This window comes from Hyaloscypha bicolor (assembly GCF_002865645.1).
Source record: "Hyaloscypha bicolor E unplaced genomic scaffold K444scaffold_33, whole genome shotgun sequence".
NCBI classification, from domain to species: Eukaryota; Fungi; Ascomycota; class Leotiomycetes; order Helotiales; family Hyaloscyphaceae; genus Hyaloscypha; species Hyaloscypha bicolor.
The window spans coordinates 1-60,739 of NW_020194535.1; the positions used below are offsets into that span (position 1 = coordinate 1).

Consider the following 60,739-nt stretch of genomic DNA (forward strand, 5'->3'; position numbering starts at 1 on the left):
CCCTAACCCTAACCCTAACCCTAACCCTAACCCTAACCCTAACCCTAACCCTAACCCTAACCCTAACCCTAACCCTAACCCTAACCCTAACCCTACTAAATATAACATTTAATATAATATATAGTATATATACTAGTAGTAGTAATAGTAGTAGTAGTTTACTATATTCTAATATATTTATAGTACTGAAATTAGGTACTTTTTAATTCCTATAAAAATTTAAAAGTTCTCTATTATATAATAATAGAGATAGTAATAGTATAGACTACTTTACTTATATTAGCCTATATAAAAAAACTCTATTATTATATAATAGAGTACTAAATAATATTAGACTATATTAGGCTAAACTAATTTATATATTTATCTAGTATTTATATATACTTATATATTCTTCTTTTCTTAGTTTAGTATTATTAAAATAAAGCTATTCTAATCTGTTTTCTAAATCCGGAATTCAGGCCTTATAATACTAATTAACTTCTAAATAGATTCTAGATAATATCTAATAAAGAATATTATTTTATTACTAAAAAATATTACTACTTTTATAGTTTTCTATTTATTAGGCTAAATAAAACTACTAATAAACCTGCCTAAAATACTTTTATTTATTTTTAATCTTTTTCTTTTATATCTTATATTTATTTTAATATCTTTTTTATTAGAAATAGAATAAATAATAAATATAAGCCGCTATATATTAATAGTTTAAAGAATTAAGTATCTAGTAAGTTAATTAAAGTTATTAATATTTCTAATCTCTTAAATATAGAAATAATATTAAAAATCGAATTAATTATCTAAAATATTTTATAATTCTAGTATTAAATATATATTTCTTATTAATTAAATAAAGAGAAGAAAATTAATAGTATAATATTTTAAAAGTTACTACTATTATAATTACTATTACTAAATATAAAATAGCTTAAAAAAGATTTTAGAAAGTATTTTAGAAACCCGAATATTATAAAATACTTTTAATATAAAGAAATAATTAAAACTATATTTATAAATAAGCTAATCTTTTCTAGTTATTTAACTAAACTAATATTTAAAGTATTTTTAATTCTTTATCCGGATACTAATTTCTTATTATTTAATATTATTAGTTATAAAAGTAGTTTTAAGAATTTCTTTTACTTTTATATAGAAATTAAAAAGAATTTTTACTTTAATATTAATTATATTAGAAATATTAATTTTTTTATATATAAAAAGAGATTTCCTATAGTTCTAATTTCTAATATATATAAATATAGATATTTATTTTCTAAATATATATAATATAGAAATCTAATATAAAGAATTTAGTTTTCTATTAATATATTATATAATATAATTTTAGTAAATTGAAATTTCTAATATATTCTAAAAGTAATAGTTATCTAAAATAGATAATAAACCTTAATACTTAATATAATAATATTAAAACTTCTAAGAATATTTTAGAATTAAAAGAAAACCTAAAGAAAATATAAGAAAAGAGTAAATTAATAACTATATCATATTTAAAGCCCTAAAAGTTATAGGAAAACTCTTATTTATTATTAGGCTATTAAAATAAAAGACTAGTAAATTTTATAAAAGGCTATTTTTAATTTAAAGATATATATTAAAGAAATATATTAACTAATAGATATAAATAAAATATATTAGAAATTCTAGATAAATTAAATATTATATTTTATATTTATTAAATATTTTAAAGGCTCTTTTAAATTATAAAATAAATAAATAGTATTTATTTCTAATAAAATATTAAAGTAAAAGAAGAATAATAAGATATTATTAAAGTATTACTAAGCTATTATAATAGAAATTATTATAGTAATAAAAAGTTTAGCTATTAGAAAGCTCTAAATTATTTAATAAAATAATAGGCTATTAAAAATTCAAGAAAGAATTACTAATAATATTAATATTCTTTCTTATAATCTTTATAATAAGTAGTAAAGCAGGTTTATATTTTATATAAAGGCTTTTTATATAAAAATATTATTACTAGCTAGATTTATAATCTTTTTAAGTTCTAATTAAATTATCTTTTATAAAAGAAATAAATAAAAGAAAATAAGCTTAAATAAAATTATATTATTTAATATCTAATATAATAATCTCTAATTATAGACTATTAATCTATAATATCTATTAATAAAACCACTTACTATTTCCTATAATATCTTTAAAAATCTTAAATTCTTTTTATAACCTTATAGCTAGTTTTATATTTAATTCTGAAACTAGTTTTACTATTTCTTTTACTATTAGCTACCCGAAATATTAGCTTTACTAATATCTATTTAGCTTATAGAAAAGTATATCTAGATTATCCCTAAAGTCTAGTAAAAAAGAGCTTTAGTAATCTCTTTTTATAAATAGCTATTTTTCTCTTTTATTTTAAATATTATTATATATTTTTTATTTATTTACTAAATATACTTTATTTAAAAACAAATAATAATAGAATATATCTTGAAATATATATTAGTATTATAAGAAATTATAGCCTTTATAGCTGTTTTTTTAGTAGAATATATATCTAATACTTCGAAATAGAGATATTTCTAGATATATAATAACTAAAACTCGAGATTATATATTATTTTATTTCTAATTTTAATATATTTTAAAAAGCCTTAAAAAAGCTATTTCTAATACTTTATAAATAGTACTAACTCTATTATAATAAAGGAACTTTAAGAGATTTACAAGAAATAGTAATTATTATTAGCTATAAATATTAGCTTATTAGATAATATTAAAGTATTATTAGTTAAAAGAAGTCTTTATTATTTTATAAGTTATAAAGTCTTATTATTCTTATTATTTATATTATAGTTATAATTATTAGTTTTGAAATATTAGATATTACTACTAATTTTAGTCTTATCTAGATACTACTACTTCTTTTCTTATTTTTCTAGCTTTTTATTATTATTATTTTTTATTAATTCTATTACTTTTATATTTTCTTTTTTTAATTCTAATTATAATATAGAAAGCTACTTTTAGGCTCTTCTAATTTATTATTACTAGTTCTATTTTAATTATATTTCTATTTAATATAAAAATATAATAGTTTAGTAAAAAAATAGTAAAAGTATAAAAAGCTAAAAGCAGAAGCTAGTAATAACTTCTTTTATTCTTTAAAAGCTAGTTATATATTTCTTTTAAGCTTAAAAATATTTTTATTACTTTTTCTTTTATTACTTTTATCTAATAACTAAAATAAAATAGAAAATATTATTAGAACTTAAAATTAATATATATAATTAAGCTATAAAGGCTTTTTTAATATAAGAAGATTTAATTACTATATAATACTAGTATTTTTACTAGTTTATATATATATTTTATAAGCCTAGATTATATATATATATATTATTAGAATATTTTAAAACTATTTTATAAATATAATCTTTAATAACATTTTTTTCTTTTACTATTTTAGATATTTATCTAATATTCTAGTATTTTCTAGAACTAAAGCTAGTTTCTAAATAAGCCTTATATAGTTATACTACTTAACTAAATACTCTAGTTATATATAATAACCTTATTCTAAAAGCTTCTTTTATTTTTTATCTAATATATTCTCTATTTTATATTTCTTAATATTATTTACTAGTATTAAAAGTAATTATAAGTTATCTAATTTTTAACTAGATAATAGATTATTTATTATAGGCTATAGTAAATTAATATAAAAGATATTATAAATTTCTTATAATATATTTAGCTTATAGCTAATAGGGCTAATAATATTAAAAACTATAAACTTTATAATTTATATATTTAGCTTTTTATTAGATAATTCTATTTATATATTTTATAAACTCAAATAAATCTTATTATTTATTTTATAAATAGAAGTAATATTTCTAGAATAATTAGTTTAAAGCTCTTAATTTTACTATATCTTAACTATCTCAGATTAAGCCTATTCTATAATAGCCTTAATCTTAATAATAATTACTTTATTTTTCTAGATAAATAATTTTGGCTTTATAGCTACTATAATATCTATTAAGAAATTAATAGTTTATAATAAATAGCTATAACTTAAGAAAAAAGAACTAATACTTATTACTATTAAATTCCGTTTATTAAAAGCTAGTTATATTACTAGTAATTAGCTGGCCTAATTATTTTATATATAATTAATTTATTATCTAAAAAGTACTTCTATTTTGGTATTTATTTATTTAGTTATTTTATTTATTTAAGAATAAAAAGCTATAAAACACTATTATTTATTATATCTATTTAATAAATTAAAAGCCTCTATCTAATATTATAGCTTTAGAAAGCCTATATAAGCTATAATATATTATAATAAATAACTTAATAAAGTTTTCTAATAAAATTATTAACTAGTAAATAAAACTTCTTTACTAGATCTATTTATAAATACTATTATTATATTAAAGCCTTAATTTAGAGAAAATAAACTAATAAAATTAATAGAAATCTTTTATTATTATTATTTAGAAACTAGTAATAAATATAATAGCCCTTATTTATAATTTCTTTAAATCTTAGTTTATTTATAAATATTATAGTTATAAATAAATTATTTAACTAATAATTATAAATTTAACTAGAAGAAGTTCCTTAAAACTATTATAATTATTTTATTCTTATCTAAATAATTCGTAAATATTAAGTTATAAAACTCTTATATAATTATAGTTTATAATAGCTTATAATTAAGAACTTAAAAGCATTTATAAAACTATAAATATCTATTATTATTAACTATATAGTCTAAAACTAATATTTTAATTAAAGAGGCTAAATTAACTAAAAAAATTCTTTTATTTTATTATATAATAGTTATAAGCTATTTAAAGTTTTTATTTTATATCTTTTCTTTTTCTTATAAATTATATAGCTAGTTTATAAATAATTACTTTACTAAAGATATTATTTCTATAAATATTAGGTAAATAGCATTTTCCTGAATTATATTATCTGAAATTAATTATATTATTTAATAATCTAAATATTTATTTCTTTTTTTTAATAAGTCTTAATCTCTTTTTATTAAAATATTAGAGAAATTATCTTTTTTTTAAGCCGGTATTTAATTATTAAATTAAACTTACTAAATACTAATTACTATTTTATTTGTCTTTTAAATAATTTATAGACTATTATAAAGTATTTAAGGTTTTTATAATCTATAAAAACTATAAACTAGCTAATACTTTTTAACTCGGCTTTCTATTTCTCTAAATAGTAAATAATAGTAAATAGCTCTTTATTATAGATTAGATAATTATATTTAACTAATATATGCTTTTTTAAGAAAAAAGCTACTAGTTATAAAATACTATTTTTAAATTATAAAAGTATTTTACTAAAATAATAATCTAAAAAGTCTGTTTTTAATACTATTTTATTATTTAAATTAAATTATACTAGTACTAGTACCTTAATAAATACTTATTTAAGCTAACTAAATATCTGTTTTATTTTTATATTTTATTAGAAGTTTATATTTTTTTTTATAAATCTATAAAATAAGACTATAATCTATAAGAAGTTTTTAATAAAGTACTAATAAAAGTTTATAAAACCTAAAAAGCCTAGTATATCTTTCGGATTTATTAGAGTTTTCTAGTCTATAATTATCTTAATTTTAGCTAGATCTATTTATAACTCTTTTTTAGTTTTAATAATAAAGCCTAAATATTATATTAATTATATTTTAAACTTATATTTATTAATATTAAGCTATAATCTAGTATTCTAAAGCTTTTATAATATTATATAAATATATTCTTAGTATTATTTTCTTATATTATTTATAAAAACTAGAATATTATTAATATAAAATTATTAAGGAACTTTTAAAATATATAATTAATATATTACTAGAAAGTATTTAAAGTATTTACTAGACTAAAAAAAGTAATAAGCTATTTAAAAAGTCTAAAGTAGATTTAGAAAATAGTTTTCTATTTATTTTTTTCTTTAATTTATATCTTATAAAATATAATACTTATATTTATTTTAGTAAATTATTTAGCCTTACTAATTTATTATAAAATCTTCTAAATTAGAAGTAGTAAATAGTAATTCTTATAGGTTAGCTTATTTAATATCCGGTAATTATAATAGAACTATAAACTACTTTCTGGCTTATATATAAAAAGTACTAGTACTATTACTAGAAAGTTATTAACTTTAATAAATTTTTTATTTAATAGATCTATAAAAGTTTTATAAAATACTAATAGCTTATTCTATAATATATTATAAAGTAGTTTTTATAAAATAGTCTATTCTAACTTATTAGATATTTATAAAAGCTTAATTATATAATTAATATTCTTATAATAAACTAATAGCTTATTTGCCTTTATTTTATTAAATACTTTATAGAAATCTGGGCTAATTTAGTTTAAAAGCTTTATTTATAGATTTATATATTTCTTTTTAGCTAGTATTTTATTAATATTTACTAAGCTAGCTATAAAGACTTATAACCTATATTTCTGGTTTATAAAAAAGCCAAATATTATTATATCTATTAGCTTATAGCTATAAGAGTTTCTTTTAGGCTTATTATAGATCTCTAGTTCGAAATCTTAAAAAATAAAACATTTCTTAACTATACCTAATAAAGCTTTCTTTTTTTATAGCTATATCTTATCTAGAATTATTTTATAGCCTTAATTTTTAAGACTATATAAATATATATCTGTTTTTATTAGTATTCTCTAATATCTAAATTAAAAAAAATAATCTATAATATTATATTCTCTAATATTTTTTTCTATTAATTATAAATACTTTAATTTAATTAATATATAAGAAAGCTAATAGTAATAAATAAATTAATCTGAAATAATTCTATAAACTAAATATCCTAAATCTATTAAGATATAAAAAATAGCTATTTTATTTATTAAAGCTAAAATTAAAAGAAATTTCTTATTTATATATTTCTATTTATTACTATTAGCTTTTTTTATTATTTCTATTTATATTTTTTAATAGAAATATCTAGTTTTCTAATTCTGAGAATTATAGCTTTTTATTTTCTAATTCTAGCTTTATTATTTTTATTTTAGTTATTTTTTTATAAATTAAGTCTAATATTATAGGCTATTATAATTAATTATAAAAGTATTTATAAACTATATATTTCGAGCTATTATAGTAAATATAGAGTCTAGTTTAATGTTTTTAATCTTATATGTGATTGTTCTGGCAAAGTTGGTTCACTCCCTTGGAAATGGTGTCTTCAATGACTTCGTAGTCTTCGCTAAACGCATTTCGAATTACGCTCTGCGCTCCTCTGCCATGGAGGTGGCACGCGAGCTCCTGGACCGTTTCGAGTCTCAGTAATGTTTGCATATCCATCTGCGCTTGATACGTCTTGTTGATCCAATTCAGAAGAGGGGCTATGGTAATGGAATCGAGACCAATGCGGGAGAATGAGTGTCGAATTGAGAACTTGCCTTGCGAGTTCCCTGATCTCCAAGACAGAAGATATTGGATCTGTTCCACGATTGGGGATATTAGCGATTCCGGCAGGTCAGGCGATAATGTGACTAGCTCAGAGGTCTTGGCCGTCTGATAGAGATTCAAAAACTCGAGCTCATCTGTGGAAAGCTGTTCGAGCCATTGCTGCATACTTCGACGATTAAGCTTGCCAGAGGACATGAGCAAAGTCTTATCCGCCGACAAGTATACGGCGGGAACCATATACTTGGGGAGGAATTCTGCTGCTTCTTGGGCACTTCTTTCCATCCAGTTTACAAGTGGTCCGGGCAATTGCTGCTGGCCGACGACTGACGATGAGGAGAGACCGGAGTCGAAATGAGAAGGTTCGAGGATAGCGACTAGCTGGGATGCGAATACTCCCGTTGACGGGTAGCATACGACAACCTGATCAGTAAGAGGATCTTGCTGGAGGACATGCTCGATTTCCTCAGGTTCTACGCGCTGACCTCGGATCTGAATCTGGTTGTCTCGCCTCCCAACAAAGACAAGGTTGCCTTGTTGATTGAACTTCACCAGGTCTCCGGTAAGATAGGTTGGGTAGTCGCATTCGATATTGTAAGTCTCTAGCCACGGCGCCTTGGGGAGAAACGAGGTCCTCGACTTCTCCAAATTGTTGATATATCCACCGGCAACAGCAGGGCCTTGAATCGCTAATTCGCCTACAGCTCCTAGTGGCATGAGATACTTGTGATTTTGCGGATCCACAACCCAAGTATTGCAGCCAATTCCCTTGCCAATAACCAACGGAGACATGGTGTCTTCTACGTGATCGACAAATGTGCATTGCACGCAGCATTCGGTTGGACCATATGTATTCTGAAGGTTGCAGCGACTCGCCCATGTGTGAATATGATGATTGTGCATTGGCTCACCCCCAAGACGAAGCACTTCTAAATTAGGTACATCGTCCGGTTGAATCATTCTTGCCACCGAAGGCGTCAGATCGATTGCATTAACGGAGAAATCGTTGATGTTCTGAGAGATTCGGAGCAGCCGTTCTTCGTCTTTCGGGACAGACACACCCTCCACTCAAAAGTGTGGCAAAAATGTCGGCGATGCACGTATCAAAGCTGTAGCTGGAAAATTGGAGCAGGCGAGTCTTTCGACGATAGAGCCCGCCATCACACTGTGCTTCTAGACCACTCGTAACTTGTTTGTGCAACAGAAGTACTCCTTTTGGCGACCCGGTGGAGCCAGACGTAAAAATGCAGTACGCCGGTGTTTCTGGTGAGCTAGGAGCATCCATCAAGAACTCTGGAGCGGGCGAGGTAGCGTTCATGATGTCTTCGAAATTGATTGTTTGAGCCACAATGTGTTGGACATGGTGTATAGTATCGGAGGAGCAGACTATCTGGTCAGCCTTCACCACTTCGACCATGTACTTGATCCTCTGAGCAGGCAGAGTAGGATCAACCAGTAGAAAAGCATGGCCCGCAGAAAGAGTGGCCAACATTGCGACAATAGCGGCTGCAGATTTTTGATAGCAAATCGGGATAATCTTTCCCGGAATACGTCCAAGGCTTTGTGAGAGGCGCGCGACAAGAACACGGACAAGATCATCCAGCTCGGCATAAGTGTATCTGGCGTCCCATCCATGAAGAGCATCTTCATCCTTCCAGGCTTTTGCTTTGGCGAATATGCGCTCATGGAGGCATTCGCGATGTTCGAGCAGATTACCCCAGCTCATTCGAAGGAGATCGGCAGTATTTTCGGGGCTTACTAGACTCAAGTCCATTATAGCTGTCGACGGATCTGCGTTGCGTTCCATTTCGTCTAGTAATTGTTCGAATTGCTTGGCCATCATCTGCACATCCCACACGGATAATACGCCAGGGTCGTAACGTATCCTCACCTTGATGCCTTCGGAATGTGGGAAGCATTCGATGACAAGCGGATAATGCAAATAAAAATCAGAGGCACTAGTGTCCAGTTCCACGATACGTCGAAGACCGCGACCAATGCCAGATTCCAGGTCTGACTGTACGATCAAGAGCGTTGTAAATGACGCAGCAGACGCACAACCTGGCCCAATTGATTTCATGTTCTGTATGCCATAGTGCTCGTAGTCAGACATGAGAGCCGCCTGTGTCTGCACCTGCTTGAGAAATTCATGGACATGTATAAAGCCGTCAAGCTGCAACCGCATAGGCACCGTTGCAATAGCCGGGCCGACGACCTTTTCAGCATCCGGACAATCAAACAATGCTCTTCCATGGATGGTCATTCCGAAGACCACATCTGACTCGCCATGAATTTTCGAGATCAGTAATGCAAGAGCACTCTGAATCAATGTTGCTTGCGTTGTTACGGACCTTCGTCTCTGAATCGAGGTTTCAAAAGTAATTGAGCTTGAGGCTCGGCAAACATGATGATTGAGAGGGAGCTGCGGAAAAACGCTGCCAGCAAAGGATTCTAACCTGGAGCGCCAGAATTCTTTCGCCTCCTCAGATAGTCCCTGTTGGACCACGGCCCTTGAAAACAGCCAGAAGGGTGTCGAGCGCATCGTCTCCACCTGATCATATTCTTTCTCAGCCATTTCAAGAATAAGGCCGGTAGACCATCGATCGTACACGGAATAGTGTACTCGCCAATGCCAAGTCAAGCAGTCATGCTCCAGATCCATACCGAGATAATGCAAGAATAATTGAGATCCACAGATCATCGGAACTGATTGGGGAAACATGTCCAATAGTCGGGCCTTGTATTCGTCAAACCGCATTGTGACATTATACAGTCCCCCGTTCTGATGGCGCACAATCCGAGTCCGCAATATTGGAGTTGCGTTAAGGACTCGTAACCATGCATTGATGAAGGCTGTCTTTGACCAAGATCTGGGAAGCCGGAACGTGTGCTCTGCAACGTATACACCTTCTTGTATTTCACTGAGCGTCATCAGTCCGGCCTGCATCGAAGTGCAAGGATAGACATTCTCGATCAGTCCCTCATCAACGCCGCATTGCTTGGCCGCCATCTGGTGGAGCTCACTACTGACAATCTCAGGAATATGAAGGCGACTCTGCCGGGGTTGTTCAGCTTCCTCTGGTTGAAACACATTTGCCGTAGCAATGAAATGTACCATCTGGCCTAAGGTCGGATGGAGAAAGAAGTCAGAGATAGACATCAAAATGCCAATTTGCCGCAGCTCTTTACATGCTCTCATAGCGTAAAGAGAATTACCACCCAGGAGAAAGAAGCTAGAGGGAGATTTGACGTCTTTGGAGTCTAAACTCAAGACTCTAGCCCAAACGAGAGCCACTTTGCTTGCTAAGCCAATGTCAAGGTTCTTCGTTTGATCCTCGTGTGGAGGCCGTAAATCCATCAAATCGGTGACAGCTCGCTGCTCTGCTAAGCATACGATGCCTTTGCGGTCGAGTTTGCCGTTATGAAACCTTGGGAGTTTGTCGATTTCCAGGGCTCCGATCGGAATCATGTAAGGTGGGAGTGTCTGTACAAGGCGTTCGAATGAGCAGTTCAAACGCGCGTGAGAAGAATCCCTGGCAAAGTCTTTGTTTTCGAGGGCAACTACCACCACAAGAACAGGTCCTCTCGCATTTCCTTTCAACATGGCTACTGTAACAGCCAACTCCTTGACGTCTCTAAGAGCTGACCAGAGCTTGTTTTCTACCTCCTGTGGCTCGAACCGCTGGCCTGAAATTTTCAGCTGAGAGTCGATTCGTCCACGGTGGACAAATGCTGCATTTCGACCGTCTTGCTCAAAAAGATCTCCAGAGCGTACAATTACGCAGCCGCTCTGTCCGCGCTCAGGACTGCAGGCTTCGCCGTCTCGTAAGTAGCCCATGAAGTTGGTATGGCCTTCGATAACGAGCTGACCAGGCTGATCAGGTGGAAGCTCGTTGCCGTTTTCATCAAGAACGTAGCAACTGCAGGATGGAAGAGCATGACCGGCATTCAATGCGTTGCTCTCGCGCTCCGCTGCGTTTCCTGCTAGCACCATAAGCGTCTCTGAAGAGCCATAATTCCAGTAAAGTATCACGTGAGGACTCCAGGTGAGGAACATGTCTGGGCGCATTGGCTCCCCAGCAAGGACGATGCTTTTCACAGGAGGGACGGTGCTTGGTTCCATGATTCCCAGTACGGAAGGTGGAAGTGTCGTGCGAGTAGCAGCAAAACGACATATTGCATCTTCCAATCCTTGCGATTTCTCGGTCTCTGTCGGTATGCAAAGACAAGCGCCGCTTACGAGGGTCGCAAAAGTGTCGATAATGTTAACCGCCCAGCCAAAAGGTGGAAAGAGGAAATTGCGCTCTTCCGGAGTTAAGTGCAAGGCTCTGCCTACAGCAAGGGCCATCGTACTGAGACTCGCGTGAGAGTGTATAACACCTTTCGGCTCTCCAGTACTGCCCGAGGTAAATATAACAATGGCTGGTGCTTGAGGATCTACTTCTGGGAGTGGATCGATTTCGAGGATGGTACTTGGCGCTTGTAACTCCAGATCAAGGGTGATATGGACCACATCAGTCAGGCTGGTTTGCTGCGACTGAGGCGTCATGGCAATCAAGTGTGTTAGCTTGCCTATTTGGACCATAGATTGAATGCGAGACGTGGGGAGCGCAGAGCTTAGGGGCACACCAATTGCTCCGATTTTGAGAACGGCAAGCAAAGCCACTATCGAAGCAGGAGATGATTCTGACACTATGGCCACTTTTGATCTTTGGTTGACTCCTTGATGGGAAAATCGACCGGCGTTCACCATTACTAGGCTCCAGAGACTCTCGAAATCATATGTTGCCGAGCTCGAAACGATGCAGACGCGCGAAGGCTGCCAACGTGCATGAAATTCAATAAGAGATGGAAAGGACACATCACGGTGGAATAACTCGTCATCCACGTGGACCTCGCCTTGTTCCTGTTCTACACAACCGTGGTACGGTCCGTTGATTATGCTTCCCATGATGTCGCGTTGGGAGAAATGTGGCTAACGTAGGAATACGCCAAGTTCTTGAAGAGGCGAAAATAACGTTTAGACAAATATTGAACTGCATGCTTGGTTCTGGAAAGGACAAAATGATCAGACCAGGATGGGAATGACAGCGGCGCACATCTTCCCGATAGGTCTATGCACACCCCAGAATAACACTCCAAAATTCCGCAGTACGCACACGAAAGACTGACTCCGACCTCCGTGTTTTTTTGAGCAACTAGGCTCTACGAGTTGACTGTTTTGGTTGTTACATAAGCATTGAAGAAGCTGGACCGGTTAAGACTTCGGGATCTCGGCGAACGCGGGCTTCGGGTTCAATTTAACGACGGAATTGCTTGGATGGTCGTCAAAACCGGGCTATGAGAGAGTGATGTGCTTTTTTTGCCGTCTTGCCATCTCCGTAAACTCGCCCGAAGTTTGTGGCTGGGCCGATCTTTCCAAGCGTTGGAGTCTTGCTCGACTCCGCTGCAGTTGTCGGCCATTGGGATGCCTCGCCTTGTCCGAACTCTCTTACCTCCGTCCAGCTGGGGAGGATCTGGATTTCACGTGCTTCTCTTTCTCTTCTAATGCGGGATTCCGCGATGCCTGCGCCTTGTAGATTGTTCTCTTAGAAGTCTGTTACGTGAAGTAATCCTCCACGATATTACTGCTCCATAGCTCGCAGCATTGTCATATCTGCCACAAGGGCCGTATTTAATATCGCTAGTACTACTTGTCCCCCTCATATCTTGGATATTTAGAATCAGACTTTACCAATTACCTATATTCGTAGACATATCACGAGGAGTCCCGTCTCCTACCTTGGTGTTGATCTAGCTAAAGTAAAGCTAGGGTCACGTGCTTGCAATGTAAACCAAGTAAAACGTACTGAATTGACTGCTGTTCTACAGTGGTAAGTAGCCCGTATATATAGCCCTGAACCCCCTAAGTCACATGTACTAAATCCCTATGCCAGCTGAACCGATTACAGCTATACAGGGTATTCCAGCCGTACATGGTATTCCAGCTATACAGGGTATTCCAGCCGTACAGGGTATTCCAGCCGTACAGGGTATTCCAGCTGTACAGGGTATTCCAGCTGTACAGGGTATTAAGCTAGTGCACAGCCCCATGGCGTTCGGTTCCAGGGCTTACTAAGCCTATTAGGGGCCTCAGGCCCCTAATTTCAACACTTGGGAACATGTTTCTTCGAAGTTTGCAGGAATTATTTGCGAGCGTTGGCCTTTCAAACACCGACCAAGAAGAATCACACGTACTTCACCAGAACATCACTGGTTTCGATGTCGGCGATATCGAACGTCGAGCCATCGTCGAGAGGCTCGCAGCATGGCAAGTCTGCAGCGCAGCGTGGTCCATTGTGTTGGCCCGCCACACTTCTCAAAGTTCCTTTGATTTCATAGCGACGAATGTATTGCCCCAAAAACCTCCAAATGGATTGAAATTGAGCCTTTTAATAGACGTTCATACCTCTGTTGATGAGGATAACACATTTTCGGAATTGCTACACAAGCATTTGGACTTCTCCGTTCACGACGATCAATCCGACCGCGCCACGATCTCGTCTAACGTGATCGTTTACCCCTTCAATTTCCCTGTTGGAACTACGGAAATGCCTCTACCTCCACAGATCAAGTCAGATATTACAATCCAATTACTGTCCAAGCAACCGAAGACAATTCAAGCAATATGCCACTATCACAGTTCGCTACCGGGGCACTATGTTGAGAAGGTCATGGACCGTTTCTTGCACTTATTAAGGCATATCACAAATCACAGGAGTTGGGCTTTACTCTCTATTAGAGATATATCAATGTCATCTCTCCAAGAGGAGCTACAGATTCGTCACTATAGCCTCCCTGGTCGCAGCCTCGCTGATATGGAAATCGGGTCGGTTCACCAACTGGTCCGCCGTCAGACTCGGAGGACTCCCAATCGCCCTGCCCTTGAGGGCACTGGTGGCGATGTGATAACCTACATGGAACTGGATCTCATATCCGACTTCATGGCAGAAGACTTCCGGCACCTATGGTTGAACACAAGTCGCTTGGACACTGGTATTGCTGTGGAGAGTACTGTTGTGGTCGGTATTATGTTGCAAAGATCACCTGCCGTTATTATCGCTATATTGTCTTGCTGGAAGGCTGGATATACAGTAGTCCTCGTTGATCCCAGTCAACCTCACTTGAGGAATGGCTACATTATAGAAGATTCCAAGTGTGCTCTGTTGTTGGTGGATGAATCGTGGCAAGGCAGAGTCGGTGAACATATTGCGTGGAAATATGACTTTAATGCATTGAGGCACAGGGTGAAGACATCGGGCTATACCACCGAGGCATATCACGGATCAGAAATTGACCTCTCCCAATACCTCTTCCGGCCAGCATGGATTCGGGTTACTTCAGGATCCACCGGGAGGCCCAAATGTACCCTGCACAATCACGCAGCTTTTGGATCCTCGATTGCTAGTTACGCCGGGAGAATACGTGCCTCTAAGACCTTACTTTTTTTCAACCCCATCTCCTCTGCGTCCGGGAATGCCATTTGGACCTTTCTCACAAACGGCGGATGCGTTTGCATACCTCCCGAGGAGGAGATTACATCTGATCTCACGGGTTGTATCAACCGTTACCGCATAGACGACATCTGTATCACTCCCTCGGCCATCTCCCTCACAAGCCCGGACAAAGTCCCTGCACTGAAGACCGTCTCGCTCGTTGGCGAAGCGATCCCGCGTTCTGTTGGGGAAATCTGGAGTCAGCACGTGTCATTGCTAATAGGTTACGGTGCAACGGAAATGAACTCCCACTCTTTGCCCTTCCACGATGAGGCGTAAGTATCCGTTGTGCCATTGATGCATAGACCTATGTTAACGTATATTTAGTACAGGGACTCTACCCCCTGCTCACCCACTTCCGACTTCCGACTACTCCGTCTACATACTTCGACCAGGCACTATGAATCTCTGTCCTCTCTATGTTCCGGGAGAGATCTGCCTCAGCTCAACCTATATGAGCTCAGGATACATCAATAGGCCTGACGCCACTTCTCAAGTCTTTGCAACTCATCCGTTTCCGGGAGATGCCGGACATACCTACATCTACCGAACAGGAGACTTGGGAATGTTCATTGGAGTCCGAAGTTTTGTCTTACTTGGCCGAGTCGACTTCCAGTTCAAGGTGGACGGCAATCGGATACAGCCGGAGGAGATAGAGTCCATCGTCAATCAAGTACCCCAAGTAATCAAATGCAGGGTCATTCTGGTCGAACCCTCAGTGGGACGTCCGGTATCAACGTGTTGTGTGATATTGAAGGGGAATCCAACAAACGGCCTTCATACGGACAATCGTTGGAAGGATTTCGTGTCTGCGGCTGAAAAGGCTTGCGCTGCCCATTTACCGGCGTACATGATGCCTCGCAGATGGTTGCAATTTGAGAAATTCCCAGAGACACCCTCAGCGAAGATAGACAATGGAGCATTGGCTATAGAGGCGAAGCTCATCATCGACAAAACAAGTCCAATCGCGTTGAGTGACGACCTTAGGGACCACCAAGGTCGCATCTCCGTGCAAGGAAAGCTTTTCTTGGACCTAGTTCTCGAAATTCTGACAGGCAAGGATCCCGGTACATTACCCTCCGAAGAACGCGAAAAGATGCAAGTCCAATCTTTCCTTGCTAATGGAGGCACCTCTTTATTGTCTCTGCGACTCAGGTCACAATTAAGGGGACGAGGAGTTGAGATTCCAATTTCGCGACTATACAGCCCACAGAGCCTGATACAGGTGGCGTCCGATTTCACTGCAGCAGAGAGAGAGGCGGAAGAGTTTCATGTAGAAGCCACCGGACCCGCTCCAACAGTAACAGAAGCTCTGCTGCCAATAATGCCGATCGATCTCCAGCCGAATCTCACGCTTTATGAAACCGTCTTCCCAACTACCATGCTTCAACGAGAGATGTTCGTGATGAGTATGCTGGACCCGAAGCTATGGATTTTTTACCAATTCTTCGATCTTTCTCAAGTCAGCTGCACCACTTCTCAGCTTCATGAAGCCATTGGTCTTTTGGTGTCGATAAAGCAAAATCTACGGACGGTCTTTTCGCTTCTAAACGTGGAGAGCAATCCAACAACGATAGAACATCCGGACATTGCTTTCGAATTGATCAAGGATGGCAAATTTGTTCAGGCTATTTTAAAGCCCGATGTCATCTGCGCGGATTTTTCGCAAGAAGACGAAATTGAGGAGCCCAAGGTGTTTTGGAGAAAAGACGTCAGCAGAAAGTGGTTATTCGCACGACCACTCTGGAGAGTGGGATTCCTGTCCAAACCGCGTCTACTCGCATGGGCTTTTCACCACGCTATTGTGGACGAATGGGTAGCTCGTAATATCTCACGGGACCTTCATGCTGTCCTAGCGGCAATACTTCAGCGAGATAGTTGTCAGCAGAAACAGCCACAGGCTTTGATCGACGCTTGCGAAAATGCAGCAAAGCCTTCTATTGAGCAGTGGGTAATTGCCCATTACGGGATTGATGGACTCGATGGTTCGCCAACACCTGTCGTTTCAAAACACATAAAAGTCTGGGAGGACTTCATGGCAAACGCGAGCCCCACTCCAATACCTGACGAACTCAAGCTGTCCTACGACGCGCTACCAGCGCCTCCATTAATGCAGAAAATCAACTCTCTTCCATACGGTAATTGGTGCCGACGGCATCACATCACGGCTGCCGCATTGTTTCATGCCGTTAGTGCCCTGACGATTGCTCGGCTGCTGAACTGGTGGAGACCAGGTGGACCCCAACAACCGATTGAAGAGGTAACCTACTACCGCATCAGTTCAAACCGAGCCTCAGTCCAGGGTGCCTCGGATATGGAGGGCGCCTTGATTTCCATAAGTCCGATGAGGGTTCCGGTTACTGCTGGTTCAGACGCCGTCACCATTTCGCAGTGCGCTCTCAATAATTGGCTTGCAACACAGGAATCAGATCCGTACTACCTAGACGGACAACTAATAGCTACAGGCCCTGAGCCAACGGCAAGACGTCGCCGTTGGGGTAATGTGCTGCTGAACCACGTTATTAACCAGAACCCAGACGGAGATGCCATGCCGTCCTTTCGCGGAGCCGTCGAAGATCAATCTGGCTTTGCTATGGTTTGGCCATTTGCAGTGTTGGAAATCACAGTTGTAGAGATGGATTCTAGAAAAGCAGACGCGCTCCAGTTATCTTTATTGTCAAATCTAGAACAACAGAGCACCGAGGATTTCATGGGTGTATTTGTTCAAGTTCTACGGCTAGTCGTTGAGACTGAGAGTAAGTTGAGTGCTATAGAGATAGTCCAGCAGTTGTAGAACCATAAGAGAATGAAGCTGGGGTTTCTTTTGTCTCTAGCAGAGGCTAGAGATTCAATGACAGAAATGTTCACTTACTCAATACTCGAATGATACAGTGAATAATTGCAACTGATTCAACTGAATTAAGTAGAAGATTATACTGCAATTTCGCTAGTACTACCGCCAAAGCTGGCTTGTAGTCTAGGGTCTGGCCTCTGACGGATGAAAACAACACCCTGCCCACGTGACTTCACGCTCTCGCTTAAACCCCTTTGTTTAGACGAGCGGCCAGCCAGCTACCTATACAGGCTTCCTCGTTCCCTCAAGGCACCACCTTTACTCCTTAGCTTCAGATCTTCGTAATGCAGCTAATTACAATCGCCCTACGTTATGGGAGTCTTGTATGTGCCGTGACATTTAAGGCCGAAAACCAATTATATATAAGAAAAAACGCAAAAACGCGTTGAATAAGTGCATTTCCTCATCGTTTCAAGTAAGAGTGGCTGCTTACTATAATATCAGACTTCTCGAAAATCGTGGAGGAGGAGGCAGCTTAGTTTCACCGTCTTCGGCACTCTTTCAAAGGAGCTTAAAACGCATGTGGAGGGGCAAAGAATAAGAAGCAGCCGCGCCAAACGACAAGACATTTCCGAATTAAAGCACTTAAGTGAGTAAAAATTTTACACCAGCCATTTCTTTGTAGTCGTACTACTACTGCGCTGCCTGTTCACCTTGGGGAAAGTTTCATATAGCAAGAGGAGAGATAGTGGTTATTATTGTCAAGTTTGTGGGTAACATTTGATTTGGGCTACTCTTCCCTTTAGCTTGCTGATCAAAGCTTACAAAAGGATAGTGAAAGCTACATATCACTTGCATCTTCTTGTTCCTTTCCAACTCTGTATTTCAAGGCAGGGACAATCTTTTTATTTGTCAGGAATGCAAAGACCGTGACTTTAGGATCATTGACATGAAAACCGACGTGCAGTCCCTATTAGTCAGGAGCAGCAACCTTATTTATGCAAAACAAAAAATTAGAGGATTTTTATTCTAATCTGTCTTGAGTCTGGCAAAGGCAAATCTCACACCCTCTTGATAAGGGTAAAGATGTGTTTATGTTGCTTTAGTTGCATTTTCTCGACTTGCTCCCAGGTGGGTTGGAGCCTTGATGAAAGCGTTTGGCTGCATTTAATATCACATCTGCTGTGCTTGATATCTCGCTAGGAAAGGGGTGCTAACGAGCCTCCAGACAGTAGTCTGTGCGCTCAGGGCATTTTACTAACAAATAAAATTTTCAAACGATCAAATCTTTAAAAATTAATTAATCAAATTATGCTTTAGTTACTTTACTTCTCTCACCCTAAATATTAAGTCGTGACTATTCCTTGCTATCTTATAACTTTTAAGTATTTAAGCAGGCTTTAGTTTTCCAAGGCCTATAAGCGAATTTGCGAAGCCTGAAAATGCCCGAAATCTGGCCTGAACGCACAGACTACTGCCCATCGGCTCGTAAGTGCACATCCTTGTAAGATTCTTTGTAAAGCCAGACCTTTAGCAAATACACTTTGCGGTATTCCACGTTCTTTTACAGGGTATAAAAGACCCACAGAGTCGGGAAGACCAAGACAAAGGATGCCCAAGAAAATAAGTAGAGAGAATATCTTCTCTTTCAGATTTCCTTTGCAGTGGTGTGGTTGCTACAAGGTGATGTGGGATTTGCCTGTCTGCAAATGACCATTTCTCTGCACTTGCTGTTTAAAGAAGGAAGCTTTAGTTTGAGAGTATAATATAGGTACCCGTTGCCGTTAGAAGAAAACGTTGTCGAATATAAACTCACCTCCCAAAGTCAAGCATTCTAGCTATTTCTTTGCACTTGCTGTTTAAGATAGGAAGGACCAGACTCAGGGCATGGCACAGGAAAACGTTGCCGTCAGAAGAAAACGTCGTCGAGTATAAATTCTCTAGCCAGATTCAAATATGCAAGAGATAAGGAGGACAAGAGTGCTACGTATCTGTTGTATCTGGTAAGGCAACTTAGCAGGCGAAAACTAGCAACTCAGCAGGGGATATTGTGCCAAAAAAAAAGGGGAACTTATCTGTAGCAAAGGACTAGGGATGGGTGTTGTCAAATTGGGTAAGGCGGTTGATTGTTGTTGTCAAGTTTGTGGGTGAGATTTGATCATGATCATCGTCTTGTTTGCTCATGAATCAAGGTTCAAGACTTATTTGGCACCTCTGCTATTTTTTTTCCTTTTCCTCCTCCGCCTTCTCTTTTACTCTCGCTGTTCTTTTTGGGCTTGTTTGGGGAATTGAAGGTGTTTGTAGTGTTGCGAGCTTGGTTGGTTATAAGCAAAAGAAAACAACCCATTTTTATATTAAGATTTCTCAAGTTTGTTCTTCAATTTACACTTGCTGTTAAAGAAAGGAAGGTTCAGATTGGGGGGAAGTGGGGTTCCGTTGCCGTCAGAAGAAAACGTTATTGAATATAAATTCTCCTTCCAGAGCCAAATATTCTGGCCACATTGAGTCTTTACTGGAAATGTCTTCCTAAAGACATTGGTGAGCCCAGCCTTCCTGCATGATAACCGCATTGATCATGGTTGGGAGTGTGAATGGGGGTAGAGTGAGATTGGAGGTGATTTGCGGCTGCGAAGGATGGTGAGGGGTGAAAGGGCAGGCGTTTATTCCTAGAGGGTAAAGGAAGAGTACTGTTGCAAAGAGTGGTGTCTAGCTATCATATTAGTGGTTTTCAAGTACCTCACTTACAATTTTATTGGAACGGAGGGAGGTATGAAGTGTATCTGCTCCTGTCATTTTCGGGGTTGATTTTCAAGGAATGTCTCGGGTCTTCCCAGCCTTTCTTCGGTCTCTCTCGATCATTTGACATGGCTAAACGGAAAAGGTGGTTTTAAAGGAATCTAATACTGGAACTCGTATTAGTAGTGGGAGGTGAAATGTGGCATTCACTTCCGGGCTTCTTACGAAGACAACGGCATAAAGTATCGGGAATACAGGGCATTTTGACCCTCAGCGCTCTACAGGGTGTGAATTTAGGGCAGAAGCTCGCTATAAGCCCCTATAACTCTAGGTAGTGCTCCCTAAATCTATATAAAGAGGCGCTATAAGATATTCGCTGGGGTAAGTAGATCTTCTAGGGTTATAGCGCTGTTGGTAGAGCAACCACAGCGCTCGGACGCTAAACAAGCAACTATTATAGGCCCCTTTAGCGAAGGCTCCCTTGTAAGTACAGGGAAGAAGCCCTGAAAAGGTGTGGTAGCCCTTATCGAAGGCGTAAATGTGCTTTTAGGGGAAGGGCCTGGAAATATAGGGCCTTGTAGCGAGTTTGCTACCTTGATCTGTACGCTGGAGAGCCTGAAAGTCTCCCAATGCCCTGTATTCCCGATACTTTATGCCGTTGTCTTCGTATTCGATTGGAGTCTTGGTTTCGGGAAATTCTAACGATGGAGAGTAAACGGACTACGCAGAAAGAGGGTAGTTGGAGATAGACTGCCATATTGAAATCCGTTCATTGAATATAATTGGGACCAATGTCATGATAACCCAGAACTCTGGGCAGATTCAACCGAGAAGAGATGTAAAAACCCACGGCAACGACACGACTCCTGCCTCTTTGCTCAAAAGCCTTTCTGATTGTTTAGGCTTCAGAAAAGAAGGTAAGCTTTATCCTGTGGGGTAAAGAGGGGGTAAAGAGGTTAAACGTGGTTGTCAATGTTGATGTTGCTGTCATCGAGTTTGCAAGTCATACGATGTGTTGCGTCAAATAGTGCCACCTAACTTGATCCACCTTACCCTATAACTCTTGCAACGCCTGGCACCTCTGATCCTACGTGGTAGGAAATTTTTCCATCTTCGTAATCTGATTCTTCATCCATCGCCAGACTTTCTCGGTAGACTCTTACGTACATTTCGTCTGTCTCTTGGAGCAATATATATTGAAAGTTACTAAGACCAGTTTCGTTCCTTCCACCGCTTGGTTTGTTTTTGCGCTTGCAATTTCAAGGGTAAAAGGTATGCTCTCCACCTCTAGGATCGCAATTGCATCGTTTCTCCGTCGGTTTCTACGTACCCGGGTTTTCTTGGCAAATTGGAATGCACTATTTTGGAAAGATTGTTCTGAACTTGGTATAATTGCTTCAAATGTTTTGTTTTGCTTGTGCTGCTTGTATGAGGACAAATGGGAAGTGCTAAAGAAATAGCGAAGGCTCAGCGGTAATGGGTTTGCTCACAGAGCAGCACGAGATATTTACTATCTAGCAAGTCAAAGACAGCCTCTTGACCGTCTCACCCGGTTCCTCTTAATACCTACTAGATGAGTCGTATAAAAGGCTCGAGATCGAGATTCCTTCTTTTGGTTTTTCGTTACGGGTATTGAAAGAAAATTTCCTCTGGTGCCCGTTCTCGGGTTCTCATAGAGCCGTGCTCGACTTCGAGCTGCGCTTTGGGAGTGGCGAGGGTAAGTGACTTGAAGCAAGGAAATGGATGGAGGCCAGTTGTAGGGTGTGTAGGGAAAGAAAAGAATGAAGTGTTGTTGTCAGCAATTGTGTTAGTTCCAAGCTATCACCATTTGGAAAGTTTCCAGAGCAGGAAGTAAATTGGCCAGCCTTTGCTAGTATTGCCTTGCCATTTCTGAATTAGTTCTTCCAAGACTCAAGTAGTATTTGGCCTCGACTTCGCTTTCAACCCGGAACTTGGCATGAGTTTTGGGAAGTGCTTACAAGTAAACACGATTCTCCACATTTGAGCATGTGTGTGGAGAATTCTCTGTGTATCAACCTTGAGTGCGCGGGGAGCGAATTATATTTTCTGGGGTTGATCTTCAGTTTGATCCAGGTGCTTGCTCAAGCAAGTCAGGGTTGACTTTCACTTTATTTTTCTGGAAAAGAAAATTTCTGTATTTGCCTGTCCATCTAATTTCTTAAGTAGGAGCATACGGAATTCAGAAGCTGAGAATTTTCCCCGTGTTTCGGTATGAATAAGACTTCAGGAGCATTCCTGGAGCGGATCCACCAAGTGATCTTTCCTCGAGCACTGATCGACGTCGGCATTAAAAGAAAGAGCCCGTCCCAAGTACTTCCCCATGCCCCCATACTATAAATATCTGTTTGCTGATGACTTGTCAATAGGTTTGCTGCAGGTATTGCTTTGCCTGCACCTTCGGAGGTTGCATGGAAACGGGATTGTTTTACTTCGAAGTGGCACTCACCGACGGCGCCACATCAATTGGAAATTGTAGACACTCCATACATAATACTTTCCAAAAACTAAGTACTTGACCACGATTGCCGGCAAACTGGGGTCTAGGTTAAAAGAGAGAGAACAACATGTTGCTGTCAAAGGTACTTTCGTTGTCAAGTTAGTGACTTCCGGCATTAACACAAGCCGCAGCACTATGAAGGGGAAGGGGATTTTGTACCGAACCCCTGTTGAATTTGCCCATGTTTTAGTCAAGGTAACGGTAGCATCCTTCACGGCTTTGATTCCTAGCTTTCGACTGAAGGGGGCGCATTATGTCGGGGGTTTTTACACCCTAGGCCCTCTCTACCGCAGAGAATGGAAAGCCGTTGGCTTATATAAAGCACGGTGGCGGGCTTGGGCAAGGGAATAAGTAGGGCTTAATCCAGTAGCTACTTTACATCACTAGAACTCAGTCGTGGATTCACTACTACCTATCTTCTCAAGAAAAGTCTAGGTTCACGTTCTGCGTTTGAACTATTAGGCAGGGAGGAAAGACGACTCGAATCTCTCAACCTAATCAGTTTCGAATCAGTGAGCGGCACCACAAGACAGGTAGACAGGACTAGACACAAGGTAGTGTTGACAACTCGCCAATGTGGTCACAGACTTGGAAAACCTTGTCTTTCAAAATATGTATTTCAAATCAGAGCAAATTCGAATCAAGGACCGAGAACGCAAGACTAATGAAGAACTGTATTTGACCAAGAGAGAGCTCTTCTAATATCTGGATCTTGTGTTCCAGCATCAGAGGCAGGGTATAAAAAGGGTATTGCTCAATATTCCACGAGGCAACGTGTTGACTTCTGCTATCGAAAGCCTTCGATCTCCAACTCTCTCTTCCTTTCCACGTCCAACATCTGCGAGAGGGCTTTCATACTTGCGGGTCTACAGAGAGCAGACCCACACACCTCCAAAACCACCGCCTGCACCGTGGGGAAGAATTAGAAGGTGATATTCCATGTTAGGAGAGAAAGAGATTGAAAGGCTGTTGATAGTGTTTTCGTTGTCAAGTTGGCGCTCTTTGAGCCGTAGACTTCTCTCAGCTGTTCAAAAACAGAAGTATGGGCTGGAAGGTTGTAGTCGAGAAGCTTGAAAAGGAAGTTGATGCCGGGACATAAAGGTGAGGGGAGGGCATTGTGAGTGACATGTGAGTCGATTTCCTTCTGTAGCCTTTTTCTTGGGAATTCTGGGTGCTTGGCGGATCAGAGTAGGAAAGTTGACTGACTTTATATTCCTATTTCCCCTCCTTCCTCAAACGAACTGTTTGGAGCAGAATGATTCACAAAATCGTTGATCATCCTTACATATCTCTAGCTGTGGACAGTCTCTTTCCTTGCCAAAAACACACCTTTCCAAGCCCCAACTCCCCTCGCTACTGCCTCGCAATCTCCCTCCCATCAAATTTATTCATAACCCAAACAAGGATAATCATAACTCTCCGCCTCCAACTCCTAGTCCTTTCAAGACTACCCCCCCTCCAAGCCGCCCAAGCAGCGGCTTCCGTCCACTCCCCCTCCTTACCATCCACCACCCCATCCCCACGTCCAATATACGCCACGACCGCCTTCTGCTCACACTGTAACCCCTCCTCTCCCTCTCACCATCAATCAAGTATCTCGCAAGAAACTTCCCCTTCTGGACCGCCACCTCAGCCGTAGCGGGTAACGAATGTCCATCAATATCAGCCGCATCCCCGGGGCGTAGACACCGCCCACGACCTCCCTGTCTTTCCCCGGTTTCAAAACACGGAGATAGCTGTCAGTAAGAACCCGTCCTATACCGCCCTTGCTCTTCCTAACATCTAGATCCTCAACAAGCCCACAAGCTTTATTCCCGACACACCAAACCGCGACCCCAAACCTCACCACCCCATCCTCCTTAACCCACATCCCCCCTCCCTCAAACCCCTCAATATGGCGCCCCATACAAATCCTAAGCTCCCTCCGTCTAAACCGTTCCATCGTATACTCACTCAGTCTCTCCCCAAAATTCCCCAACATGCGGTCCGCAACATCATACACTGAGAGCTCCGGATAGAGTTTCACCAAATGCCCATGGATCAACTCGTCGATTTCAGCAGCTAGTACAACGCCTGTGGGTCCCCCGCCGATGATGATGAAATGCAGGATTTCGCGTTTGCGGGAGGGAGAGTAAAGAGGCAGAGACGCCGGGAAAAAGTAAAACGACCCCCCCCCCCCCCCCCCCCCAGTTCTTGAGAAGAGTACCGCTTGTTGGGGAAAAGTAAAACAACCCCCCCCTCCTCCCCCGGGTGTCGATTGGGGGTGTCGATGGCAGAATCTTTTTTTGGCTTAGCGCTTGGCACTTCCCGAGTTTATTACTAAGGAACCGATTCAGCCTTAGAATCGCATACGGCCCCCCAAGGCCTTTCCCCACCATTACCGCAGGTATTAAATAGGAGCATTAATAGATTTTAGAGTTTTAATAATGTCCAAATAATTACTTGTATAAGTTTATATATAAGAGCTCTAGTTTTGGGGCATGGGTAAGCGAGGCGATTATTGCACGAGGCAAATAAGTTCCAGGTGCTCAATCGGCTAAAATTTTCAGGCTCTCTTATGGTCAATGCCCCTAATCGGCACCCCTAATCGGCACCCCTAATTAATACCCTAATTGACACCCCCTAATTAATACCCGGCAAGGTATTGCTTTATATTTTCCCATTTTGGCCAGAGGTTAAAAGAATTAAATATTGCCATATGCATTATAAACTAAATCTGCCTGGAAATAATAATAATAATATGCGCATTCCAGTACATTAAAAGCAATTGCGCACTGGGGTGCCAATATACATTAATTTGCATACACTGGTGTATAAAAAGTAATCTATACGGGCACGTACCACCGCTTGCTGATTTCGGTTAGTGTGGCCCCAATCGACACCCCTAATCGACACCGGGGGGGGGGGTCGTTTTACTTTTTCCCGAGACGCCAGCTCGAAAGAATCTAGTTTACTAGTCAAGTTACCTATAGAATATAAGGTTATATAACTATATCTCGTATTCCATATTCTATTACTTATATCTCATATCTCGTATCTCGTAATTATATATATAACTCCCAAAGAAATAACTATACTAATACTTTATTTAATATTATATTACTAATAATTAATAAATTAAAGCTATATATAAAAATATTAAAAAATATAAGAAAATAGAAATCGATTTAATTAAATTTATTACTAGTATTATATTCTTTTATATTTTAAAAAAAGAACCTAAAAAACTTATATTTATTACTTTAATTAAATATATATTTCTTTAAAAATATAAGTAATCTTTTATAAAAATCAAAGATTTCTTAGTTATTAAATATTATAATTATAACGAGTTTGGCTATTATATTAAATATTATTTATTTAAATATATTAAGAAAACCAAGATAGCTTTCTTTAAAATTAAGCCTATTCTAGTTTTTATTTGTGATGTGTGCAGGGTCGCACGTGACTTAAGGGCATGTGACGAACCTCGGATATCGCGGGTTGTCGATCAGGGAGTTCGGCAGCCCTTCGATATCCCACCAACCACTGTTTACATCATATGATTAGGCTTATAAATCACTAATTGTATGTATGCCATCGGGGCCTCCTATTTAGAGGGGGCTTCCCTGGACCTCACAGGAGGGACAGAGATTAGTTCTGTACTGAATTTAACACTGTGGTTTCACAACACACTGATTCATTCTATTGTCTTATTGCCTACCAACAAACACCTCACATTATTCTAGTAAAGAATTTAAAGAATTTAGGCTTTAATTCTAAAATAAAACCAGAAAACAAGTACTTTTAAAAAAAATCTCTATTTTAGGAACTTATAATATTAATTTAATAAAATTTACTTAATTTGTTTAATAAAAGAAAATATACTTATAATATTTTATATTATTAATATAAATAAATTAAAAATTAGGCTTTTTTTATTAATATTAAAGCAAATAATTATACTTTTATTAATATAAAACTTATTTAGCTTATAAAGTAATTCTTAAAAATAAAACTATAATTTCTTTTCTTATTATATTATATATGGTTTTAATAAAAAACTAGCTAAATTTATTAAAAAATACTTAGAAATTTTATTTTTAATTAATAAATGAAATATTAATATACTTATAATTATTCTAAATCTTAAAGATTATAATATTATTCTTAATAAAAATAAGCTATATATATTAATATTTTAGTTAATTATAAAAAATATAAGCTTATATAACTAAAAAAAATACGCTCAAATTTATATAATTTAGTTATATTATTAGTATTTCTTAATAATAATTAAAAGGGCAATCTAATAAAAACTATTAAAAAACTATTAGTTAGTAAGATATTATTATAAGTTATTTTTAAAAACTTATTATTTTTAAGTAATTTTTTTCTTTTCGAATTAATTAGAGGAAATTATATAATATTATAAAAAAAAACCTTTATAGTTTAATTAGAATATAATATTTAAATAAAAGTCAAATAAGCCAAAAAAACTTTTAATAAAAAATAAATACTAAATCTAGCTATTATTAGAATATAAACTTAAATAATTATAAGCTAATAATAATATACTTATATTAAATAATATTATGCTATAAATGAACTTTAAGAAATATGAATAGAAGTAATAAGCTTATATGAAATATCTTTTATTACTTAAAGAAAAAAGCAAAGTTTTGCTAGTAATATAAATATAGTAACCTTTAATATTATAGCCAGTTATTGGCAATATAGATAGCAAATCCGAACCCCTAACCCTAATTGAAATAGCCTAGTTTGGCTTTCTTATTAACGGAAAAAACACGTCGGGCATTGGCTCTATATGCCAGATCTGTTCCAGGTCCTCCCCTTGCCAATATGCTTCCTCCCAGCCACAGGTGTTATTAAGCGCCTCTGGAATTTTCCACGCCAGAGCTTCATTCCTCAAGTACATTCGCACGAGATGTCTCTTGCCCCCTGGACTCACCTCCACAGAGTCACGCCGATGCACCAGCGCGAGATTGTTGATAAAGTGCAAGTCGCCCATTTGAGTGGGGATGGCTATCTTGTGTTTTTCTGCCAATGCTTGGACTAGCGTCAAGGCCTCCAGTTGGCGAGGTGACAGAGAGGGGATGTTCGTCGGCCGGGGGTGGGCTTTGCTACCCAGTAATGCGTTTGGGGCAAAGTTGAAGATGATTCGCGAGTCTTCGTAGAAGAGTAGGGCGCGCTGATGATAGTACGGGCTAAGTATAGCAAGCTTGGTAAGAAATGCAGTGAATCGATCGTGTCGATCGTGTCGATCGTATTATACGTATGGAGAATGGGATTTTCGATGACTCACATATGCAAAGGCCAACTTGGTTGACTGAGAATCCATATGATATCTGGCCTTGTGGCCACAAGCTCGTTATAGATTGTATACGCAGGTGACAGAATACAATTACCACCGCGTGCCGCAGTACTGCGGGTTTGGAAAGCTAAGATGTCTCCTAGGTGGTCAGTATGAAAGGGCTTGAGGCAGACGTCAGCTTGAACATCACAACATTGGTTTTCCCCAAAGCGCTCACAATGGAAGATTTAGAATGTCTTGTATGAAATTCCTTCAGCGGATTTAGTGCCACAGTGTCGTCGGTAACAATATGGACTATAAAGATCATCAGCTTTACCGCGAGGTATGGGACGGTTTTACGCACCTATCATATTTCCCTTCTCGTCTTGACGTGCTCGTTTTTCTGCGATGAAACTTTGTATTCCTAGAAAGATAACCATGTTGTCTTCGACCGAATACTTCCAGTACTCGAGACCCCTGATAAGGCAGAATCCTCTGCCGGTGTGTACCTCCAAAGACTGCTGTCCAAGAGTTTGTCGCAGATTTGGGAGGGGAAAGTTCGTGGAATCCACCAAGTCGCCGTCTAAACCACGGGCTAACGCAAAAGTTAGATACGGCTTTAAAAAACCCCAGGGCGATCCAAACCTATGAACGACTTTAATGCGTTATCTATCTCAACCCTATCCTCCTGTGTGAGATGATAAGTGTACTCCAGCACACTGGAGACTTCAGAGGTCGACCAGGCCAATTTGGAATCCAAGAATATGGGAAAGCCGGACGGTAGAATTGGTGTAGCACGGGTTTGAGTCGTGGTCGGCTGTTTCGCGTTCTTGGCATGTCGGCTTTGCAATAGATTCTCGCCACGCTCAAGGTGGCATGATCCAAAGCCTGAAGGATGAACCAATGCCATTATGAGGTATGTTTCGTTGGTTAAGCGGCAAATCAAAGTTGCTACCTCGAAAGTATGTCTGTATAGCGGGGAAAGGGCTAGATCAAGTTAACGTCGATTCGGATGATACTGTCGATGGAGAGTGGGAGCTGCTGTCGGATGTGCTCAGGAAGATTAGAGTGGGGAATCTGTTTAACTCTGGCGAGATGAGGCTGCTTCGCATTGGATCCGTAAAGCTCCCGTATTCGGCGTCTTTATGCAGCGTGTGCAGAGCTGAATCGTCACGACGGGGTTCCTAAATGGTCAGTATTTCATGGCTTCGCTAAGAGCCAATGGAAAGCATTCGGACACCAAGTTGGACAGCCTGTCACAAGAGAGGCCGAAGGTGTCATGGCAGGTGACACGCAGCCACCATTGCATCCCGATATCAATACAATCGTTTGAAAGTGCGAAGAAATGATTCAGCTCCGTGTAAATTACCTCCTCCCTACCATCAACGACTTATTCGATAGACAATCCCGGTTTCCACTCCTCTTCATACATTTGGGCCACGAAATAGTGCTCGCTATGGTTGATCCCTTCAGAAAGTAGCTTGCTAAAGCGAGGTCCTTTGGCAGTCAGGCCCTAGCTCAAATAAAAAAAGATTCGGTGGACGATACTGACCAGTATACTCGACATAGACAGCCGTCTGCCTCACGAAACGAAGTTGCTTGTCATCCAATTTTGCCATCGAGGTGGATAATTCCGGGTTCCAATCAAGAGTGAACGGACGATGGCCTTTGCAGCCGTAGTGAAAGTGAGCAAGGAGAACATTTGCACCGAGATGGAGTTCTTTGATCATATCTGGCCTAGCATGCTGAGTCTTCTGACAGGTTAGATATTGAGAATATTGGCATAAAGATTGATAACAGACCTTAAGACCATGTTTTCGAGCATACCCGACATCGTGAGCCGTTAGCAATGAGCAATTATGAAGTAAAATGAACGTGCAGAGATAGATGCAAAACCAGTTGTCTGGTTTCTGGTCCAGAATGAGCTTCTGTAACCGAACCAAGATCTTGGAGCGGAGAGGTGCTAGAAGTTTGTGGTTTAGAATAAACTGCATCTGTGCGCCCAATACTGGTGGAATAGGTATCTTTCCATGCATTCCGCTTGATTTGTCCATCAAGTCAGAAGGCATACCAAGTGTCTCTGCACCAGTGATTCGGACTGATCGCGTGCGCATTCTTATGGTTACCCATAATTGGAGGACCATTTGCAAGACCTCTCTTTCTTCAGGTGACTAGAATGTTGAATGACTCGTTAGTTCTATCTTGCCATTAGATTCGCGAATCACTCACCTTAGCTGTATTAGAAAACCAAATTGCAGTGCTGTAGGTGTCCCAGAGTAATCGATCGTTGTAGTCAAGTGTACTCTTGAAGAATTGGGGCCCTTCATTAATGATGAAATCTTTGTGCGCTTGTAATGCCGCTGCCATGTCAACAATCGCGTAGTTGGGAGTCGCAACGGATTTGGTGACAGCTCCGTCTGACCATTGCCGATGTAACATATCTCCTTTCACTGGCACGAATTGTCTCACCGTGAATGTGAGTGTAGTCGGACCATAGTCTTGAGTTACTTGTATGTTCTTCAGTTCTGACGAAGCCCAATGCATGATGTTGTCCATGTTGTTGCTTGACCATCGATGACTCCACTCACGACCAGCAGCGTAGCTTCCCTCTCGAAACAGCCGAACATCCGTCAATTTATAGCGTAGACAAGGAAGTTTATGCAGCGTGGGTTTCATGACTTTTTGGCAGGTCAAGCAAACCCCTCTGGGATTGGCAGGATCTGGATCGCACTGCATTACAATGTATCAGTGATATCTCCTGATTCAAGTACGAGTACTTACCCTGATCCGTTGCATTCTACAGCGAACACACGCTGTGAGCTTTCGAGTTTGAGCCGTTTTTTGTCGGTGATCGGCAGACTGGAACTTCCTTCGAGGAGTGGCAATCAACCGCTGCATTTTCTGGCTAGCTTCGAGACCTGGTGTCTGCTGCTTGTTTTGAGCTACGGGGCTCATCTCAAGGTGCGCCAGAGAATAGATTTGTCCCGGCACATTTGAAGAGTTTCGTGTCTTGCTGAAACCAAAGTCTCCGCTGAAGGATATCAAATCCTCCTCGCCATCGATGTCATCCTCTAGAGGGTACACCATGGATGGAGGGGAGATGTATGGTTGCGTGTGCTGTGACATATGTGGTTGTCCGTTGCTCGCCATCCACTCTTCAGTACCTGGCGCGGAATAATCGCAAGCGTAATCTGAAATAAACTAGCACAATTTTAGTACAGTAGATATATCTGTTGTGAACATAATAGTACCGCATCTTGAGAAAAATCGTCAAGTACGTTGAACCCGGTACTAGTTCCCGGTGTCTGCAAATCGTAACTCAAAGATGATGAAGAAAGTTGGTTGTTGCTATTTTCTAGTAGGAACGACGAGTCGGTCATGGTCATACCAGTATAATAACTACTCATATCTCCTAGATAGAGATCAATATATTATCTTATTCTTGGACGAGATATAAGATTCACCTTGATTTTCGTGCGGAAGGGCAGGTCTTAAATTTGGAGACTTGAAGCCCGCGAAGCAGTCTGCGATCTGCTTAGGTATCAAACCAAGACTGAAGGACGAGACGTCACAGGTATCATGTATTGTCAGAGAATCTTCGGTAGCAGAGCTGAATCCAGACGGTACTTTGGGCTTGAGGTTCGATGCCATGGCCAAAATCCCAGATTCAGAGCGTCTTGCCTCCATGATGGGCACTTGTTGGGAGACAGCTTCTGCTTCAGGCATGGCTTGAGATCTGTGGTCTGATTCTAGGCGTCGAGAGCAGTCGCGAAGGGCATCTGACAGATCCGCAACGTCGACTTGAAGAATGGCGGCCGCTTCAGACACGGTAGCAACTTGAGAAGGAGAAAGTGAGGCTATATCAACGCTTGATCTGAGGCGCTTCCGCACACTCAACTCCGGGGAGCCCCCGTTTCTTCCACGTTTGGTTCCATGGTGCTGAATATTTGTTAGATGTTTTATTATAGGGTAACTTTCGGAAAGACACGGTGTGATTCAAACGACATGGCAAAATATAATGCCGGTAAGAAAAAGAAATTGCTAGGTAGAAGCGAGGCGAATGTAACCACGGAAACCTACTTGAGCTGAAGACAATCTGACTTGGGTATGAGGCCAGAAATCATCCATCATAATTCAGGGACCCTTGTCTCTATGCATGTAGCCGAGGAAATTTCGAGAGGTGGCATGAGGGGGCAAGTACCGGAATGTATTCGAAATACACCCACGCTTTGCAGCGAGCAGACAACGGTCAGCAGCCAGCGAGATTGTTTCAAGCAGATTAGGAGGGCTTCATACCACTTAGAGTGCGGAGGATCTAACGATATTGCAGCCTCTTGCAACAAGGCGAGTTCAGCCCCCGTTGGCGTTGTTACGGCTCTCCAGGAGGTGTAGCACAAGTGTGGAGATCAGGAGCGCCCAGTGACGAGGAGGAAATGCGTGTCCGTCAGCCCAGCTTCATCGGTCTGCACGACACCGAGGTAAAGGAATGCGAGAGGTGGCGAACGAAATGAGGTGCGTATCCAATATAGCAATGTTAGACTGCTCACCGGTTTGCTCATCGGACGCCTGGAAGGCTCGAGATCCGTCGGTCCAGGCTCGAGATCCGAGACCGACAGGCGTGAGAGACATGAGGCACGCCGACCGATGTGCGATGTGAAATCACCCAACACGGCCGATGAGCGCAACCCCTGCCGCGGTGGCTGAAACCGGTGAAGAATGCATTCTGGCCATCTCGCGGCGGGACGGGCTCGGATCGCGTCCAATGGTGAGCAGTTGCATCACGTGCATGTCGCCCTTCGCCCTTGGTGTTGTCTGCCTCCTGGCTTGGTATCACAGGCACAGTTTCCGTAAAGTGTGCGAACGTACGACGAAACCGCGCCTTTCGCCCTCAGATTAGCCGACAGGTTCGCATGCTCGAAGCGAACGAGACAGAGGATAGGGAGGCACCTGCAAGTGAACTTCGGGGTCGCGAGAGCGTGGTGTGTCACGCCGGCCAATGACAGTGGAGGGCGAGGCAATTCCCGGATGCAAGATGTCCAATGTCAGGAATCCGTCCCCAGATGAACGGGAGGCCTTATAAGTCCACACGCTTTGTCTCCTATGATGCCATAAACCGATCAAGCCGGACCGATGAGTGCTCAATGCTCCTTATGGTCTGGACTTCCCGCTTCCCAGATGCAAGGCATTTTCCTTGGTAAAGCGCTCCATTAACCGCACTTAACGTCATACTTTATCATTCTTCAAGTGATTGCCAGCGCATGCGGTACCACGGGTGGGGCAGACTCTAACGGGCACCATTGACTGTCGACCGTTGACCGATGAGAGAGGATGACGGTTTCGCAGTACCAGCTGGGCCGTGATATGGCTGGCTGCCGCAACAACGCCGTACTGCTGCTTGATGGCCGATGAAAGCCTAAGAGTACCGATGAGGAAACCGAGAGAGTGGCTTCTATCGATAAGGCGATTTGAACTCGAAGGCTTAGCGAAATCTCATCGGTTCCAGAGTGCAATGCTCTATATCAACGTCGGTAGGCTGAAAGGACAAAGATGAATTTTACGGCTTCTTCTTCAAGTCAATTCTGCAATCGTGTGGGAATCCAGTCGGTCAGAACTTCCCATTCATCACGACTTCTCTTTTTCATCGAAGCAATGGCTCCGCAGCCTATATTCAACCCAGCCACTTCAAAGACGGCGAGCCGTGGGACTGCAGAGGAGCGAGATGGGCAAAGGTCCCAACAAGCCCGTAACCCTATCGTCGTTCACTCTTACAAAGCCCTTCTATCTTGTAATGGTAAGTTTGTATGCTCAGTTGTTAATTGAAGAACTTACAAATGCTGTAGGGAATTTCGATCTTCCGTTTAAATCTCAACCTGCACCTATACCTTCCGACACGTGGTCCACAGATGCACAAGTGGATGAAGATAGTCTCATGCAGCCGAGATCTTGTTGATGTGTAGCGGTAGGGGATTAGAAATGATCCTGCGACCTACATCATGTGTCATTTGAGGTAATGAGTTTCAGAGAACGCCCCGTGCTGGAGTTTGGAGTGAAGTGGTTGCCCTACCTTACTAGTGCATCACACGCGACGCATGAAGAGTGGAAAGTTTCTGGTCTTTATCAAACATCTGTCAGATAATGTTTTAACAAAAATTCCAAACTCCAAAAAAGGACAGTCCAACCAGAAGCATTAGCGCTAGCATGAAGAGAAACCAGACGCAATACATCAAACCCCGATAGATTTGTTGAAAGACCTGAGTACGAACAGCACGTCCTCGAGCCTAGGTCGAGCGCTGAATACATGCTCCACTCTTGAAGCGTCCGCGGTTCTTTGCTTAAGGAACTCCTCGGCTTCATGCACCTCAGCTTTCCACCATCCGATTGCAGCAGCGCGCACTTGTTCCGCCGTTTCAGTCGCATCCGTGTTCCTCATACAAAGCAATTGCCCTTTTCTCACCAGCGGAAACTTTTCATAACGCCTCCCACAGGAACAACAAGCATTGACTAGTTCTCTGATAATTTCGGGTGCATTTCTCCATTCCGGATATTCCAATGCGTCCTCTCTTAGATGCTCAACCATGACACCTTTCTCGGGCGAGCCAACACCTTCGAATATGCCCCAGAGTACTTTCCCTAGCATATATACCTGTGCAGCTTCCCTCTCTTTCTCACTAAGGCAAAGCCAGGAAACACAGTACCCGTGCCTGGGATTGCGATACATCTCTGTTGGTGTGGGCATCGAACACCCCCTCATATAACCGTCACGCAGCCGCTTGTAGCGGTTCAGCTCTACCTGTCCCACATTCTCTTCGGATTCACGGGCGAGCGAGTGGATGTGCTCAATAAAAGTGATCTCGGGTGCGCTCATAAAAGTTCCTACCCCGCGACCCTCGAAATCAATCATAACAATCCTATCACTCTTACTTCCCAACACGATATTGTCCAACCGTAGATCGCAATACATGACTCCCTCATCTCGAATGTGAATCAAAGCCTCAGTGAGCTGGGTAGACCACACTACTTGGTCTTGTAGCCGGAGAGAGTGGGTGCCTAGTGTGCGGCGGAGTGGCAAAACGTCCCGTAAAGTGCCCCCTGAATGATAGTCCAGAATGAATCCAACAACAGCAATCTTGCTGCCGAAGTTGCATTGTTTGACTATCAGATGTGAAGGCTTCGAGATGATGTTAGGGTGGGGACTCATCGTGAGTAAGACTCTAAGCTCATGGTACAGGTACTTCGGAGAGCTGGTCAGGGACTTCATGATGCGAGTTTGGCCAGCATATTTCACGAGGCTGACACTGTCATGAAGTTGCTGTACTAGCGTAACTTTCGATATATCAGTCACCGCAGGCCACGAATCTGATGGTAGTTTCCACATGGCTTGGAGGGACCCAACGGATAGCAGCTGTCTCTCCAAGAAATGGGTGTGAAGAATCTGGATTCTGACAGACCGTATATCGGCCTCAATATTGTGAAAGACAATACGCGACCCAAACGGAAGATTGGTGTAGAACGCTGCGAAATCGGAGATTTGCCCGCTCCAGCGATCGAGCACTCGGACAATGTACCGTGCGATTCCAAGTTGCGCAACCCTAACGTCTCTTGTGTAGAATGCAGAACCAATGTCAAGAACTGCTTGCAAGGTAGGTGGAATCTCCTTCCTCTCTGGGATGAAAGTATCAATTCTCATTGGGATCGGGTGGCGGAGGAAGATGGGCACAGTGTAAAACTGCGTTCCCATACCTGTCGAACCGTCGACTCTCCATTTCGCATTCGAGGGCCAAGCTAGACTGTCGATTCGATTTTTCGGGTTCAGTATGGACGCTTCCCAAGTTGTGGTGTGTGTGAGATTTTTAGGCTTTAGCTGTGCAATCCCAGCCTTGTAAGATGCGTCAACAGAGATGGTTGGCGGACTCTCAAATGCGGCCACTGGATAGAGTAGCCTTGCGACGTTCTCGGAATTCAGTTCCATCCTTATGTTTCTTTACATGATACGTAAGGCTGTAGAGATCGAGAGATGCCCAAGATAACGTTCGCGCGCTTGGGGTCACCACATGATCTTGAGGCGTGCGGCTTGTGTACCAGGCCGAATCGAGAAGGATGATAGCCTCAAGTCCTTTCACATGTAATCGTTCGGCGGTTCCCACCTACAATTCGCCTAGCACGCCTTGTAGGTGAGGGACAGCGACAACCGAATTCCAAGGTCAATTCACACCATAAGCGAATGCATATCCTTTTCCCACCAAAAGTACCCATTTTTAGACCTTAATAATTAAATAACTAAGTAGATTATCTTTAAAATTTCCATATTACTGATTTCATATATATTAAACAAGATTATAATATAAAATTGACCTAATATTATATATTACGTAATTAATATTGAGCTTAAAGCTTGTTATAAGTATGGTATTTAGGGCTTAAAAGGCAAGGTAAAAGGTCCCTATTAGTATAGCTGTTCCTTCGGGAGTCACGTGCGTAGTCACGGGACTCGGGACACGGGACATGAGCAATGGGATATAGGGAACAGGATATGAGACACGGGATATAGTTATATAACCTCGCATTTTATAAGTAACTCGACTAATAGCTAGTTCCCTTAGACTTAGCAAATTTAGAAATTACATATTAATACTATAATACTATAATTCTTATTTCTAAATATTAATTACTTTATTAACTTTATATACTAAAGAATTCAGATATATTATATATTATATTATATATTTCTAATAAATTAATACTAATTAATTTATATATAAATTAGAAAATAGAATCTTTTAAGCTAAAGAAATATCTAGTAGTTTATAATAAAATTAAACTAGTTTATATTAAAGAAAGAAATTACCTATTAATTCTATAAAAAAGTATTTAGTAGCCTAAAAAAAACTTCTAGTTTTTACTAATTAATAAATAATTGGCTATTTAATTATTTATTATTCTTTAAAACTAATTTCTTTTAATTCCAAAACTATTTTTTTAATAATTATCTTTTCTATTTATATAATACTCGAATTTATAAGAACTTTCTTTTTTTTAAAATATATATATTTTATATTTATCTTTAAAGTTCTTTAATTATAACTTCGATTTTATTATTAAATTAAACTTTTTAAGCTTTAAATTCTTCTGAAATTATAATATTTCACTTTCTAAATTTCTTATTATAAATGAAATATTTAAAGGCGAAATATTTATTTCTAATATTTTATTATTAAATTCTTTCTATAAATTTATTATAAATCTATTATAAGTTATATATATAATAATAGAAATAAAATAATAAAATAATATTTAAAGATTTATAATTCTAATATTTTATAGAATCTAAAGCTAAAAAAGAAAAAAGAGAATAAAATATAATAGTAAATAAATAAATATAATTAAAACTATTAAAATATCGAGCTTAGTTTAAAGCAAGCTTAATTTGAATTATAGCTTGGAACCTTAGCTAAAACTAATTATATAATACTAGTTATTATAATATATATATATATTAGAAAAAGCTTAGCTCTAAAAGTTTAATATAATAGAATTATAGAATAAATAAAGAAATAAAAGAATAGTATTATTCTAATTACTTATAATAATAAAAAAGGTCTAGATTATTTTAATATAAAATAAAAAAGTTAATTAATAATAATTTCTAGGAATTATTTAAAAATAATTTTAATAATTTCGATTTCAAAATATTTAATTAATTTAATTAATATAAACTATATTAATTATAAGCTATTTTATAATATAATAGTATTTATATTAAATATAATAATAAAGAATTTATTATTATATAATTTTTAGCTAATACTATATAAAAAAGAATAATATATTTAAATTATAGCTAATATTATTATTATTAGACTAAATCTTAATATAAGCCTTATTATTTTATTATATATATTCTTTAATAATAGTATTATAAGAAATTAATATATTAAACTAATTATTATTTATAATTATTTTTACTAATATTAGATTATAAAAAGCTTATAATAACGGATTTCTATTACTTTTATTACTTTTAAATAATTCTTTAAATACCTCTTTTACTAAAAAGCTAATTAAAAAGATAATAAAAAAATATATTAAAATATAAGAATATAATAAAACTAATAATACTTTTAATTATAAACTTATTATTTTCTTTAATATATATTAATATATAAAATTTCGATAAAGATATTAATAAAAGCTTTTTTTATTATATTAAAAAAACTAGTATAAAACTACTTTTATAATAACTAGTTCTTTTAATATATATATAAAAAGACTTATATAAATATTTATAGCTTTTTTAAAAGCTCTAGCTTTTAATATTAAAACTTAAATAAATAAAATACTATTATTATAATAATTATAATAGTTTAATATTCTAAAAAAGTAATATTTAGACTTATTTATAATATTTCTAATTAATAATTTATATAAATTATAATATAGATTATTATTTATTTTATAAAATATCGAATTCTTATATAATAAAATTATTATTTCTTATTAAAATATACTAATATACTAAAATGTAATCTCGAATTCTTTTTCTAATCTCGATTAATTTATTAATAAACTTTAATTATTCATTATAATTTATAAAAAAAATTAATATTAAAATTCTTTTTATTTACTAATAATTTTATTTATTTAAAAATTATTAATATAATTCTAGTTATAATTATAGCCTCTAAAATAGCTATTCGAATAATTATCTAAATAAATTATATTTTATATATAAAAAAACTTAAATACTATTTTAAAAAAAATATATTAAAAAAATGAAAAACTAAAATAACTCGATTTAAAACTCGAAATCTTTATTAATTTAAGGCTTTAAACTTTTATTAATTTAATAAAAAGTTTAGTAATAGCTATTTATAACTAGTAATTAAAATAAAATAAAAAATAATATTATAAAAATAAAAAAAATAATAATAAAAAAAATTATATAAATAATATTTTTAAGGCTTTTCTAGTATTAATAAATAAAATTAAAAATTATTATTTAGATGTTTTTATTTTAATTAAGAGTCTTTTAGCTATTTTTATTATATTAATAATTATAGCTAATATTTTTATAAATAATTTTAGTTCCCTTTTTCTTATATATTAATTAATAAATAAAAACTATATTTTGGAACTAAATAAATTATTAATAAAACTAATAATAAAAAATACTTTAATCTTTATAATAAATAATATTTTTTAGTTATAATACTTATTACTTTTAAAAAATTATAATTAATACTAAATTTTTTAAATTTTTAATTATTAGTTCTAATTAATTATAAGCTTTATAATAAACTAATAGTAGTATTAAATTTATATTTTTTATTAAATTTATAATAATAAAAATATTAATTAAATAAATATAATTTTATATTATATTTATAAAAACTTTATTTTTATTTAGTTTAGCTAATATAAATAAATTAGAAATCTATTTTAATAATTTTATTAATTATTTTATTACTTTAAATATTATATATTTATAATATAATATTTCAGATATTTTTTTTAAGTATTATATTATAAAGCTTTATTTTCGAATACTTTATTTATAACTTCTATTTTTTTTAATAAAAATCAAATTATAATATTTATATTATTATTTTAATTATTAATTATTTAATAAATTTCGAAATATACTAGAATAAATAAGCTATAATATTAATATAAAAACTTTTAAATATTACTAGAAATTCGAATAATTATTAGAATAATTTAAGTTTAATTTAAAAAATAATATTAGCTTTAATTATTTTATTATTATTAATATTTTCTATATTTCTAATAAGTCTATATTTTATATTATTAATAAAGGCACTTAATATTAAGCTAATTAATATTTTATATATTTAACATTTTCTAAAATAATATTAAATTAATATTTATTTAAATATTTCTAATTAGATTATAATAAATATTAAAAAGTAATTTACTAATAAAAAATTTATTTAATTTATAAATACTATAAATACTAAAATTATAATTGTTTTTATAAAAGCTTATAATTTTATTAGAATTATAAAATATTATTATAGTTTAATTTAATATATTTGTTTATTATTATAGCCGAAATTAATAGAATTAATAAAAATATTATATTCTAAATAACTTTTAAAATTATTAATAATTTTATAAACCCGAATAATAATATTTTAATTTTTTTATTTATAATATTTTATTTTAAATAATTATTATATATAACTTAGTATATAACTAGTATTTTTAGCTTAGTAAATAGCTTTTAGCTTAATTTAAATACTTTATTACTATTATAATATTATTTTATTTTAATAATAACTAAATATAATATTTTATTATTTAAAAAAATAAATAATAGAAATTTAAAAGCTTTAAGCTAAATATTAAATTATAAATATTATAAATATTTAAAATAGTTTTAATATTACTAATATTTATAAATTTATTTTAAATTTAAATATTTTTATATAATATAAAAGAAATATTAATTAATTTAGTAATTGAAATAGGCTATATAAGCTTGTAATAATAAACGAGAAGTTTTATATATTAGTTTTATTATATAATAATACTATTTTTTATTTAATTTCTATAAAGCTTTTTTATATAAAAAATATTAAAATTAGTATTAATAGCTATTAGTTTACTAGTAATATATAGTACTATTATATAGACATAGAAGTACTATTTATATAAGGTTAGTAAAGTTATTATTTAGAAGTAAGAATTATAGTATTATAATATTAATATATAATTCCTAAATTTACTAAGCCTAAAGAGATCTAGTTTACTAGTTAAGTTACTAATAAAATATAAAGTTATATAACTATATCCCGTATCCTATATTTTATTACTTATATTTTATTACCTATATCCCGTATCTTATATCCCGTAATTATATATATAACTCCTAAAAAAATAGCTATACTAATACTAGAAACTTTCTAAAAAACGCAAAAAACAGAAAATAGTACTTCTCTTTAATTATATATAAATTCCCTAATCTGGCCTAGTACTAGGTTCCCTAAATACTCTATATATTTATATTACTTTTAAGGTTTTAGTTATATACTAAAGGCAATAGCCTTTTATATATAATCTTTTCTCTTATATATTTATATTCCGTAATCCGGCCTAATACTAGATACTTAAATACCAGATATCTAGATATTAGATTCTAAGGAAATCTCTATATATATTCTCTTATTTTTATATTTATTTCTTATTTTATTTATATTTAACTTATTTCTCTATATCTAACTATATAGTATTTATATTAATAAGATATTTAAAGACATTTAATAGCTTTAATTTTATTATAGAATTAGTAGGATTTAATTCTTTCTTAATTTATTTAACTTCTATAATTTCTCGTTATTTATATACTATAGTATAGCAGGCCGTACTTATTAAAAATTATATTATTTTAGCGGTTTTGAGATTTAGGTTATATAGTAAAGGCCACAGCCTTTTATATATAACTTGCGGAAATCATATAAGAAAGCTGGTTTTTCTATAGACTTAGAAAAGAATCCTTTATAAGTATTTAATTAATTAAGCTTTTATATACTATATACTATTTATACTTTACTATTTATAATTTTAATTTATTATTTTGCTATTAAGTCACGTTTTATACTCTAGTATATTTTATATGGGTTTTTGTCTTATTATAGTTTCTCTCTTATAATACCTAGTAAAAGTATATTATATTAATTATTAGGTATTTCTTTCGAGTAATACCTAATTTAATAAGGCATTTATATAATAACTTTAAATTCATATAAATAACTAGTAGTAATTCCATTTCTAGTATTCTATTAATTATAGATTTAACTAAAATACTTATATTAAAACTATAAGCTATACTATAGAGTTCTAAAGCTAGAATACTTCTAGTAACTCTCTTATATTTAATAGAGAACTAGTAAATAATATTAGTATATCTAGTTCTATTTACTAGAACTAGAATATATCTAATTTAGGAAAAAAGACCTCTATTATTTATAAAAATAATTAAATATAAGAATTCCTTTACTAGCTTTATAAATCTTAGTTCTCTAGTAATATTCTTAATTTACTATTAAATATATCTATTAAATGCCTTTATATTAGTTTCCGAGAGTTTAATAGCTTAAATAATAACTAATAGGTTATATAAAGCTTCTAGTTAATAGAATAATATAATATATATTTCTCTAGTATATTAGGTAATATATTAGTTTTTAATAAAAAGATTTTAATAAATAGTACCTTTATTACTTATAGTAATAGTATTTTTTATAAAAATAGTTTAGAAGTTTTTATATTAGTATTCCTATATAAGAATAATTCTAGTAATATTTATATAAATAATACTTCTATTAAACTTGAGATTATAGTTAAAAATAAGAAATTTATACTTTTTAGTTAAGAACTTAGTCTTATAAAGCTTTAGTTACTTTATTTTTATAAAATTATTAGTTCTAATAAATAAGATATTATTAGTTTAAAGGCTAATAATTCCGAAGAATTACTTATTATAAAGAAAGCAAGAATTATAAATTAACTATTTTATAAAAAGCTTATTAATATAATAGAAATAATAAGTTTTAAACTAGTAGTTTCTAGTTTCTAGTATACTATATAATAATTTTATAACCTTTAAAATAGAATTATTCTTTAGATTTAGCTCTTTAATAAGCTTATAGGATAAATTAATATAGAAATTATAATTAAGTAAGATTATTAATTAAATATAAACTTATAAAATATTATATAAATATAATTCTATAATATTTATTATTATAATAGTAATACTAAGAATAATTCTCTAGTTAATATATTAGATAATAAGTAATTATATTAATATTATATATTTCTTATTATTATTATAAGCTTAAATAACTAGTCTCGATTTCTTAAGCTCTTTCTTTATATCCTTATTCTTAATCTTATTAATAAACCGGGAATTAAAGATATATATTTCCTTTAGTACTTAAGATCTAGAAATAATCTCAAATATATCTTTTTCTAAAAAGCTAGTAACTTTAATTTAATAGGAATTCTCGTATAGTTTATTATTCTATAGAAATACTATAATATCCGGAGTCTTATAAGAATATCCTTTATTATATTTTAGTGAAATAGTAGAAATAGTAAAAGAAATTATATTTGTATTACTTTTAGCCTTATTATTAAATTCGGAAATAGGTTTAGATTTGGGGCTATTAATAATAACCTTAATATCTCTTATATAAAAGGGCTTTACGGAAATTAAACGGAAAGTAGTATTACTATATAATAAAACTAGTATATAGTTCTCTTTATTAATAGCTACTAGCTTATATAGTTTATCCTAATTACTAGGTTAATTAGTATTTCCTTTATATTAAATAAGAATATTCGAATTTAGAAGTAATTTATAAATATTAGTAATACTAGTATTATTTCGGGTATTTAAAATATTTGTAATTTAATATCTAGTTTAAAGCTTCTGAATTTCTACTATTACTTTCTTAAATACTACTAATTATTATAATATAGTAAGTAATAAGATATTATATTTAGTTATTTAAGATAAAGTACTATAAATTAAAAGAATTAGAATAATACTATTAGGTTCTATAAAGTTATTAATAGCCTTAAAAACTATTTGAAATATAGTATTCTTATTAATTCTATTAACTTTAGCTATAATAATAAGGTAAATATATTATATTAGGCTATAGTAGTATTTTATAATTCTAATAAAGTTATAAGCTTTTATAGAAATAATCTTAACCTTAGTTCTTATAGTATTTATAAGCTAAGTAAACTTCTTACTAATAAACTACTTTCCGGTATTTATTATAATCTAATTAGGAGAGCCTAAATAGTTATTAATCTAATATTATTTAAATATATTTCAGATATATATTATACTAATATTCTAAAGCTATTAGCTAGCTTAATATTAAGTGCCTTTATTAATAATATAAAGTATAAGCTTATTAGAAATATAAAAAATATTAATAATAATAAAGTAATTAAAGCTAATATTATCTTTTAGGTTAAACTTAAATTATTCGAGTAATTAGCTATATTTCTGGTATTATTTATAGTATTTTATAAAATACTTAAGGGCTTTTATATTAATATTATAGCCTACTTATTCTAGTATATTTCGGAACTTACTAATAAATAAATAACTAAAATAATAATATAAATATTATAATTCGATTTTTATAAAAAAGCAGGAATTATAAATAAAGAATTCGGAAATAAAGTCTTATAATATAGTATTCTAAAGTAAGAAAAAGTATCTGAAATATTATATTATAGATATATATTTTCTAGTAAAAATAATAAAATAATTAGTAAAATTATTAAAATAGATTCCTAGCTTATTTATATTAGCTAAGCTAAATAAAAATAAAGTCTTTAAAAATATAATATAGAATTATACTTACCTAATTAATATACTTATTATTATAGATTTAATAGAAAATATAGATCTAATACTAAACTAAATATTAATTTAATTTTTAGTAATTTTATTAAGTTTAATATAATTATTAGTTTACTAGAAAGCTTGGAATTAGTTAGAACTAGTAATTAAGTATTTAAAAGTTCTAGTATTAATTATAACTTTATAAAAGTAGTAAGTATTATATTTTAATATATTATTAATTATAAAAGTCTAGGTATTTTCTATTAAGGATTTAATAGACTTTAAAATATAGTTTTTGCTTATTATCTAATATATAAGAAAAAGAGAAATAAGGTTATTTATAAGAGTATTAGTTATAGTTATTAGTAAAATAGAAGTAATAAAAATAGCTAAAAAGCTCTTAACTAAAATAAAGTAGAAATTTAGATAATATTTCTTTTCTTTATTTATTTCTACTAATAAGGCCTTAAAAGTATTATTTACTAGTTTATTCTTATTATTCTTATTACTTTCTTTACTTTCGGCTTTAGTAATATATTATATATAAGTATTACTAAAGTATTTATTAAAGTTACAAGTATTTCTGGATCTGAACTAATAAATATTTCTATTCCTAAATCGAGTCTTTTTAGTTTTTTATTTCTCTAGTATATATTTCTATAAATAGTATTTGGGTTTCTTATATATAAAACACGACTTTAGAATATAATTATTATAATTATAGGGCTTAAAGTAATTATTACGGGTTCTGAAGTTATAGCTAAATTTATATTAATAATTTCCGGAGAAATAATAATTTAGAGAATTTTAAAAGTAGTATTATTAATTAGTAAAAAAGATTTCGGGATTAGTTTATTATTTACTTTTATATATAGTAATAGATAACTAGAGCTTATTAATAAGCTAGCTAAGATTTATAAAGGAATCTGAGATTATATATTTATATATCTAGAAGCTTTAATAAAAAATAATAATTTTATTATAAAAGAATTCGGTATTTTATAAATTATATATAAAACCATACTATAATTAATATAGTTCGTTAATTAGTAATTAAATAGTTTTAAATATTATTTTTTCCGGAAATTTAGCTATTATAAAAGCTAATATAGTAGTATTTCAATTATTTAAATTTTAATATTTAAATTTAGGAGCTTTAAAAAAACTATAAATATTAATATAAGCCTCTTTATATATATATTAAGAGAGCTAGTTACTATAGAAGTAGTCTTAAGCTAGTTCCTTTAGTATAATAAGAAAAGCTTATATTAGTATCTTTTATAAAAGCTTTATATATTAGTAAATATTAAGGAAAATAATAAGTTTATAATTAAAATTACTATTAGATTTATTATATTTTTATTCTTTAATATAAATCTTAGTAATTTCTCTAATAAATCTTATAATTAAAGGTAATTAGGGGTTATTCGAATATAATTATAATAATAGTAATAGAACTAATAAAAGTATATTATTTATTTCTAAAGCTTTTATACTAGTATATAAATCTAGTAAAAATATAAGATATAATAATAAAAGAAATAATAAAGAAAATAATAATATAGAAATATTAAAGATAATAGATCCCAGATACTTATTCTTTATAAGAATAATAAAGCCTAATAGGATTAGTTCTTTAATAAAATTTAATCTAGTTACTAATATATCCTTATTTAATTATATATATTATATATTTTTCTTTATAATAATATATAGAGTATTTATAATAGTATTAGTACTATTATTCTATTATATAAATATATTATTATATTAAAGAGTTTTATATAAGTATAGTATTTCCGGGAATTTGAACTTATTAAAGTTCTCTTAATAAATAAAATCCTTAAAATTATATTTAAATAGCTTCTAAAGATTATTATTAACTATTTTATAAAAAATATATTAAAATAGCTTAGTATCTAAGAACTTAGTTATTTTATTTATTTTAATAAAATTCAGGTTAATTTTATATCTTTACTTTCTTACTAATTTCTTATAATTATTATTATATATAAAGTAATTAAATTAGATAGATCTAATAAAGGAATTATTTACTATAGTACATTTTGCTATTATATATTCTATAAGCTTATATCTAGTTTAAGATATAGTAGTTTATAAAAAAAAATAGATTTATAAAAAGAAAAGTAATTTATAAAATAGGTAATTTATAAAAAATATTATATTTGAGGTAAAAATTTCGTTTATAATAAAAAATTTAGGAAATGAAATTTAAGAAATAAAATATCGAAATTTCGGGAGAACTTAATAGTTCTAAAGCTTAAGAGCTCTAAAGATTTAAAAAAAAGTAGTTTTTAAAAGATTTTTATAAGAGTTAAATAGGAATAGAATAAAATAGCCAAAATAGCTAACTATTTTAGTATTTAGTAAAATTAAGTACTTTTCCTATTTATATAACCGAATTATAAGTAATAGAACTAATAGATATTTCCCTTTTTAATATAATATAAACGGACTTTAATAAGATTAAGTATCTTTTCTGTTTATATAACCGAATTATAGATAATAGAATTAATAATTATTTTCTTTTTAACTAGAATAATAGCTTTGCTTTTAAGTAACTAAATCTTAGGTAAGTATAGCTTAATTTTTCCTAATCTATATATATAAATAGATCTTATTCTAATCTAAATATAAACTAATTAGTATTAGTTTACTAATAATATATAATATTATTATATAGATATAAAAGTATTATTTATATAAGATTAGTAAAGTTATTATTTAGAAATAGAAATTATAGTATTATAATATTAATATATAATCTCTAAATCTACTAAGCCTAAAGAGATCTAGTTAACTAGTTAAATTACTAATAGGATACGAGGTTATATAACTATATCCCGTATCCTATATCCCGTAACTATATATATAACTTCTAGAGAAATAGCTATACTAATAATAGCTTTAAATCTAAACTTATTTCTGAATTTTATAATAAAACTAAAAATAATATAAATATAATTTTTATTATTTCTATTATTTTACTAAAATATAATAAAGAATAGTTTTATAAGAACTTTAATATTATAATATTTCTATAAAATAATAACTTATATAAAGATTTTTATTAAATTAAAGTTATTAGCTTTTTAAGAAAAAAAATATTTAAATTATTTTTAGATTTTAAATATTAAAAGAAATATATATTTTTAATTTTTAATTTATTAATAAAATAAAAAATAAAAATATAAAAAAAAAACTTAAAAAATTAAAACCAGTTATTTAAGTTTATAATAATAATAAAAAATATATAATATTATTATAATTTTTATAATAATTTATTTTATAAATTTATTAAATAATTAAATTTAAATAATAATTTAAATCTAAAAATTATAAAATTATTATATAATATATTAAAAGCTAAAAATTATTAGTTTAAGACTTATTATTTCTATTATATTAATAAGCTTTTTATAAAATAATTAATTTATAACTTTTATTTTTTTTATAATAAGTAATTTTTTAAATTAATAATATTTTATTTATTAAAAATAATTATTTTAAAAAACTAAGTTTTTAATTAAAAAATATAAATATTTACTTTTAATTATAATTTCAAATTTAATAAAAGTATTATTTATATAGAAATTATTAAAATTATTCTTTTATAAAAATATTAGTATAAAAACCTTAATATTATATTAATTAAAAAAATTATTATTATAAATAATAAAAGTATTATATATTGAGATTTTTTATTAAGAATTAATATATTAAAGAAATATATATTTTATTAGTTTATTAATTAAAAGCTTTATATAATTTATTAATTATTATTTAAGCTATTAAATTTTTAGAAACTAATATTAAAGTATTTAATAAATATATTTAATAATAAATTAAAAATATTATTAAAAAACTAAAATTCATAAAGCTAATAAAAAAATTCTTATATTTAATTATTTTTATAAATACTTTATTTATAATAATTAAGATTTCTTTTTTTAAATTAAATATTATTAAAAAGAAATATCTAATAATTAATATAATATATTTTTATTAAATATATAAATAATAAAAAATTATAAAAATTAAATTCTATTAATTTTATAATAAAATTAAAGCTATTAAATATAAATATAATATAATTAGATATAAAAAAATAAATTAAATATAAATAAAAATATATTAAATAAAAAATAAATATATAAACTAATAATAAAAATAAAAAATATATATAAATATATAAAATATTTAAAAAGTTTAATAGTAAATCAAATTAGAAAATTAATATATATTTAAAAGAAAATACTATTTTTTATATTTTTAAAATAGTTTTAATATTAGTATAATTATTTCTTTAGAAATTATATATATAATTATAGAACTCGAAATATAAAATATAAATAATAATAATATTTCTTTTTTTTCTTTTAAATATTTATAATAAGTTCTTTAATAATATTATTCTAAAATCTTATTTATAATTCCTAATTAGAAAATATTAAATATTTTCTAGAATTATTATTAATTATATATTTTAAATTAGTATAATAAATAAATATATAAATAAATATTATATATTATAAAACTAGTTTCTTATTTTAAATAAAGCTTATAATTAGAATTATATAAATTATATAAGATTATGTTTCCTTATTAAATAAAAGACTTTATAATTTAGCTAAATATTAGAAAATATATAAAAAGAAATATTTATTAATATTATTTTATATTTTATTTATTTATATATTTTAATTAATTTAATTTTTTAAAAATAGTTTATTATAAAATAATTAAACTATTAATAAAAAGATTACTAATAATTAAAATATTAATTAGAAAAAGTATTTTTATTAATATTAAAATAACTTAATAATATATTTAGAAAAGTATTTAATTAGATACTTTTAATATTATTTAATTAAAAATAGAAATAAAACCTAAATATTTTTAAAACTAATTAATAAAATAATAATTAAAAAAAAGTTAATAATAATTTATTATTATATTATTAAATTCAAAATAAAGATATAATAAAAAAATAATTTAATATATAAAAAACTTAGATTTATTATTTTAAAAATATTTAAATATTTAATATAAAGCCTATTATATTTCTAATAATATTCTTTATTTATAAGGCTTTAAAAGCCCGAGAATTACTAATATATAAAGAAAATAATATTAAAAAAGCTAAAATAATATAAAAATAATAGAATTATTTAGATTATAAATATAATAAAATTATATATTATATTTTCTATTTTAAAAATATAATTAAAAATATCTAGAAATATAAAAAGTAATTAATAAATATTAATATTATAAATTAGAAAACTTTTATTAAGTTTATTAAGAATTTTATTTTAAATTTAAAGAACTATAATAATAATACTTTTATTAAATTTAAAAATTTAAAATAATAACTAAATTAAAATATTTAAAGATTTATATTTTATTTAAAGAATTTATTAAAGAATTTAAAATATATAAATTTATTATAAAAATAAAATAATTTATTTAATAATTTAAAATAAGAAATTCGAAATAAAATTAATTATTAAAGAAGTATTTAATAAAATAAAATAAAGCTCGTTTTTATAACTATAAGAAATAAAAATAATTTAAATTTATTTATTTAATAAAAATATAATAATAAGTTAATAAAATATAGAAATATTTAAAAATAAAAAAAATAGAAAATAAAGCTATTTTATTATAATTATATTTATTTATATTATTAAAAATAAAGTTCCTAAAATAAGAATAATAATTAAACTTATTATTAAAATAAAGAAATTAAAAAATAGAATTAAAATATTAATTAATTTAGATATAGAAGTTAATTATATAAAAAGAAAACTAGTTTTAGATATAGATATTTTATTAGTTTTATTAAAAAGAATAAAATCTATTTATATAGAACTTATATTTTTAAAATTATTAATAAAAATATATTAAAGAATTAAAAAAAGACTAATATATATTTTATATTATATAATTTTAATAATTTTATTAGATTAATTCTTTAATTCTTTTTAAAAAATATATAGAAATATTAAATTTAATTATAAAGAATTAAAGTTTTAAGTATTATAAAATATATTAAAATAATAAAATATAAAATTTTTTTTTTTATTAATTATTTGTTTTATAATAAATAATTAAAAAGTTATTATTATTATAAATAAAATAGCTTTATTTCTTAAAAAATATTAGAATTTTTTTCTAGTATTTTTTATAAAAACTATAAATATATTATTTAATTATTATATAATAAAATATTATATAAATTTAAAACTAGAATTCTAATTATTATATAGTTTTATATATATTTTATTAGAAAAACAATTTAAAGTTATTTAGAAATATTTTAATATTAGTTTAAAAGTTTTTTTATTATATTATTAATTTAGTTAATATTCTAATTATATTTATTTTTTTAAAAAAGAAAATAGCTTATATTTATATATTAATTATTAGAATTTAAAGAGAATTATTATTAAAAAAGAAATACTATTATTATTATTTAATAAAATAAAAAATAGGCTTTATAAAATAAAAATATATATAAATCTAAATTTAAAAAATATTTATTATTAATTATAAAATAAGAAAAATAAAAAATAAAAATAAAATTTTTAAATATATTATAAAAATTCTTAAATATTATATTATATTTTTTAAATTCTTTAATATTTTAACAATATTTTAGATATATACTAATTATATATTAATAATATTTTAGATATATATTAATTATATATTAATAAATTTTATAAATATTATTTATATAATTTATTTAAATAATATTTTTATTTATTTTAAAAACCTAAAAAAATATATAATAATAATCTAATATATATTCGGGTAATTATAATAATACTAGCTTTTTATAAACTTAATAAAATATAAGTTTAATATATAAGAAATAAAGTTTTTAGGATTTTTAATTAGATTAAATAATATAGAAATAAAAGTTAACTAAATTATAATTATTAGAAAATAACTAACTTTAGAAAAAAATATTTAATAAATATAAATATTTTTGGGTTTTATTATAATTTCTAGATATTTAATATCTGAAATATCTTACTAGATATTAGATATTTCCTAAATATATATAATACGGCCGCTTTACTAGAGAAATATACTTGAAATATATTAGAGATATTTAGAAAGCTAAGCCTCTTTAGAACTAATATATTATAAGATATATATATATTTTTATAGTCTCTTATATTTTAGTTTTCTCTTTTTTAGCTTTAAATTATCTTTATAAGAGATTTTTTATTTTGCTTTCTAAGCTCTAAATACTATATTTATAATAGTATTTAAAGCTTATTTTCTTTAATCCTATAAAGGATTTTAAATAAGTTAATTTAGAACTATTAGTAATATAGATATTATTAAAATAATAGAACCTCAGAAATACAAGTAATAAACTCTAGAATAATAAAAGCAAAAAGCTTCAGAATCCTTAAAGAAATCAGGTATTTATATCTTTATAAATATATACTAGTAATATATTAGAAACTCTTTCCTAAAAACCCGAAAATTAAAGAATCTTAAATAAAGGCTATTCTTTAATTAAGTTCTAGAGTAATAGGTACCTATAGGCTAGTAATCTAACTATTATCCTTAAGCCCTATTCTATAACCTTATAGGCCCTATATATATACTAATAATAAGATTACTAGAAAGAATATAATAAAGAAAAAATATAATAAATTAATTTTCTAGAATATTATATAATTAGGAATTATATTAATTTCTACTAAAGCTTTTAGTAAAACTCTTACTAGTTCAGGTTATCCTATTAGTAGCCTTTCCCGAACTAAATATTCTATTAGTATTTCTAGAGAATTTATAGATAAGTTTATAGAAATAGAACTCTCTGCTTTTATTATAAAGCTTCTAGAGAGTTATATAAATAGGCCAAGAAATCTAATACTTTATTTTTAGATATTAATATTATTATAAAAAAGTATTAGAAAAATATTTAAAGAGCTATTTTATATAAGAATACTTATAGTTATAATAAAGCTATTTTCGAGAATATTAAGTTCTATAATACTAAGCTCGAGAATAATATTAAATACTATATAGCTATAGTAAATCGGCTTATAATAGCTTTAACTATTTCTATTTTACTTACTCTAGCTATTTTAAATTTCTTTTAAAAGAATTCCGAACTATCTCTAATTTATTTCTATCTAGAATTCCTTATATCTTATATTTTCTTTAGAAATACTAGAGTTATTAAGCTCCTAAATTTAATTCTCTTTACTAGAAATTATATTATCTTTAATAACTAGCTAGTTTAGATTAAGAATAAGCTATAAGAAAATACTAATTTATATTTCTTAGAAAATCTTAAGATTATTTATATTTCTAGTAAACTTACTAGTAATACTCTTATCCTAACTAACTCTTATATAAATAAAAATAATCCGAATTAGTATTATTAGTTCTTAGAGTTCTATTCTTATTTAAAAAAGCTATATTCTAATTCTAATAAGATATAGAATATTTGCTATAACTTTAGTAAGCTTTAAATATACTCTAGTTAAGTATTTTAGAAGTTTTATACTTTTTTCTTATAAAAATTTATAAAAGGTAATATTAGTTTTTAAGATATTAAATATAAACTAAATAAGAAACTCTTACTAAAACTTTAGAAATTAGTATATATATATTATAATAATTCTTTTATTAATACTACTTGCTTTACTTAGTACTATATTACTAATAATTAGTAAATTAAGGCTATATATAAGAAAATTAAAAAATATAAAAAAGTAAGAATTATCTTAACTAAGTTTATTTCTAGTACTATATTCTTATATATTTCTAAGAAATATATTCCTAAAAAAGAGCCTAAAAAGCCTATATTAACTACTTTTATTAAGTATATATTTCCTTATAAATATAAGTAATATCTTATAAAAACCGAGAATTTCTTAACTATTAAATACTTTAATTATAACGAGTTTGGCTACTATATTAGATATTATTTAGTTCTATATAATAAAGAAATTAAGGTAGCTCTTTCTAGAATTAAGCCGGGCTTAGTTCCTATTTTACTAGAATATATTATTCTAATAAAATATTTAGAGAATTCGAGCTCTAATTCTAGTATAAAACCAGGAAATAAGTATTTCTTAAAAAAAGTCTTTATTTTAGGGGCTTATAATATAAACTTAGTAAAAATTAACTTAACTTCTTTAATAAAAGAAAATACTTTTATAATATCTTATATTATTAGTATAAATAGATTAGAAATCAAGTTTTCTTTTCTTATTAATACTAGAACTAATAGTTATACTTTTATTAATATAAAGCTTATTTAGTATATAAAGTAATTTTTAGAAATAGAATTATAACTTCTTTTTTTATCCTATATTATATATGGTTTTAATAAAAAGCTAACTAAGTTTACTAAGAAATATATAGAAGTTTTATTTCTAATTAATAAATAAAGTATTAATATACTAATAATTATTCTAAATTTTAGAGATTATAATATTATTTTTAATAAAAGATAAATAGTATATATTAATATTTTAGTTAATTATAGAAAATATAGGCTTATATAGCTAAATAATAAGCCTAAATTTATATAATTTAGTTATATTATTAGTATTTTATAGTAATAGCTAGAGAAATAACCTAATAAGAAATATTAAAAAGATATTAATTAATAAAATTCTATTATAAGCTATTTCTAGAAACTTTCTATTCTAAAATAGTTTTCTTTCTTTTAAACTAATTAGAGAAAATTATATAAGACTATAGAAAAAGAGCTTCTATAGCTTAATTAAAATATAATATCTAAATAAAAGCTAAAAAAGCAAAAAGAGGTCTATAATAAAAAGTAAATATTAGATCTAGCTATTCTTATTTCTATAATATTTAATTATATAACTAAGAAGAAAAAATATTATTAGTTAAATCTCTATCTATAAGATTAATAAGAAGCTTAAAGCTCGAAAAAAAGAAGCTATCTCTAGTTTAGAGAATTAATAACCGGAAGAAATAAAGCTTTAGTAGCTATAAAAAATATTATTTCTAGAACTCAAGAAATATATTTTTATTTTTTCTAAGAAAAAATCTAATATCTTTTCTTTTTATAAACTATATAATTATAAGATTCAGATTAAAGGCCTAAAGAAAACCGAGAGTATTAAATATTAACTTCTCTAGTAATAGTTTATTTAAGAGCTTTTAGAAATCAAGTATTTCTTAAAAAATAATCTGGCTAAAAGCTTTATTAAAACTAGTTAGGCTTTTTTTACTTTACTAGTTCTTTTTATAAAAAAAGTAAACAGAGATTTATATTTCTATATTAATTTCTATTATCTAAATAATATTACCCAGAAAAATTAATATCCTTTTTTATTTATTAATAAGACTTTAAATTAATTATCTAAGGCTAAGATCTATATTAAATTAGATATTTACTAAGCTTTCTATTATATAGCTATAGACCCGGACTTTTAGGAACTAATAATATTCCGTATTTATTATAAAGTATATAAATATAATATTTTCTAGGAAAGCCTTATAAATAGCCCGGCTATATATTAATATTATATAAATAATATACTTTTTAAATATCTAGATAATTTTTATATAATATATCTTAATAATATTCTTATTTATTTAGAGAATCTAGTAAAGTATAAAAAATATATATAAAAAATACTAAACTATTTATATCTTATTAGCTTCTAAGTAAATATTAGAAAATCGGAATTTAAAGTTATATATATAAAGTATTTGGGCTTTATTATTTCTATATCTAATATTAAAATAGATTTTAATAAAGTCGAAGTAATATATAACTAGTAATTTCTAAAAATAATTAAGAGTATATAGTTCTTTCTTGGCTTTTATAACTTTTATAAATACTATATTAGAAATTATAAATAAATTACTAGATCTCTTATCTTATTTATAAAAAAGAGAATTTCCTTTAAGGAATCTAAATAATATTAAAAGGCTTTTATTTGCCTGAAAAAAGCTATAATTTCTATTCTAGTTCTATAATACTATAATTTAAATTTACTTATAATAATAAAAATAGATATATCTAAAGAAATAATTACTAGCCTACTTTTTTAATAAGATCTAGAAACAGGCCTTTAGTATCCTATAGCTTATTTTTCTAAAACTATACTTCTAATAAAGCTTAATTATAATATATATAATAAGAAAATACTTATTATAGTATAAGTACTAGAGAAATAAAGAACTAAGCTAGAAAGCCTTTAGGATACTTCTTTTAAAATCTATTCTAATTACTATATTTTAAAGTACTTTATAATTACTAAGAAGCTCTTTTCTTAATAAGCTAAATAAGCTAAGCTTTTATTTTATTATTATTTTAAGCTTATATATTATTCTAGAAAATTAAATAAGTAAATAAATACTTTATTATAAAAATAAAATAAAATAAATACTTGGAACTAGATTAAGAAAAAGCTATAAACCCAAATACTTTTCTCTAGAAATAAAATTAATTCGGAAATTATTTATAACTTATAACTTATAATAATATTTTATAAAGTTAGTTTATTTAATCCGGAATTTGGCTCTAAAAACCAAATATATACTAAAGACTTTCTAAAAAAAATTACTTTTATTAGAAATATAATTTCTTTAAAAAAAGATATTTTCTTAAAAGCTTTATTAGTAAACTCTATTATAATTACTTTTATAAAAGTATTATTAGAAGTTTCTATTAAATATAATAGCTTATAAATTATAAATAAGATTCTATAAAATAATTATATATTACTAGATCTAAAAAAGCTATATATAATAGTTTAAGCTAAAATAATATCTAGATACTATAAAGTAGCCTTTTCTTATATTATAAAAGATTTTATATTACAAAAAATAAAATAATTCCCGGATTATTTTTATAAACTATTCTAATTTATAAAATATATAATAAATCTTTTTCTAGATATCTTAAATATATAAAGCTTTATTAGTTATTAAAGAAATAATATTACTAGTTATCTATAAGTAAGGATATTAATTAATACTATAGTAATTACTATATTTATAAAAGATTATATATATCTAGAAATAAAAAGCCTAGTTTATTTTATTTCTTTCTAGTTTCTAATTACCTCTAATAATATATTATTATAGATTTTAAAAACTATCTAGAAAGTAAATCGGGCTATAATATAGTTACTATATTTATAAATTACTTATTTAAGTACTTAATTATAATTCTAATATAAGATATAATTATAGCCAAGTAGCTAGTACTTTTATTTTTATTTTATATAATATATTAAATAAGTATTTTAGAAATAATTATATTAGATTAAAGACTCTAATTTATATCCGATTTTTAAAGCGAATTCTATATAAGAATTAGTATAAAATTTAAGCTTTTTATAGCTAATTATTCCCAAATAAATAAATAGATAAAGATTATTAATTAGTATTTTAATTAAAGATTATATTTATATATTAACTATTACTAGAATAACTAGAATAAATAAATTACTATAATTAATTATTAATAAGCCTTTCTTTAGTATAAAACTATTAGTTAGTCTCTATTTATAACTAAAAAAAGCTATAAGCCTTATATTTCTTTAGACTAGAACTTTCCTATTAAAACTAATTTATTTAAAAAGAAACTAAATAGAAATAAAGCTAAAGTATTAATAAATTAATTATATGAATTATAGTAACTTACCTAAGGCTATTTAAAATAAATATAAGAATAATATATAATATAAGCTAATAAATACTATTATCTAATTAATTTCAAAATCGGAAATAAAATATAAGTTATTATAAAATATTAGAAATTCAATTCTCCGAACTAGAAGCTAGGGAACTAAATAAAGAATCTATTTGAGATTCTAGAATAATATAGCTATTTATTCTTTCTAAAGCTATTAGAAACTATAAAGATATATCTAGTTTTCTATATAAAGAAATTATAAAAAAACTCCTAGAATTCTTTATTAAATTAAGTAAACCCGAAATTGCTTTTATTAATATTAGAAAATAGTAAATAAAAGTATAATATTAAACGAGTTATTATAATTAAGCTAATAAGAAATAGGCTAAAATATAGAATTTAGTAAATTAGTTAAGATAAAGATCTAGTATAATATTTAGCTTTAATACTAAATAATAGCCCCCTGGTTTTATAAAGTTTCTATAATAATAATATTAATATACTAGAATTTTTATAAAACCTATAATACTAGCTAGATTATATAAAAAATAATACTTATTTAGAACTATATAGAAATAATAATAAATCTTTCTAGATTATATAATAAAAATACTAGTTTTATTTTAGAAAAAAGTATAATATGAAATTAGATAAATTAATAGCTTTTATAAAGCTCGGAAATAAGCCTATTATAAAAAAGAAAATAATATTATAATTCTTAAATATCCGGTATTTAAGATATTTTACTAGACTAGTTACTAGATACTTTTTAGGTATATATAATATAGCTACTTTACTAGGGAAATATACTTGAAATATACTAGAAATATTTAGAAAACTAAGCCTTTTTAGAACTAATATACTATAAAATATATATATTTTCTTATAATCTCTTATATTCTAGTTTTCTTTTCCTTAGCTTTAAATCGTTTTTATAAAAGACCTTTTACTTTATTTTCCAAGCCCTAAATACTATATTTATAATAGGTTTTATTAATTTTTATTAGAAATTTATTTATAAATATTTTAAAGTAATAAAAGAATTAATTTATTAAAAACTAATAAAAAACTATAATATTATTTTAATTAGATAAATAAAGTAAATAAGGCTTTTAAAAAACTAGAAATTATATTTATAATAATATTAATTTATTAATATTTTAATTTAGTTTTAAAAATTTATATAAAAATAAATATTTTCGAATTTATAATTATAAATATAACTTTCTAGTTTTTTTTAAAAAAGAATTTAGTAATATTTTTTTATTTTTTTATTTAAAGAAAATAATTATAATTAAAAATAAATATAAAATAAATATTTTTAAATTTATAATTATTATTCTAGTATTTTATATTTAATAATAAGTTATTAAAAAAACTAGATTTTATAATAAGTTATAAAATATAAAACAAAAAGCCTTATAAATAATAATAATAAAATATTAAAGAATTTTAAAAAAGAATTCTATTTTAATAATAAAAGAATATTAGAAATATTATTAATAAAACTAGTTATAAATAATATATATTATAAATTCTAGTTATATAAGTAATTAAATTTAAAAATATATATAAAAAAATAAAAGAATATTATTTGAATTATTATAATATTAGTAATATAAATAATTCTTAAAAAGAATTTTTATTAAAGCTATTAAAACTTAAGAATTTAAAATATTTATAATATTAAAATATTAGAATATTATTTATATATTAAATAAACTAGCTTTTAAAAAAGATTTATTATAAATAAATATTTTATTATTAATAAAATATTAGAAATTCTTTAAAGAAAATACCTTTAATAAAATATAAAAAAAAATATAAAAAATTAAAATAAATAAATATTTATTATATAATATATTTAGTTTATTTCTTATTTTCTTTTAATTATAATAAGAAATTATTATAAACTTTATTATAGAATTATTTTCTTTTAGATTTTATAATTAAATATATAAAAATAATATAATATATTTTAATTTTTAAATTAATAAAATTATTTATATATTATATTATTAAAGACTTTAATATATTTATAAATATAATCTTTAATAAAGAATTTTAATTAAATATATACTTTTATTTAAAGATTTAATAATAATTAAATATAATATATTATTTATAAATAATTAAATAATAAAACTTATTTTTATAAAATTTATATATAATAATTTTATTCTAATATTAGTATTAGTTTACTAGTAATATATAATACTATTATATAGGTATAAAAATACTAGTTATATTAGTTAGTAAAATTATTATTATTTAGAAATAAGAATTATAATATTATAGTATTAATATATAATTCCTAAATCTACTAAGCCTAAAAAGATCTAGTTTACTAGTCGAGTTACTAATAGAATATGAGGTTATATAACAATGTCTTATATCTTATATTCTATTACTTATATCCTATTACTTATATCCTATATCTTATATCCCGTAATTATATATATAACTTCTAAAGAAATAGCTATACTAATATTAGAAATTCTCTAAAAACGCAAAAAATAATATCTTTCTCTAATTATATATAAATTCCCTAATCCGGCCTAGTACTAGATTTCCTAAATACTTTATATATTTATATTACTTTTAAGGTTTTAGTTATATACTAAAGGCTATAGCCTTTTATATATAACTTTTTCTCCTATAATATTCTCTTATCTTATATATTTATTTCCTGCCCTATTTATACTTAACTTATTTCTTTATATCTAATTATATAGTATTTGTATTAATTAGATATTTGAGGGTATTTATTAGTTTTAATTTTATTATAAAATTAGTAGGATTTAATTCTTTTTTAATTTATTTAACTTCTATAATTTCTCGTTATTTATATATCTAGTAAAAGTATATTATATTAATTAATTATTAGATGTTTTTCTCGAGTAGTCTCTAATTTAATAAGGCATTCGTATAATAATTTCGAATTTATATAAACTACTAATAATAGTTCTATTTCTAGTATTTTATTAATTATAGATTTAACTAAAGCGCCTATATTAAAACCGTGAGCTATACTATAGAGTTCTAAAACTAGAATACTTCTAGTAATTCTCTTATATTTAGTAGAGAACTAGTAAATAATATTAGTATATCTAGTTCTATTTACTAGAACTAGAATATATCTGATTTAGGAAAAGAGGTTTCTATTATTTATAAATAAAGTATTTATAAAAATAATTAAATATAAGAACTTCTTTACTAGCTTTATAAATCTTAGTTTTCTAGTAATATTTTTAATTTATTATTAAATATACTTATTAAGTATCTTTATATTAGTTTCCG

At 30.0% G+C, this 60,739-nt stretch overlaps 6 protein-coding genes across 6 annotated transcripts; 1 reads left to right on the forward strand and 5 right to left on the reverse strand.

Annotated features, from left to right (window-relative positions):
* Positions 1-7,209: 7,209 nt before the first annotated feature.
* Positions 7,210-12,436, reverse strand: K444DRAFT_713722 (acetyl-CoA synthetase-like protein; the record flags this gene model as incomplete). Its single annotated transcript, XM_024888304.1, has 2 exons — positions 7,210-8,499; positions 8,543-12,436. 2 exons carry the CDS (start codon positions 12,434-12,436, stop codon positions 7,210-7,212), a joined length of 5,184 nt encoding a protein of 1,727 aa, XP_024741306.1.
* A 1,210-nt stretch (positions 12,437-13,646) lies between these two features.
* K444DRAFT_660459 (acetyl-CoA synthetase-like protein) lies at positions 13,647-18,353 on the forward strand (the record flags this gene model as incomplete). The annotated part of the gene is made up of 4 exons (XM_024886463.1): positions 13,647-15,295; positions 15,348-17,776; positions 18,150-18,197; positions 18,319-18,353. 4 exons carry the CDS (start codon positions 13,647-13,649, stop codon positions 18,351-18,353), a joined length of 4,161 nt encoding a protein of 1,386 aa, XP_024741307.1.
* A 5,892-nt stretch (positions 18,354-24,245) lies between these two features.
* K444DRAFT_713730 (uncharacterized protein) lies at positions 24,246-25,217 on the reverse strand (the record flags this gene model as incomplete). The annotated part of the gene is made up of 1 exon (XM_024888305.1): positions 24,246-25,217. A coding segment is annotated over one exon (561 nt), but the record flags the coding sequence as incomplete, so codon positions are not given.
* Positions 25,218-27,824: 2,607 nt separating this feature from the next.
* Positions 27,825-29,271, reverse strand: K444DRAFT_521059 (TfdA family oxidoreductase; the record flags this gene model as incomplete). The annotated part of the gene is made up of 5 exons (XM_024874094.1): positions 27,825-28,275; positions 28,374-28,543; positions 28,600-28,676; positions 28,726-28,956; positions 29,007-29,271. The coding sequence occupies 5 exons, from the start codon at positions 29,269-29,271 to the stop codon at positions 27,825-27,827; spliced, it is 1,194 nt and encodes a 397-aa protein (XP_024741309.1).
* Positions 29,272-29,751: 480 nt separating this feature from the next.
* Positions 29,752-31,259, reverse strand: K444DRAFT_521057 (uncharacterized protein; the record flags this gene model as incomplete). The annotated part of the gene is made up of 5 exons (XM_024874093.1): positions 29,752-29,858; positions 29,914-30,115; positions 30,164-30,532; positions 30,591-31,091; positions 31,143-31,259. 5 exons carry the CDS (start codon positions 31,257-31,259, stop codon positions 29,752-29,754), a joined length of 1,296 nt encoding a protein of 431 aa, XP_024741310.1.
* Positions 31,260-34,106: 2,847 nt separating this feature from the next.
* On the reverse strand, positions 34,107-36,330 carry K444DRAFT_555072 (uncharacterized protein; the record flags this gene model as incomplete). The annotated part of the gene is made up of 2 exons (XM_024876686.1): positions 34,107-34,143; positions 34,191-36,330. The coding sequence occupies one exon, from the start codon at positions 36,328-36,330 to the stop codon at positions 34,585-34,587; it is 1,746 nt and encodes a 581-aa protein (XP_024741311.1). The 3' UTR covers positions 34,107-34,143; positions 34,191-34,584.
* Positions 36,331-60,739: the final 24,409 nt, after the last annotated feature.